General features: G+C 47.2%; 2 protein-coding genes across 5 annotated transcripts; one reads left to right on the top strand and one right to left on the bottom strand.

Moving 5' to 3' along the window:
- Positions 1-866: 866 nt before the first annotated feature.
- Positions 867-24,757, bottom strand: Mau2 (MAU2 sister chromatid cohesion factor). 3 transcript variants are annotated; one of them, XM_057753007.1, is made up of 19 exons: positions 24,386-24,757; positions 16,442-16,459; positions 15,875-15,940; positions 13,962-14,057; positions 13,100-13,194; positions 11,492-11,519; positions 10,996-11,151; positions 10,059-10,205; positions 9,901-9,991; positions 9,154-9,257; positions 8,691-8,768; positions 8,343-8,408; positions 6,116-6,202; positions 5,236-5,285; positions 5,051-5,128; positions 4,829-4,940; positions 2,656-2,746; positions 2,138-2,265; positions 867-2,008 (listed from the first exon to the last, which is right to left on the bottom strand). In XM_057753007.1, the coding sequence occupies exons 1-19, from the start codon at positions 24,677-24,679 to the stop codon at positions 1,835-1,837; spliced, it is 1,959 nt and encodes a 652-aa protein (XP_057608990.1). In that variant the 5' UTR covers positions 24,680-24,757; the 3' UTR covers positions 867-1,834. The 3 variants fall into 3 exon arrangements, with proteins under 3 accessions (XP_057608990.1, XP_057608989.1, XP_057608988.1); XM_057753006.1 differs by having other exon boundaries at positions 867-2,015; positions 6,119-6,202; positions 24,386-24,742; XM_057753005.1 differs by having other exon boundaries at positions 867-2,015; positions 24,386-24,740.
- A 57-nt stretch (positions 24,758-24,814) lies between these two features.
- Sugp1 (SURP and G-patch domain containing 1) lies at positions 24,815-60,315 on the top strand. Of its 2 annotated transcripts, none has more exons than XM_057753003.1 (14): positions 24,815-25,075; positions 30,548-30,719; positions 34,334-34,434; positions 37,719-37,943; positions 41,448-41,571; positions 41,904-42,004; positions 42,657-42,780; positions 46,563-46,924; positions 57,604-57,710; positions 58,125-58,302; positions 58,503-58,609; positions 59,528-59,673; positions 59,893-60,022; positions 60,161-60,315. In XM_057753003.1, the coding sequence occupies exons 1-14, from the start codon at positions 25,042-25,044 to the stop codon at positions 60,185-60,187; spliced, it is 1,938 nt and encodes a 645-aa protein (XP_057608986.1). In that variant the 5' UTR covers positions 24,815-25,041; the 3' UTR covers positions 60,188-60,315. The 2 variants fall into 2 exon arrangements, with proteins under 2 accessions (XP_057608986.1, XP_057608987.1); XM_057753004.1 differs by lacking the exon at positions 24,815-25,075 and adding an exon at positions 25,699-25,795.
- Positions 60,316-60,948: the final 633 nt, after the last annotated feature.

The following is a 60,948-nucleotide window of genomic DNA, read 5'->3' as shown; positions in this document are numbered from 1 at the left end:
AGAGGAGAATCAGAGTTCAGGGTCATTCATAAATAAGAGATGCTGTCTCAAAAAAACAAAACAAAACAAAACAAAACAAAACAAAAAAGCTCTTAAGAACTGTCCCTTCCAATCAAAACCCCAAAGCCAAGCTAAAAGAGTCAGGCATGGTGGAATTTGCCTGTAATCCCAGCACTTGGAAGATTGAGACAAGAAAACTGAATTACTCAGGCTGGGCTCTGCTGCATTGCAGAGCCCTCAAAACAAGAACAAAGGAATCAATCAACAAAACCACCCAAAATCAAACAGAAAAAGGAGCTGTGGACCAGTTTCCCACTAGGCTAAGTTCAGAAAGGGGCTACGCCTTTGAGGCTGGACTCCAGTCCACAGAGGGGCCGCTGGGAGGGCTGGAGGGCTGGAGAATGAGGAGACTGGAGGAGTGGTAGTTCTGTAGGGAGAGACCAGCAATACAGGTGGGTGGACTTCTCACAGCTTTCCACTTAAAACGGTTAAGTTCTTGATTAAAAGCACAAGCTGCTAAAACCAGGCAACACCACGTTAAAAACTCTCCACACTCATGACATACCTTCCTTCACCTGTGTCACCTGTGGACCAAGGGAGGACAGACACATATAGGGCTATACCCCAGCCTGGCTCCCTGGGTGGCTTGTGGCTGCCTCTTAGCACTTCTTGGACCATAATATCTGTGCGTGCTGGCCCTTTTGGGTTTTTCTCTCAATCTTTAGTTGATGGACACTGTGGTGACTGCACTGGGGTCACGGAGGTTTCACTTCGGTCGACCCCTCATGGAGTTTGTCATAACCCCACCCTTAGCTTTCAGTGCTTAAGACACGGTCACTAAAAGAACTCTAAAACCAAGAAAGATGTCAAGTTGCGAGGTTCTTGTTTGAAATGCTCTATGTACAAAATGCCCTAGAAGCAAAAAAAAAAAAGAAAGAAAGAAAGAAAGAAAAGAAAGCTTAAATAAATAGGCAGGGCTGTGATGCAGACACTGAGGGTCCCTGGGACCCAAGGGGCTGGAGGAAGAGGAAAAGGTTGGGAGCACCTGGCCATGGGCAGTGGCTGCCACGTGGCTTAGTGACGATGTCCACGAAGGCCTTGGAGCCTTGTCCCTTCAGTCATGGATTCCAAAGCTGTGAGAAGTGGCCTTCATGGTGCCTGGGTGACAGACAGCTCCCAAGCACCATCTTCGCCACCAAAGAGAGTACCTGTCTAGGTACCACAAACCCTGACATCACTGTGTCACCCTTGGTGGAGCCCATAAGCCAAGAGGACCTGAGATGGTCCCACAACTGTCCTCCATGGGAAGGCCGCACAGCTGCCAGGAAGGAAGCTCCTTTAGTCAGGTCCAGCGGGACTTCTGCCTAATACCCTGGGCCAAGAGGCGATGTTGAATATGAGCAAGGAGATTGCCGAAGGCAAGGTGGGTACCCAAAGTCTCAGCTGCCATCAACTGTACATGCACACCTGGTCCCAAGCTCCTCCCCTGCACTAAGATCACCTTCCAGGAACAGTCAGGTTGAGAGGCTGACTTCCAGGTCCTCAGGAGTCCCTGAGTGCAGGGACAATGGAAGAACAGCAGGATGAGGAGTGAGGGTTATGTCTCTACCCTCAGCTTGCCCTGGGCTGGAGGCTGCTTTGTGCTGTTGCACTTAGGTAGTCGGCACCACGGTTTGGTTGAACAGTCTGATGATGGCCCTGTACACAGATTGTCATCCTATTCAGACACAGATTAGGACATCAGTCCCCTCCAAGAGATGGCACTGAGTCCGGGTACAGGCAGGGATCAGCTGTCACCCTCAGAGGCAGATGACGGCTCCAGCACTCCTGGGACTCATTCAGCTCTGGACAACGGTGAGGGGCTGGGAGATACCCTGGTGGTTTTGTTCCCAGAGAGCTCCAGTGTTGGGTCCAAGTTGGGGACACAGGCCAGAAGGGCTTCACAGAAGGCTGGCCAGGCTGGTGTTAGGTCCATTCTGAGCTTGGAACTGCACAGGTGGTGGGCCATCTGTCCACTGTCAGGGAGAACACACATGGGTGAGCCTGGTGGCCCTTCTATGAAAAAGGGACAACACAGCCCTTCACACCTGAGGAGCTGGAGGCCCTCACCCCCATGTCTGCTCCCCACTCTGTATACCGTAATGAGGTTGTGCTCTGGGAGGCTGCAGGCCTCAATGTGGTCCTGTAGCAGCTGCTGGGAGAAGTTCTGGTGCATCTGTGCAGCCTCATGGGCATCCATGGCATTCCCGCATGCCTTGTTTAGATCTGAGAATGGAACAGGGGTCATTGTCTAGTTCATATTCTGGGTGCCAAACCCATACCACCCAGAGCAGACAGAAATTGCCCTCAGGGATGCAAACTCATCTTGAGGCCCAGAAGGATCATCCACAAAGCCCTATAAGGAGAAGTCCCAGCTCCACCTACCACAGTTCTTAAAAGTCCCCTGGAAAGTCAGGCATGGTGGCTTGGCAGACAAAGGAATATAAATCTCTGTGAGTTCAAGACCAGCCTTGTCTACATAGAATTCCAGGCCAGCTAGGGTTACATATCAGACCCCATCTCCAATAAACAAAAATAAAAGTCCCTGAAGATGCAGTCCTGCTCATGTGCTATCAGGGCCCCACAAGTATGTCTGGTAGCCTTGTTCACTCTCACCTCTCAGGAGGGCCGATGACCACAACTGCACAGACATGTCTGGGATCTTGCTGGCCAGTTGCATGGCAGGCACCACCATGTTGTTACTCTCCTGCCAATCAAAAGCTAAGGATGAATTGGTGGCTTTGGAAGAGTGGCTTTGACTCCACCTGCCCATTTTATATTCTGCTGCTGCTGGACAAATTCAGAGTCTACCTAAAATGGTCACCTGAAGTAGTCTTGTTCACCTTGAAACAACAACAACAACAGCAACAAAAACCAATGAGCATCTTTGCTCCTGCTCTGCACATGAGGCAATGAGTGGACCACAGTGTGCTTCCTGCTAGCTAGAGAAAAAAACAGCTCTGAAGTCACAATAAGAAATGATTAGCCAGGCAGAGTTTACAGAGCGAGTTCTACAACAGGCTCCAAAGCTACAGAGAAATCCTGTTTGGAAAAACAGAAACAAAAAAAGAAATAATTAGGCTGGGCAGTGGTGGTGCACACCTTTAATCCTAGCATTTGCGAGGCAGAGGCAGGCAGATCTCTGAGTTCGAGATCAGCCTGGTCTATGGAGTGAATTCCCAGGACAGCCAGGGCTACACAGAGAAACCCTGTCTCAAAGACAACAAACAAAACAAAACAAAGCAAAAAGAATGAACTGTAAATTCAAGTAGATATCCCTGGGCCTCTGAGGGAAAGCAGCCTGTGTCAGCTAAAGGTCTGCTTCAGGAAGAAGTCACTGGTCTGATGAGAAGGTTTGTTCCTTTGAGATGGCTTCTGTAGGCTCCTATAGGTGGGGTCTCTGGTCTGTGACCCGCTCTACTCAGCTTTTGTGTGGGCTGAGATGCTGACCTAGAGCCCAGTGTTCTCATGAGTACTAAGGGAGTCCTGGGACACAGTCTCCTGGTACTGACCTAGAGTCCACCCTGAAGAATAGAGATTGCTCTCAAGTTCAAACCATACCCTGTTCTACCTACCTAAACTGTAGGCCTGGTTTGGGTTTGTCCTGTGACAACTCCCAGCAGCAGGACACCAAACCCTCAAACCAGAGGCCAGAGAGATGGCTCAGAGGTTGAGAGCACTGGCTGCTCTTGTACCCACATGGCAGCTCAAAAATTGTCTAATTCCAGTACCAGGAGATCTGACCCACTTCTTCTGATCCCTGTGGGCACCAGGCACACACATATATACATGCAGGCAAAACATTCAGACATAGAAAATAAGTAAATCTAAAAATAATACTGAAAAATTTAAGCCAGATTCTAGGCCTGGGCACAGTTTAGTGGGACAACCTAACCAAACCTAATGCAGCAGGCTGCAGTCAGACCTCGACCTCCAACAACCAGAACCAAACCGAGCAGAGGATTCTCAAACCTCAGTGGGCAGAAGAACTGTTCCCCTCCTTCAGGCCTGGCTCAATAGATGCATAGGATGGGTCTGACCTACATCTGAGCCAGACTTCTGGTTATGTGGCTGTTGCTCTTGAAATGCTTGTCTCACCCATGAGGGGCTGGTCTAGCCGATTTTTCCCTGCGGCTCCATGCCAGGCCCAGCTATCTCCCCCCTAAGTCAGGCTTACACATGCAGACGGGATATTTTATGGCAAGTCATGGGAGTGGCAAACACTTTCTGGCCCAAATCCCTGTTCCAAGTGTTTCACCCCCCACTAGAGTACCATCATCACAGAGGTCCTGCCCAGTGACTAGGTAGCTGCCCACTTAGCAGACCACAACACTGGGAACACCAAGGCCACTCCCTGCTCCCCATGGTCAAGCTACCCTCACTGGCTGTTCACTATACTTTACCAATAAAGTGAAATAAAAAAGTTAAGTCATGTGAAGTTATGTGGTTGATGGTGCCACAGATATGGGAGGCTTTGACACTGTTGGTTCCTCCTAAGGTCCTGGCACGTCCCAGAGGGCCATGTATTCTAGAGGAAAGTTGTGCTGAGGAGCCTACAGGAAGGTGCAAGGCAAGAGGTAGCTGTCTCTCAGGTCTGAGGCTTGTGAGCCTGACATATACACCCTGGAATGGAACCTGACCCCAGGCCCCCATGCCTTCCAGACCTTGCATGTTGGCAGTGTGTGGGCTTTCACAATATACTTTCTTGAATGCCAGGACAAGAAGTGCCAAGCTCGATAGTGGTGTGCCCCCATTCTCCATCCTGCCCATTGGCTAGGCAGGGACTCACCCTGTGATTCCCCAGCACATAGAAGATGTGACCCAGCAGCACGAGGGAGCAGGCCGTGAGGCGGTTCAGGTCCTCTGCATTCGACATCTTTAGAGTTTCTCGCAGAAATCGCCTGCACAAGGGAAACAGATGCTGACACCTGCAGGCACATCAGTCACACAGAAGCAGAGATGGCCTGAGGGAGGAGAGGCTGTCATACATGGTGCCCCAACCCAAACTCACTTGGCTTCATTGTAGCGGCCCTGGAAGAAGGAGAAGAGCCCACGTACATAGAAAGCTGCCGCTCGGAGGCAGTGTGAGCTGCAGGGAAGCAGAGAGTCACAGATGTAGGAGAAAGGTTTCCCAAAGGGAGCCTCTGCAGACTGTCTGGGGGTGTGGGATGTCTGTGCTGGGCACAGACTACTCACCTGACTGGGAAGCTGTGGTCTGGATTTATCCTCTCCAGCAAACTGTACAGCTGGTGGAGAAACGTTAGTTAGTCAGGACTTTGAGCTCTACCCAGAGGTCAGGTCCTGAACATGCTACAGAGGGATAGGGCTTCCTCCACGCCAGTGGAAGAATATCACAGTATGCAGCATGCCTGTCCAGAACAGCCTCGAGATGGGGGGTGTCCATCTGAGGGAATCATGAAGGAGAGTGAAGTGAAGGTGGAACAGCATCCCTCTGATGTCCTGCCTCAGCTCCCTGACAGTCAGGGTGGCAGAGGTCCATCCATATAAGACCTCCTTCCCCTTGATTTGGGGGGAGGCCATGGTTCTGTGACAGCATGTTTGGCAGCATGCATGCAGGATGCCCTGGGTTGGACCCCAGCACCACAAATTTAAAAAAAAAAAAAAAAAAAAAAAAAAAAAAAAAAAAAAAAAAGCACAATGTGGGGTCAATAAACCTTAAGTGGCTTAGGATGGCACAGAGGCCACATAGCTGCAGGAGTGTAACCCCAGTCCCAACTCCTCAAAAGCTGCACCCTCATAAAAATTAAACATTTGGGCTTTTCTTTCTTTTTCTCTCTTATTTTTTTTTTTTGGGGGGGGGGGTTGGTTTTTCGAACCAGGGTTTCTTCTCTGTGTAGCTTTGGAGCCTGTCCTGGCCCTCACTCTGTAGACCAGGTTGGCCTCGAACTCACAGAGATCCACCTGCCTCTGCCCCCTAAGTGCTGGGATTAAAGGCGTGCACTACCACTGCCCAGCATACATTTGGGCTTTGCTAAGGTCTATGGGTGTCCAGGACACCCATAGCTCCTGGGCAAGAGATGGAAAAAGGATACCAAACATGAAGCATGTCACCTACTACCTCTTGGTGTCTATTTCCTTCCCGTATATACACACTCGCAAGGTTGGTCACAATGAAGGCCCATAGCTCCTGGTGGTTGGTGAGCTGGAATGGAAGACAGAGCGTTTAGGGGGCCAGCCTGGCCATTGTCACCTTGCTGGGGCCTAACTGAAAACAGCTATTCACCCAACTACAAAGGGGAGCTCTTTCTCCACCAGCCACATCAGGGGTCATTTAGAAAGTGAACATGAAGGCTAGCTATCCTGATCATGTCAATGACCAATAGTGGATAATGGTAAAACATGGCGTCAACAAACAGCCCAGACGGGCCTGGGATTCTCTATCCTGCCTCGGTGTCCTGAGTGCAGTGCTGGGATGAGAGGCCTGCAACCACCCTGGCTTGTTTTTTTCTTTGCAAGCCAACAGATGCATACCTAAGCCTTGAAGCACGTTAGGTGTGTTCTCCGCCATTGAACCACAGGCTGTGGGACATTTAGTTGGCCAAAAGGGGTATACTGCTAGGTGTGGTGGTAGAGGCCGGTCACCCCAGCATTTGGGTAGCTGAGGCAAGATCAGAAAATCTTTTTCTTTTGGTTTTTCAAGACACATTTTCTCTATGTAACAGATCTGGGACTTGCTCTGTAGACCAGGCTGGCCTCAAACTCAAATTCACATGCCTCTGCCTCCTTAGTGCTGGGATTAAAGGTGTGTGCCACTACACACAGCCAGGCAAGATCAGAATTTAAGGGCAGCTTGTGCAACTGAGATATCCTTTTTTTAAGATTTATTTTATTTTTTTTAAGATTTATTTATTTATTTATTATGTATATGGTGTTCTGTCTGTCTGTATGCTTGCAGGTCAGAAGAGGGCACCAGATCTCATTACATATGGCTGTGAGCTACCATGTGGTTGCTGGGAATTGAACTCAGGACCTCTGGATGAGCCATCAGTGCTCTTAACCTCTGAGCCATCTCTCCAGCCCTCTGAGATATCCTCTTAAAAACTATGAGCAGGGGCTGCAGTTCAGCAGTCTAGCACTTGCCTGGCATGTGTGAAATCCTGGGTTTGATCTCTAGTATGGGATTGAAGGGAGAAAGAATATGGAATTCTAAGCAGTCCAGATCCCCGCAGCGAGCACGTCCAGTGATGTACAGGGCCTTCAGCACGCCGGGCACACAAAAACCCAAAGTACCCTTCCCTGGCCTAAGCTGCAGCAAGTAGTACTGGGCTGTCAGTTGTGGGCAATAGGAAGAGCCTCAGTTTGAGGGTGAGGTCCATGTCTGCCTTAGCTCACCTCCTCCCATAGATTCTCCAAAATGCCTCAGCATATGACTTCAGTGTTGTGCTGCTAGGCCAAAGCCATATGGAGAAGTAAGACAACCACTAAAAATGTGAGGCTCTTGGCATTGAAGAAGGACCTTGATAGTACAGCAGAAGGACCTGAGGCTAGAACCAGTGGAGTTGGCAGCCAGTTGGCTCTTCACATAGCACCCACATACATGTAGACCACCAAGGAAAGGAACCCCCATCCCAGTCAGAGAGATGCCCCAGTCAGCCACCTTGCTCATAGAACAGAACCCTGCTCACTAAAATCTCTACTGGGGGCTCCCTGGGAGAATGGGTCAGTAGCCCCCATTTCCTGCATGGACATTGATGCCAAGATAAGGGACATTCTTCCCTGGTCCTGGGTCAGGTGGGCAGAACTGGGAAGTAAGCTGGCCCAAGAGGTATCTGGGCTGCTCTAGGAGAAATGGACCAGCAGGAGCTTGTAGGTCAGCAGCCTAAAGGTATAGGCGCCTTGTGTGGGAGCCCCGTTTCCTGAAGTAAAACCCTTCCCTGAGCACCTATTGAGGAATTTAGGTAGGATAAAGGCACATCCAAGGCACTGGTCATGCATACAATGTGACTCTACATAACTTCAGAACCAATTGTGACCCCAGAAGGACCATAAACCGACACAGCCTGAGGGTGTTCTGGCACTTACCAGGTGTCAAAGTGGCCACCCAGTGTTCCTATGGCCCTGATACATATGTCCATCCCTCCTATCTGTCCAGGGTATCCAAGAACCTTCACCCCATCAGCTTCCATATCAACAAGAACCGTGTCACTGTCGTGGTCAGTGTCAGGCCGACTGCAGAGAATGTAGGCTCAAAGCCTACGGCTCTAGCAGCATATCTAAGTAGTTTCCATCCTCACTGAGGGGTACCCAATTTGACATATTGCTGCTCCAGGAGTCAGCCTTACCCGCAGGGCTGTGGTGAATTGGGCTTCAGCATTGTCCATGCAGTTCACAGAGACACAGTACAGGCCCTGCAAGGACAGGGATAGATGTAGGGCAGCTTTAAGAGTGACCCTGGACAAGTACAGTGTTTACCTGGGCCTCTGGGATGAGCTTCATACTATTGTAAAGGACGCCCCTCCCCTTGACAGAACGCTCACTGGGAACATCTGGATTCTAACTGAATAGTGTCACAGGGGTATTTACTGGGACATCCGGAGTCTCTCAGGGTGGATCATACACATTCTTTGTTAGGTATGTTCTGGGCTTGGGATTCTGGCAAGAGTAGGGCCCAGCACCCAGGGCACACTTACCAGCAGTGTGTGTAACTGGGCAGCATGGTTGGAGAAGAGCCGGGGGGATTGTTGGCACAGCTGGCAGACCTGGGAAATCTGAGGAGAGAATGGAGGTCACTGCCTGCCCTGGACCCAGTATAGACTCAAGGCTGGAAGACACGCTTGCCAAACTAGGGTCAAAGTCCTGGAAGGAGAAGTTGTCACAGGGAGGAAGGTGACCCTGATCTCCTTTCTCCTTGCCCAGCTTCAACTGAGTACTTTGGCTATAAAGTGACTTTCCAATGTTCTCAGAAAGGTGGGCATCCCAGTCACATCACAATGTTCCCTGAGCATACAAGTTTAGGGAGCCAGGCCACTGGCTTTACATTAGATTATACAGTTCACTCTGCTAAAGCAGTGACAGTAAGGTCACTGCACCCTCCCCTCTTGACACAGGCCCCTACCCATATCGGCTCCCACCATCCTGCTCTGTGCTCGCTACCTCCTGTAGTGCAGTGGCCTTGTGGCCTGTGACGAGCCGGCACATGATGATATGCTCTAGCAGGATCACTTGGAAGGATGACAGGATGGGGCTGCAGTCCAGCACTGGGGACAGGAGGCAAGGATGAGCATGTAGGCATGGCCCCACAGGGCCCTTCCCATCTAGATAAAGCCACTGTGAAGTGTCCAAAGGCTGAGAAATCCCCACTGGGTGGTACTCAGGTACAGCAGGGACTTAGCAAGTACAGGTCCTGGCCTGGACCACAGGACACTCTAGGCTGAGGACTATGCCACACACAGGTCAGCTCTACAGAGGCCGGCACAGCCGCCACCCCAGTTAAGAGCTCAAGAACCTGCTGAGAGGATTCTTCAAGATGTCTTGAACTGTGCATGCCTGGGCCAGGATCCAACCTATGAGGAACCTAGGCAGCTCTTGGCAGTTCTGCACAGCTCTCCTTGGGAGGAAGAGGAGCCTAGTCCTTGCTGGATCCAGCTTAAGGGAAAGAGAAGTAGTTCCACAGGCTCTGGTGTTCCCAGCTCACTTCTCCCTTCAGCAGTGCTGAGGAAGGCACAGGACCAAAGTGCTGTAGAGCAATACTAAGGCCACATGCAACCCGAGATGCATAAAGTAAAGCGTGTGCACAAAACCCCGACTCTGGAGGCTTCAGAGCAAATAGGTAAGGGTTACCCTGGCCTCCCTGGGTATGGACATGGGATTGTGTGGGATCCCCACCCAAGTGGCACTTACTCTTGAGCTTTTCTAACTGCATGAGTGCCTTGTCTGTGTATTTCTGAGCCTTCTCCAGGTAGCCAGCCTGCATCGAATGCATCACTGTGACCTGCAAGGAAAGCGGGCGGTGGTCATAGGGCCCTCTCCCAGCCCAGGCCCAGGGTGGTGGGACTCACCAGGTAGACGAGCACGCACATGTGCTCCTTGGGCAGCCAGTGGAAGAGGTCAGCAGGGTTGCTGGGCAGGATCTCATCGTCGTGTAGCGTGGAGATGGTCTGGATGCACTGCTGCAGCTGTTTCAGGCATGGCTTAACACTCTTCACCTGTGGCACGCATGTTTCAGCAATACATCTCTGGAGGCCTAGCAATCTTGTCCAGCTCCTGCATGGGGCCTCCCTGTCCATGAGTCTACCTTACCAGGTCCAGGCTACTCTTTGGCAGGGAGCACAGATCCTGGCTGGGTTACACTTGGCTTCTCACAAATAAAAGCCTTGTGGGCATTGCAGCTTCTACCAACCCTCCCGTCTGCCATCCTGAGCCTCTCAGGACAGCTGTGGCTCTCAGCAGTCAAAACTAACCCGTATCTGCCATGTTTTCCATGCTGTATGAAAAGCTGTGCCCAACAGAAACACAGGAAAGCCCTTACTAACAATAAGCTCACTGAGCCCTCCCTGGTCCCCACAACACTGGCCCAGTACCAAAGAGGGGGTGCAGTCAGTGGAACCATAGGAACAGGCAAGGGCCAAGACAGGCAAGATGGCTTCCATACATCATAGGCTGATGCCATCACAGACACAGGTGTCAGGTCTTCAATGCAGCCATGAAGCCACACCAAGGTTCCTACTAACCCTCACAATGCTGCTGTAAGCTAAGAAAGGGGAGCCTGCTACACGACTCCCCTAGAGACCCCCCCAACCATGTGTGCACTCTGTACTCAAATGAGAACAGAACCACTAAAATAAACTCTGTCATCCGAGTATCCTCTACCTTTGGGTGGTTGAACTGTACCCGTGCTAGAGCAGGACACCTGCATCTATGTAAGTGCACTCACCAACATGCAACAATGAGACCACATCATAAGTAATCCCTCCCCCTGTCTGAGAGACAACACACCTGCCCAGCATCCAGGTAGTGGGTCACCTGCAGCACCAGGAAGAAGACACGCAGGGACTCCTTCTGGATGGGGTTGCCCTGCCAGTTCTCCACGATTTGCCCGCACAGTGTGAGCAATGGGTGCACCTCTTGCAGTTTGCGCTCCATCAGCAGCAACTGGAAGGGATGGTGAGCGGGGTATCACTGTCACCAGTCCAATAGCTTAGGAACCTCCTCCCAGACGGCAGAGCTGGGAGCAATAATGTCAGGAATGGCAACGCTTGCCTTTAATCCCAGCATTCGGGAGACAGAGGCAGGCAGATATCTGTGAGTTTGAGGCCAGCAGCCTGGTCTACTTAGAGAATTCCAGGACAGCCAGGGATACATAGAGACTTTGTCTCAAATAAACAAAGCTAGATACAACAAAGGAACTGTACAGGTGGCTCCACAGCAGGCTTCCTCAATAGCACACCTACTACCTGAAGCCATACAGCTGCACCCACCAGTCTTGACTTACCATCCCCTTGCTGAGCAGGAATAGCGCCCTGAAAAAGAGACAAAACATCAGGTTTGAAGGACACCAGGAAGTCTGGGGATCAAAAAGGCTGCCCCTCAGGGAGGTGTGCTTAATAATATAACCCTGTAGTGTGCTGCATTTTGTTCTCATTTATATTTATGGTATTTTGGGGAGGGCATGAGGTTATTCTCATGTAACCCAGGTTGGCCTCAAACTTGATATGCAGCTGAGGGTGACCATGAATATTTTTTCTGGGGGTTGGCATGCTGGGAATTGAACTTAAGGTCTTACACTGTCACCATACTCCCAACTTAACTTTGAATTTAGAAAAAAAAATCAACTGGGCATGGTGGAGCACACCTTTGATCCCAGCACTTAAGAGGCAGAGACAGGTAGATGGATCTTTGTAAGTTCAAGCCCGTACTGGTCTATATATGGAATTCCAAGACAGTCAGAGCTACATAAGAGAAACTTTGTCTCAAAAAACAAAGAATACACACACACACACAAAATTTACTTTTGTTATGTCTATGTGTGAGTGCCTACATGTGCAAATGCATCCAAAGAGGCCACAGGGGCGTGTTAGATAACTAGGAACTGGAGTTACAGGAAACTGTGACTCTCCTAATGTAGGTGCTGAGGAGTAAATCTGGGTTTGGAATGCTCTTAAACAATGATCCACCCCTCTACTTTCTCAATCTTCAATTTGGGATCTTTCTTCTTTGGATCCTCCACCTTCAGCACCTATTATTTTACATGATGCAGACATACCTGTGAGCATTACAAAAGGTCAGAGGGCCAAGTTCTGGGCAGAGTAGAAGATGGCACCCTCAAATCACCTTAATGCTCAACATAGCAGATATGGGCGTGGCACAGAGGATGCATGAAACAGGAACTGGCTTGGGCTGTCACTACCTCACCTGTGAACTGGGTTGTGCTCTCCCCACCCAGGTCCCTCTCTGGATTAAGGGCATAAACTCATAACACTGGAAAGGTCAATGTTCTCCCCTCTCCTCCTCCACAGGTCATAGGGTTCCTAAGACCTGTCCTAGCCCCCACTCCTTGGACTTTCCCAAGTAGATCTACATACATGGTGAAACTGAGGACAGGAACTCCCACAACAGGGCAGGTTGGTCTCTCATACCAATGCTAGCCCACTTTACTTTGCCTCACTCTTCAACAAGTGCAGCATGCAGAATCACAGCTGGCTGTCAAGGAGACCCTATACAATAAAGCCTAGATAAATCCTACCAGAACTCCCCATTTCAAGAGATTTGGAAACTACATGTACAAGTGCAAATCTGTCATCCCAAAGAGAGGCTGAGGCAGGAGGATTAAAGCAAGTAGCTGGGGTTCATCCTGGAATACAGTAGTGACAGACAACCTGATTCAAAAATATCAGAGAGAAACTGCCAGTACCAGCTCTACCAATAAGATACCGGCCCTGCCTTCCCTGCTAGCAATTCATGTCTCATGAATTGATAGGCTATTTGCTAAGACTGACTATATGGTTCACAACACCAGAGACCACCTTCACACACCAAGATGCCATGTTTACGGTCAGTAGCAGGACAGCAGAGCAGGAGGAAAAGGATGGGCACAGCCTACCGTGTATATTCAGATCCCACCACTCGGGCATACTCAGCCCCCACGCCCAGGAGGTCACAGGCTGATACCAGGTCCTTCTCCAGTGTGTGCAGTTGCTAAAGAGGAGAAAAAGCAATGACCACAACTGTCAATGCCCATCCTCAGAACTTGCCCCGGTTTGGCTGAGCCTCTTACATCAGCACAGTCACTGCAGTGCAGGTTTGGAGTTCAAGCACCAAGACAGCCATCAGTGATAACTGCTGGGGAAACAGTTGGGCAAACACGACTCACGCTGTCACTTCAGACTGCACAGAATCAGCAGTCTGGGCTCTCAGGCAGACCCAGTGCATACCAGGTGGGTTACTAGGAAGGGCTCCTTCAGGAGCAGGGGAATAAGGATGCTTCAAATCGGAAGCCTGAACAACTGAAAGAGAGACAAATACAGCTAATCCCTGGAAAGGCACATGCAGCTCCTTGGTATAGAGCGCAGCTCCCTTGCACAGTGTCATGTAGCTGCCCAGCCCACTTCCTCAGCTGCTGGCAACAGCACATGGGAGGTTGCAAGGAGACAATGTGAGCATGGGAACCTAAGGGGACCTCTTGGGGAAAGGTTCTGAAGTCCAGTATCTTTGGCTATCTGGGGATAGGGCTGTATCACAGGAGACAGGAGACACGACAGATGGCTAGGTCAAAGGCAGACAACACCAGCAAGGGGTCATCCAGGTGCCCCCGAGATAGAGGTGTAGACAGGATGAGGGAAGAAAAGGTGACTGGCAGAGTGGAACAGCCTGTCCCCATATGGCAGCCAGGAGGCGCCCAAGGGGAGCCTGTGTGACTGGTACTTGAGTTCATGCCCTAAGGTCTCATTCGCTCCTGTACTCACGGCGAGCTGGAAGAGGAGGCGGCAGTGCCAGTATGGCGTCTGCTGTGAGATCTGGATGGCTTTCCGCAGCAGTGGCTTCGCTGCATCCACCGAGTTCTGAAAGGAAATGGTTTCAAGTTCAAGGAGGACAAGCTGGCAGTCGCATGCACGGGACCCTGATACAGCTGCTGCCACTTGATGGGATGAGGTGGGAATGCAAGCACAGTGTACTTGTCACTTGGGGAAAGTCTACATGCTTCTGAAATCACTTCTTGATAGGTGTGATGGTTTACACCTGTTTTATTAACGCTTGGGAATCTGAAGCAGGACTGACCGTGAGAGCAAGGCCAGCCTAAGCTACAGTGTGACACTGTGTCCAAAAAAAAAAAAAAAGCCAAGCATGGTGATGGTGGATTATGCCTTTAATCTCAGTATTAGGGAGGGAAATCTCTATGAGTTCAAAACCAGCCTGGTCTACATAGTAAGTTCCAGGACAGCCAGAGCTATGTAGAGAGATCCTGTCCCCAAAAGAAAATAACAATATAAAAACAAACAAACCTCAAAAAAAAAAAAAAAAAAAAAGAAAAAGAAAAGAAAATCCCCCCAAAAAACCAAACAAAAAGTTTAGAATATAATATAAAATATAATAGCTTCTCATTCAGACATGTATGGTAGGCACCTTAGGTTGGGATCTCAGTACTAAGGAAGCTAATGCAGGAAGTATGGATCTGAAGCCAGTTCAGGTTACACAGCAAATTCTAGGCCAGCTAGGGGTAGGTACATAGCGAGACTCAAAAACAACTTACACATATACACACATAGACACACACACACATTTGGTATTGGGCCTGGTGGTGCACACTTTTAATACCAGCACTCGGAAGGCAGGCAGGTGAATCATTATGAGTTTGAGGCCAGCCTGCTCTACACAGCCACATCTATGCCAGCCAAGGCTACATACTAGGACCCTGTCTCAAAACACCCCCGCAAAAAAATCCAACAACAGAAACACCAAACCCAAAACGAAACCCAACCCCCCCCCCCCACACACACACACAATTTGGGAAAAGCTCTGGCTCTGGCTCTGGTTCAGTTCCCAGCACTCACATGGCAGCTCACAACCATTTGTCAGTCAAGTTCCAAGGGATCTCATATCCTCTTCTAAACTCTGGACAACTGGCAAGGATGTGGTACACTCACATACACGAAGTATTTATACCCATAAAATAAAAATAAATAAATAACAGCCGGGCGGTAGGTGGCGCACGCCTTTAATCCCAGCACTCGGGAGGCAGAGGCAGGCGGATCTCTGTGAGTTCGAGACCAGCCTGGTCTACAAGAGCTAGTTCCAGGACAGGCTCCAAAACCACAGAGAAATCCTGTCTCGAAAAACCAAAAATAAATAAACAAACAAACAAACAAACAAATAACAACAAGATCCGAAGGGTGGGGGTGCAGTTTGGTGTTAGAAGGTGTCTATTTAACAGGCTTAGGGCCCTGGTATCCCCTGGACCACAAAAAAAGATACAAGGAAAAGTTGCACCTTTAAGAATACTGGACAAGGATGTTGAGTCACATCTATTGCAGTAGGCAGTATACACTGGGAGGGGAGAAGCACAGGACCAGAGCTCAGTGGCAGTATCTTTCTAGTACAGGTGAGACACTCACTGGTTTCTGTCCCTAGCCCTGAATTAGTAAACACAGGAATAAAAGTGTGAGCAAGCCATACACAAGCTCTGTGCACACACAAGCTGCAGCACTCCACAGAAGGGCTCTGAGCACCTTGTGGTTCTGGTGTTTGCAACAATCATGGGGTGAGTTCCCAGGGTCTCCGAGGGCTGAACACAATGTGAACTTCTACCCAACTGGAAACCATAATCTCCCACCCAGGAGACGGGGAGACTTCGCTTTCAGAACCAGTAACATGCTCTCACCTCTTGACAATACAGCTCTGACAACAGGCTTGCTGCCTCAAATTTAACATCTTCAAACTGTGGGATCTGGAGAAGGCCAGCTAAGGAAGTACAATGCAAAGACATCTCTTTGTTTATCTTGTTTTTGTTTTAGAAGACAGGGTTTCTCTGTGTAGACCTGGCTGGCCTTGAACTCACAGAGATCCACTTGCCTCTGCATCCCTAGTCCTGGAATTAAAGGCGTGCATCACTATAGCCTGGTGCAAAGTTCTCTTTAAAAAGGGCCAAAGTGCCAATAAGTCCTCCTCCTCCACGTTATAGGGCAAGCAGAGGAGCCACGTTGGGGCAGGATGAAGACCTTGCAACCCAGAGTGGTGGCTGGCTTCCAGGACAGTGAGGGCACATGGTACACCAGGGAAGGGAGGGGTTTCTAGTTTTTACCACTGGCTTTTCATTCAAGCAGAACATCCCCTCAAGAGCACAGTACAGGGCCTTGCTCAATGGCAGAACACCTGTTTAGCAAGCCCCAGGCCCTTGGTTCCACCCCTAGCAGGGCACACCCCCAACAGACAAACAAGAAAAGGATACTTGCTGTGATATCAACCACTGAAAGAGAAAGAAAAAGGATTAATTAATTTTGAGGCAAATGCTTGGTGCCTGGCTATGTGGTTCATGCTGGGGCTGGCAATCATCCCCAGGACAGGCTTCAAAGCTACAGAGAAACTCTGTCTCGAAAAAACAAAAAACCAAAAAAAAAAAAAAAGAAGTGTGGGGAAGCGGTGCGTGTGCTTCTTCCCCTATAATCTGATCGTGGGAATGGAAGCTGCAGGACACTTGGTAGATGCCTAACAAAGAGGGGAATTTATCCTTCCAACATCAGACAAAAAGCTAATGCTCCCACATACTCCAGGGAGGGGATCCCAGGGTGATCTTGGCCACATTCCACACGTCAGCAGAAAGCTTGGACATTCAGCAAAGCTTTGCTCAAGAGTGAGTTACAATAGGGGAGGGGGTTGGTGTATGGGGACAAGTTTCTCCTAAGGAAGCAGCACACTAAATAGGCTTGAAGAGGGCAGAGCTAGCCTCAGAAGGGAGTGCCAGTGTGGACAGCAGCTGGTCAACCTGAGAAACATCTTCAAAACAAAACAAACAACAAAAAACCCTGGTTACTATTGTTACTGTTCTCGCAGAGGACTCATCATGTTGGCGAGCTCACAACCACCCACAATCCCAGCTTCTCAACACCTTTAGTCTCCACAGGCACCTACATTCAGGTGTGTACACAGAGACAAAAGAACACACATAAAAATAACTAGCTGGGTATAGTGTGTACACACCTTTAATCTCAACACAAGAAGCAGAGACAGGTGGATCTTTATGAGTTTGAGGCCAGACTGGTCTACACAGCTAGCCAAAGCTAAACAGTGAAACCCTGTCTCCAAACAAATAAGTAAATAAATAAAAGTATTCGGAGGGCCAGTTTTGACTTAGGGAACCACTGTGTCTCAAGCTACATGTTGCAACAGGTTCCTAGCTAGTGTGCCATGTAGTGTACAGTCATTTGGATCTTCAGGGACTTCCTAAGAACACACCTAACACTGACCTGCCAACCTATGGTCCAAAAAACAGCTACCAAATAACTAACATTTGAGAGGAGCCTGACAGGTGTGGACAGGTGGACTGGGCCCTTGAACATCCCACTGTCTCAAAAGGCCATACAAGATGGGGCACTTGAGCCGGGCGGTGGTGGCGCACACCTTTAATCCCAGCACTTGGGAGGCAAAGGCAGGTGGATCTCTGTGAGTTCGAGACCAGCCTGGTCTACAAGAGCTAGTTCCAGGACAGGCTCCAAAACCACAGAGAAACCCTGTCTCGAAAAAGAAAAAAAAAAAAAGATGGGGCACTTGATGCTGGGCTTTGAAGGCTGGAGTAGGATGTGAGCGCAGGGCTCTGCAGGAAAGGGGAAGTAAGATGCCCCAGAAAAGCTAGTAAGAAAGGAACCAAGACCTGGACTAGCTGGGGTGGCAAGGCTGGCTGCTTAGCGCCACACATGCAGCAGTGGCTGGGAGTCCACCCTTGGGTGTGAAGTCTGACCCAGTAGGGAGGAAATACCTGCCCAAATTTTTTTTTTTTTTGATTTTTTTCGAGACAGGGTTTCTCCGTAGCTTTTTGGTTCCTATCCTGAAACTAGCTCTTGTAGATCAGGCTGACCTCGAACTCACAGAGATCCGCCTGCCTCTGCCTCCCGAGTGCTGGGATTAAAGGTGTGCGCCACCACCGCCCAGCAGCTTTATATGATTTCTTTACATGTATGCGTGTGCGTGCATTCAATAGCCCATGAATGTGAAGGTCAGTTCTTTACAAGCATGCTCTTCCACTTTCTCCCTTATTCCCTTGAGACAGAAGGAAGGTAGGCGCTAGCAGCCATCAAGCCCCAGGCCCCTCAGCAGCCACAGCACTGGGGTTCCCAGTGGGGTTATGTGCACATGCCAGCTCTTTTTTTTTTTTTTTTTTTTTTTTTTGATTTTTTCGAGACAGGGTTTCTCCGTAACTTTTGGTTCCAATCCTGGAACTAGCTCTTGTAGACCAGGCTAGCCTCGAACTCACAGAGATCTGCCTGCCTCTGCCTCCCGAGTGCTGGGATTAAAGGTGTGCGCCACGACCGCCTGGCTCATGCCAGCTCTTTTACATGGAGACTGAGATCTGCACTCAGGATCTCACTCTTCAACAGCAACACTTTTAAGCCAGTGAGCACTTACCCAGCCTCATGTTTTTTGGTTTTTGAGGCAAGGTCATGGCAGCCTTGAATTAATAGCATCTTTTTTTCTGCCTCAGCCTCAAAAGTACAGGGAGTATATGGATGAGGCAGCACACCCAGCTGACAGGCTTCTTATTCATAGAAAACAAAGTAACAAAATAATAATAATAAAACAAAACAAAAAAACTAGGATCAACTTGAGTAGTTACTGATTGCTACAATCAGGACTGGAAACAGAGCGAGCTTTCCTAATGTCTTGCTATGGGCAGCTAAAGCTCTGGAACCGCTTCCAGCCAACACCTGAGGGTGGGCATAAAGAAATCAGTAGAGGGGTGGACAAGATGGCTCACTGGGTAAAGGTTCTTGCCACCAAACCTAGCACCTGAGAGAGCAGACTTCCACAAGTTGTCCTCTGAGCTGCACACATGCTCTGTGTACACACATGCACACACTTAACAATGTGAAAAAGAAAATAAGGAGGTCTTTATCCCATTGGTTCGCTGAGGATCTAGTGAGATGGAGCTTAACACGGGGTTGACACATAAACACTAAAAACAGTATTTTGAAGATGACGTGGAGGACGCAAGCAGGGGGGAATCAGAATGAAAGGCGATGCTGACTTTAGTTCCTTAAGTCAGAGGGGACAAAGAGTGAGAGAGAGGAGAGAGCAGAAAAGAAAACAGGAAGAAGCACAGGTTGTTGTCCATGGAGCCGCTCTGCATAATAGCTGAAGCCTGGGCATGGGTTTCTATCCCAGGTCTATACAGCATGGACTCTAGTATGAAAAAACCCAGGAGAGAAAGAGCTGCTCCATCTGAGCCTCAGGCATCAAGAGAGAGGGAAGAGACTCCCAGGCCAACCGGAGAGTAACAGTGCCTGACCAGTGGAACTGGAGTTGTTTTTCAGGTCAGATGAGCAAAGCCATTATCATAGAGCAGCTGGGGCAGGTGCAGCACAAACCCATAGCCCAATATGGAAGCCCAGGAAGGTCACTCAAGCCTGGGTGATTGAGACCATGTTGGCCAACTCCACCTAACAAAGCAACCCACAAAAAGCCAGTCATCAGCAGGGTGTCCTCAACCAGGCCAAAGACTAACTGTAGATGCAAAAAACAACACTTCCTCTCTTCTCTGCAGCTTCCAAACGGGGAGCACTTAAGAATGGCGTTGCACACTGCAGGTCCAGAGACAAAAGGGATCATGAGATCAAAAGAACAAAGTTTGAGGTCGCAGAGTTAGAAGTAGAATGCTCACAGTAGGATGCATATCAAGTGTGCAACAAGAACCTAGGTTCAATCCACAGCACTACAAATTAAATAAAGAAGGTTGAAGATGCTCATTCAGCAAGTACTCCCTGAGTTTTGACAGCCAGTACCCACATAAACAAGGTGCTGTGCTGTAGGCCTGGAATTCCAGCTCTGAGAAGCAGAGACAAGAGGATATCTGGGCTTATTGATCAGTTAGTCTTCCCAACTGGTTAGCTCCAGGTTCCGTTTTCATTCCTGTCTCAAAACTGAAGGAGAGAAGCTAGAGAGATGGCTTAGAGGTTAAGAGCACTGGCTGCTCTTCCATAGCTCCTGAGTTCAATTCCCAGCATCAACATGGTGGCTCACAACCATCTGTAATGAGATCTGGTGTCCTCTCCTGGTGTGCAGGTGTACATGCAGGCAAAATACTGTGTATGTAATAAATAAATCTCTATAGCTCTGGCTGTCCTGTAACTTATAGGACTGGCCTCAAACTCACAGAGACCCGCCTGCCTCTGCCTCCAAAGTGTTGAGACTAAAGGTATGTGCCACCATCACCCAGAATAATAAATGAATCTTTAAAAAAAAAAAAAACTAAGGAGAAAATGCCTTGATACCACCCATAATCTTTCAGTCCTATGGCAGATGGACAGACCACTGAAATGAGGCTGTCTGCTTAAAGGATGGGTGTGAAAATAAGGCAGAAGTCACATTTTGGCTTTGAAGACAAGACCAAATTCGCACAGAAACAGCAGGCTCTGTCTGACAGGATGCAGCTCACAATGACTGCAGCAGCAGCTTTCCAAGCTCTCCAGCAAGGCAGGCAAATACTGTGCAGATGAGAGCTCAGACCATCATAGCCGGCTGGAGCGTTTCAGAGCAATGAGAATCCCCACATGTCAAGATCCCACAAATACTCTAAAAAGGATGGCTTCACAACCCTATTCTCTCTCTCTCTCTGACACACACACACACAGAGAGAGAGAGAGAGAGAGAGAGAGAGAGAGAGAGAGAGAGAGAGAGAGAGAGAAATTTTTGGCCTTCTCTTATTTACAGGATTTCCCAAAATCCCAAGTGGTACTGGGAAGCCAGGGTAAGACTAACACTCCTGGGGTTGAAGAGATGGTTCAGCAGTTAAAAGCACTGGTTGCTCTTCCAGGGGACCTGGGGTTCAATTCCCAGCTCACAACTGCCTATAATTCTAGTTCCAGAGGATCTGCCACCCTCACACAGATATACATGCAGGCAAAACATCAGTGCCATAAAAACAAACAAACAAAAGACTAACACTCCACCTCCATTTTCCCACATACCCAATCAAATCATGACAAAACATGGTCTCTTTCTCAAAATACCTTATTGCTCTGAACTTACCGTATCTTGTTGCTGTACTATACACATGACTGAACGACATGGGGCTGTGACTAGACATCAGGCACCTATTTATGAGCTGCTGAATACAGCACTGCAGTATTGTACTTGATACCTGAAATATCCGCTAAAGGGTACTTACAGGAGAGGGTCAACAGGTGGTACTAGCTACAGCGTGACCATGCTGACAAAGGTCAGCAAGGGAAGGAGGGGACAGAATGCACAATTTCAAACCTAAGAACCAAAGCCAGGTGTGGTTTCTAAAAGAACCTAATTACACTTTTAGTTTTTTAAAGAAAAGGGCACCTTGTTGTGTGGCTCAGGCTAACCTGGAATTCCTGGGCTCACTGAATCCCAGTTTCAGGGCTCGAAGAGGCTTGACTATGGTCTGTGTGTGATTTATGCTAGTGTTCTTTACCGAGTGGGTCCAAGAGAGGGGAGAAGAAAGCTCATAGCTGTGCTTTGGGGAAAGTGCAATGAGAACAAATGAAGGGGCTGGTGATACAGTTTAGGAGCAGAGTGGCTTACGGACAGGGTCCATGGGTCACTCCCAAGGGGGAAAAGGGGGTTATACACAACACTTTAAATGAAACTCACTCAAACTTTGAATGGAGGAGTAGTTGAGATTAACAGGACTTCCAGGTACTGAGCTAGGGTGACCTATGAAGGGCACCACATGACTCTGTGGGAGACCCCTCAGGAGTCAGGTTTCTGCGACAGCAAAGGAAAGCACTTCACAAGTGTTTCAGTTACTACCCTCAAAGCCAAGAGCTAAAAGAGAGCAACTGCAGGCATGATGGCACAGGCTGAGTGGATGAAACACAGGATACATTGACACCCAAGGAAAAAGGGGAGGGAGATGGTGGGATTAGCTGCTCTGAACAAGAAAGAAAAGTTTTAGAAGCAGCCAGGTCCTGGCAGTCTCCAGCCTGCACCTACACTAAAGCCTGGCCCTTGGCAGGATCACCTCACTCACTATTGCCCTGGCCTCTCCAATCGACTGCTGGCCACATGCATTCCTTGTTATTGACCTGAATCCCGGAGTGGGTTCACTGGCTTGCACCATTCAAATGTCACTCTCATCCAAATAAGAGACGCCTGCATGCCCACTGTCCCAACGGGCCAACATCAACTCTACACTTCTGTGGTCCAGCTCACAGCTCTCATACAGACTGCTAGTCTCACTAAAGAAAAAGCTTACACAGGTAGTCACTGCTTCAGTTAGCTAATACCCAGAGTCCAAAACTGGCTTGACACTCCACGTCAAGGGGAACAAGAAGCTCCTTTGATGAATGAAAGAAAACGCAAAACAAAAGAACAAAAATAAAAACAAAACAAAAAACTTCACTAACACTATTTTGGTCTAGTATGGGAACTGGTGATCATTAAACTGAAGGAGCTAGAGAGATGGCTCAGTAGTTAACAGCACACAATGCTCTGCACAGGACCCAGGTTCTCGTCCCAATACCTCCACTAGGCAGCTCACATATGACTCTGACTCTAGCTCCAGAGGACTCAAGGCCTCTGACCTCGGTGGGCACAACATTTATATGCATATACTCACACACATAATTAATAATTAAATCTTTAAGATATTCACAAATTTAATTTGAGCCCAGATTTTCCTTCCTTCCTTCCTTTCTTTGATATTTTCAAGACAGGGTTTCTTTGTGAAACAGCCTTGGCTGTCCTGGAACTCACTCTCCAGGCTGACCTTGAGCTCACAGAGATCCACCTGCTTCTGCCTACCGAAATGCTAAGATTAAAGGCGTGCGCCACCCCTGCCCGGCTCCAGGTTTTGTTTCCTTCCTTCATCATCAGAGTCTTCTATGTAGTCCTGGATGTTCTGCAACACTCAGATTTGTGTGCCTGTCTCCTAAGTGCTGGGATTAGAGGTTCCACCACCACATCCAGTGCATTTTATTTTTAAAATTAATTTTATTATTTGTGCGTGTGTGTGTGTATGTGTGTGTGTACGAGTACAGGCACATGTTGAGGTCAGAAGACGTTTGGGAGTCAGTTCTCACCTTCCAACGTGGGTTCTAAGGATCGAATTCAAGTTATTAGGCTTGTGCTGCAAAAGCCTTTAACCACTGAGTCTTCTAGCCAGACCTACTTTTTTTCTTTGAGGCAGTCTTGCTACTGTAGGCCAGGCTAGCCTTGTGTTTATCGTCCTCCTGCCTCTACCGTGAGTGCTTACATTCTAAGCATGAGCAACTATACCTGGAATCTCAGTACCTGATTGCTGGGAATTTTCTGAGGCCATTCTATGCTACATAGTAAGACCCACCCCCAGCCCCCATAAACAAAAACAAAACCTCATAGGATGATCTTTGCTAAACCACATCACCTCACTGTATTGTTTCACTCTGGAAAAAAGGGAAGTTAGCTGTCAGTGAGGATTAGAAGTGTACAGCCTGGGAAACAAGGATTCTGAGCCCCTCCTGAAGGCAATTTCCTTAGTCTGACAGCGGATCATCACATTTAAAGAGCCGAGATGACCCAAGGAGCTCCTTCAATCACAACAGAGATAGGTGAACGGCAGAAAGGAGGCGGAGGTGGGAAAGGGACGGTTTCTATGAGAAGAAACATGTCTACAGCCACGGAGTATATTGAGGAGAGGAATGACAGCTACCTCTTCCAATTCTGTGAAGCACCAAGTTGTCACAAGACAAGCTGGAGGTGAGTGGGGACTCCTTCAAAGATAGAGCACTACGTGTCGGGAGAAGGCGGCACCAACGGCGGGACCGACCTCCAGACCCCGGTGGAGCAACTGCCTCCGGGCTCTACATCCTTTGCTTCCTCACGGGACAACAATGTTCAACCCCGGGCAGGGTCTCAGCTTCCCCAGTTGCCTTGGCACAAAGGACAGACTGGAGACCCAGGCAGCTGAGGGGCCCAATTCCGGGTCCCGGGACCAGGAACGAGCTTCCAGGCTGACGCTCTGGGCAACGATCCCACTGCCATCCAAACGAGATCCCCGACGCGGGAACCCCGTCCTTGCTAAGGCACAACTTCCCCGTCCCCGCTGAGAGGGCGTGGCGGAGTCGTGTCTGTCACCACAGGTGAGGGCGAGGCCTTCGGGAGCCCGAAACCCGGTGGAGGCGGAGAGGGGCGCCCCCGCGCCCCCGGCCCGCCCGCCGGCCCGCACGCTCACCGCCTTCTCCAAGTGGCTGCGCGCCTGCTCGCTATTCTTCGTGTGGTGGTAAAGCACCGAGCCGAGCTGCAGATGCGTACGGGCCTCGATCCGCTGAGGCGGCTTGAACGGAAACACGGCCTGCAGGCAGTGAACGCACAGGCGGATCTTGGGCGGGCTGGACGTGCGGAAATGCTCGGCGAACCCCAGGAGAGCCAGATACCACGACTCGGCCGCCTCGGCCTGCGCTGCTTGAGCCGCGGCCACCTGCGCGGCTGCCGCCGCCTGCGCCGCCGCCGCCGCCTGCGCCGCCATCTTGGCCTGCACAACAACAAGCCGCCTCCACAGAGAGGCGGAAGCATCTCGAGGGGCGGGGCCTGGCTCTCCTCGCGGTTCTCGCGAGAACTTCTGCGCAAGGTCTTCTGGGATTTACAGTGTCTATTCGCAGTGGCTGCGACTGAGGGAGAGTCTGAGGAGAGGACGACGCCTCTGCATCATCGCGACTGAGAGTGGCACACCTTCATGAATTGACGCCAGAGTTTTTGGGGAGAAGATTCTTGGTGTCCTAGAAGGGGTTGGACGTGATCGGCGGAAGAAGACTACATTTCCCATCAGACCAAGCGCACTATAACTGAGTCTCCCTCCTCTCAGGTGGCGCCGGAGCATTGTGGGATTGGATGAGTCTCAAGATGGACAACCGGGATGTTGCAGGTAACAGCCCCCGCCTTCTCTCCGGCCCCCGCCTGGGTTCCCGCGGCTGCACGTTCCCCTCTTCGCCCCCTTCTCTGTCGCAGACCTGACACGCGGACTCTTTGCCTCAGCCCCTCGGCAACCTGCGGTAACGGCGTGTGCACCCCTTTCGTCGCCCAGACCCCAGGCTCGGCTGGCTGGCCGCTCACCCGGGGCTGAGGAGAATCCCGTGTCTTCCCCAGAGGCCTAGGCGCCGGCTGGGCCCCGCGCGGGCTTTCCCAGTGCCTGCTCTCGGGCCGGTGCCATCCGTAGCGGCCAGCCGAGGACAGCCTTGCTGCCCCTTCAGGTGGCAGCTTCCCTTTGGCTTGAATTCTGCTTTGTGGAAAAAGAAAAATCTGCGTTTGGGACTTGCAGCGGGGCAGCCAGGGAGGGTCTCGCACGCTACCGAAGCCCACTTGGCCACGGGGCTAGCATCCCTGTGCCTCTAGGACAGGATGCGCTGGTCCTTCACCGTCTGCTCCCACAAGTCCTGTGTGCCAAGCGCCGGGGAGCAGTTTTCACAAAGAACTAGTTCTGGTGACGAGGTCTGGCTTGGATGCTGCTAATACACTGAAGGCCAGGGAAGGCTCTAAGTTTTATTTATTTACTTATTTGTATTTATTTATGTCATGCGTGAGAGTACGCGTGTGGGTTCCCACGGAGACTAGAGAGGATTTCGGATCCCCCGCAACCGGAGTTATAGTAAGCCACCTGGATGTTTGTTGGCATCTCAACTTGAGGCTCCTACAGAAGCAGCCTGCACTCTTAACCACTGAGCCATCTCTCCAAGTCCATGAAAGGCCTCTCTTGAGCACAAGTGTTTGAAATGTTATCTATGTGACGGCAGAGGTTTCCCCTCAGAGGAGTTGGATAGGCCTTGGAGTGGGCTGGGATTGTAAAGAAATGGAGATAACCAGGGAAGCCTGCTGTGAATAGTGCCTGGGAGTCAGCTTTGCTTTCAACATTTGCGACTGAAGGGCTGTCGAGACATCTCAGTGGTTAAAGTGCTTGCTCCGGGTTATGAGGACCAAGCTTCCCATCTCCAGCACTCGTGTAAAATCTAGATGGAACAACAGCATTGTGGGCTCCTGGGGCTTGGCGGCCGAGTCCTCGCTGAAACTGAGAGCTCAAGGTTCTGTGAGCTCCTCTGTCCCAATATATTAGGCAGAGACAGAAGCAGTGGTGTACACCTTTAATCCCAAAATCTGAAGAGGCAGGTGGACCTCGGAATTGAGGACCAGCCAGGTCTATACAAGAAAGAGGCAGGCAGATCTCTGTGAGTTCAAGGCCAGCCTGGTCTACCAGAGGTAGATCCAGGACCGCTAGGACTGTGACACAGAGAAAAAAGTGTTGTTCTTGCAGAGGGCCTAAGTCTGATTCCTGGCACACATGTGTTGACTCGCAATCTTTCATAATTAGGCACCAGGCTGGCCTTGAACTCAAAATAATTTTTTTTAATTAGGAAAATAGAATTTCCCTGGAAACGTTTGGACTGCAATGCTATTTTCGTTTTTGTTTTGAGACAAGATCTCTTTATATAGCTGTGGCTGGCCTTGAACTCACATAGATGTGTCTGCTTCTACCTCCCCAGTGCTGGGATATAAAGGCTGTGCTACCGGTTCAATGAAGCAAAGTCTCACTAAGCCCCTGCTTGTCTGGAAAGCATGCACCTCCTGACTTTGGATGGCTGCGGTATAGTACCACATTTGGTACTGTCATCTTTGCTTGAACCCAGCAATTTTTCTTGGTCATCTTTCTTTCTATGCACTTTCTGTATGTCATAATGATCATCCTATCCCCAAGGTCATTAAAACCAGGGCTGGAAGCAGTTAAGAGCACTGACTGTTTTTCCAGAGGTCTTGAATTCAATTCCCAGCAACCATCTGTAAAGAGATCTGGTGCCCTCTTCTGGCATACAGGCATATGTGCAGGCAGAACTCTATACATAGCCGGGCGGTGGTGGCGCACGCCTTTAATCCCAGCACTTGGGAGGCAGAGGCAGGCGGATCTCTGTGAGTTCGAGACCAGCCTGGTCTACAAGAGCTAGTTGCAGGACAGGCTCCAAAACCACAGAGAAACCCTGTCTCGAAAATCCAAAAGAAAAAAGAAAGAAAAAGAACTCTATACATAATAAATAAGTAAATTATTGAAAAAAAAGCATTGCTGGGCAGTAGTGGTGCACGCCTTTAATCCCAATCCCAGCACTTGGGAGGCAGAGGCAGGTGGATCTCTGAGTTCAAGGCCAGCCTAGTCTACAAGAACTAGTTCCAGGAAGTTACAAAGAAACCCTGTTTCGAAAAACAAAAGCAAACCAAAAAAAAAAAAAAAAAGCAGGGCTAGAGAGATGGCTCAGAGGTTAAGAGCACTGGCTGCTCTTCCAGAGGTCCTGAGTTCAATTCCCAGCAACCACATGGTGGCTCACAACCATCTGTACTGAGATCTGGCGCCCTCCTCTGGCGTGCGGGCATACATCGAGGCAGAATGTTGTATACATAATAAATAAATTTAAAAAAAAAAAAAAAAAAAAAAAAAAAAAAAAAAAAAAAGCAAAGTTGGTTGATGAGGTAACACACACTTGTAATCAAAACACTAAAGCTGTGACCCTTTAATATAGTTTTCATATTGTGGTGGCTCCCCAGCATAAAATTATTTTGTTGTTACTTCATAACTATAATTTTGCTACTGTTATGAATCAGAATGCAAATACCTGATATGCGACCCCTGTAAAAGAGTTATTTGACCCCCAAAAGGATTGCGATCCACAGGTTGAGAACCACTGTTTTTTGTTGGGTTGGTTGGTTTTGGTTTTTCGAGACAGGTTTCTCTGTGTAGCTTTGAAGCCTATCCTGGCATTCACTCTGTAAACCAGGCTGGCCTTGAAATCACAGAGAGGAGAATTTAGAGATGTTTATCACTTAAGAGTATGATTTGCAGGGAGCAAAATGAAATAGATACTCCATCCCAAAAGGTTGAATTGAACCACTCTGTCACTAAACAGCTACAGGTTTGAAGCCTGCACCCCAGACCATTGCTTTTGAGGTACAGATAGGAAGTTTAACATTCTTGGCTGTACAGTGAGTTTGAGATAAATCTGAACTATATGAGAACTAAATAAATTCAAATAAACTACCTGTGGAGGACTGAAGAAATGGATCACTGGATAAAGTCCTTACTATACAAGCATGAGGACCTGAACTTGATGTCCAGAATTCATGGCTGCCTTATAACACAGTTTGTAATCCTTATGCTCCTATTACCAGGAGAGATAAGAGGCAAAGCCAAGATGTTCCCTGGAAGCTTACAAAGGACCTAGCCTGGAATGCACAGCTGTGAGCATCAAGAGCCTATGTCTTGGGCTGGAGAAATAGCTCAGAGATTAAGAGCACTGCCTGTTCTTCCAGAGGTCCTGAGTTTAATTCCCAGCAGCCACATGGTGGCTGACAACCATCTATAATGAGATCTAATGCCTTCTCTTGTGTGCAGGCATGAATGCACATAGAACAATGTATACATAATAAATCTTTAAAAAAAAAAAACCTATGACTCAATGTGGAAGATAGGGTATCAGGTGTAGCACAAATAATAAAAACCCAGAGACAGATATTAGCGTTCAACCTGAAGATCAGAAAAGCAAAGCAGCCAAACCACTAGAGAAATTTTACTTCTACCAAGGCTGAGGGGCCACAGGCTAAACCTCTCTCTCTTATATATTTACTCTAGTACTGGGATTAAAGGCATGAGCCTATATTGCCTGGATTTGTTTTCAGCAATGATCTTGTGTAACCCAGGGTGACCTTGAACTCACAGAGATCCATCTGCATCTTTCCCAAATCCTGGGATTAAAGGTGTGTGCCACTACTGCCTAACCTCTAGTGGCTTAGATCTGATCTTTAGCCAATCTTTACTTATTAAAACATAAATAAAATATCACTATATTTCCCATTTTTATCTAAAATAAAAAAGGAGGCTTTAACTAATATAGAAAAACTGTGCAATAAGTACAATATATATAGGCAATAAGAACATCAAACTGTCTAGTCCATTTGCTTTTGACAAATTCAGAGGAAATACTTGATATCTGTCTTATCTTGGTGAATCCAGTCTTGTATTTAATTTATTTTCTATCATAACTTGCTTTCTGCGAGACCAAAGAAGGAAATAATAACTTAGTAAGCAGAAAGTGCAAACAAGTGACTTCCAAAAAATGTGAGAAATGACAGAAATAGCTGGCTGCTTGGATAGTCACCCAAAGTTCCTATGCAGTGTTGGGGCATCCATCTTACGCCTATAGGCCTAGCATATCTGACAGACTTTTCTGTGAAGCAGGATATTCTAAGGTCTGTCCCTCCTTGTCTTGACAGTGTTTGGCAAGTCTCTTTGTTTTGTGTCCTGCTCATACTGCCAGCAGTCGAGGCAAGGGCGTTTTCTTGCCCACTGGCTTTCTTTGGCCACAAAGAAAGTAAAACTCTGTTTTTTCAATGCCCATTATCTTCTCTGAAGTAGATTGTTGCTGCCAGACATGCCTCATTGTCCTAAGAAGGAGCCAATGTTATTAAAACATCTTAAATGTAGATCTGTCTGAAGATGATTTGTTTTTCTAAAATCTTTGGCCTTGAAATCACACCTAATATACTGCAAGTTCAGTTATAATAGGTGACTAATTACTAGCCTGTATTTCTTTATTATCCTAAACAGTTGGTAATGATAACTTTCAAGGACTAGAAATTTGCATTACATTGTTAAATGTGTTGTATAGTAAAAATGTATATGCAGTATGTTTTAACAAAATTAATCTCAATATACAAAATTTGTATATGTTATACAAAAGTCCAGTACAATATAAAACATTTAAAACTGGTAGTTGATTTTTTTTAAAAGTAGATTCAGTAGTCTACCTTTTTATCTATATCCTCCTTTTTTTCTTTTCAGAGTAGAGTCAGAACCCCTGGAACTGGAGTTACTAATGTTTGTGAGCCTACATGTTGGTCCTGGAACTAAACCTGGGTCCTCTGGAAGAACAGTCAATGCTCTTAACTTTCCAGCCCCAATCTTCTTGCCTTAACCTCCTGAGTGCTGAGGTTATAGATATATACCATTCACCCAGGCATCCATCCTGAGCATACAGTCCACAGACTGAGCTATGTTTTCAGCATTGCAGCAGGGTTTTACTGTGTAGATGAGACTGGCCTTCTTCCTCAGCCTGCTACCAACCTTCCAGCTAACTTTTCATGTTATGTCTCTTGCCTTCAAAGTCAGAGGTGAGTCCTACCTGGACAGAGTCCTCATCACTTCTGTTTAGAGCCTAGCACAGTGGCAGATTTTCTGTAGCCGTTTGTTGAAGACATGAACAAGTGACCATTTGAGTCCCCTGAGCATTTGTAGTTGTCTGGTCCATCATTGCTGTTAGACAATGGAGCAAAAGTGTTTTCTGATCCCTGTCTTTTCTCTCCCCAGGAAAGGCTAATCGTTGGTTCGGGATGGCACAGCCCAAGTCTGGAAAGATGAATATGAACATCCTCCACCAGGAAGAGCTCATCGCTCAGAAGAAGAGGGAGATCGAGGCCAGAATGGAACAGAAAGCCAGGCAGAGTCATGCGTCCAGTCCACAGCCCCCTCATCCTGGGGAGTAAGTGGATTCTGAGGTTTAGAGCAGCAGAGTCTGAGTGCGGCAGGATGGTGTGACAGTAAAAGTGGGGATTAGTGTGCAGAGACTCCAGGGTAGTGCTCCGTCCCTGTAAAGGCAGGAACATCCCAAACTGAAGGTCATATGGGTACTGAACAGACTGGCTGTCTGTTAAGTTCAAGGCCAACCTGGTCTGTATGAGAACTTGTTTCAGAAAACAAAAGCCCCTTATGATCTTGTGTGCTTAGATTACAGGCCTATAAGCCTTGCATTGCTATTGTCACCATAGTTCATGGTATTAAGTCTATTCCCAGATTAGGATATGGCTTGGTGGTAGAGTGCTTGCCTAGCCTACTTGAGGCCTTGCGTTACATCTTTGGAAATGGGGAAAAAAATGGAGGGGGCATCATATGTATACTAAACATGTATGTGCTTTTTATATTTTAAATTTTAGTTTGTATTTATGTATTTGTGCTTGCTCGTGTATGTACCCATGTGTAGACCAGGGGACAACCTTGGGTCTCTTTCCTTAGGAGCTGTTTATATTTTGATTGTCTTTTTTGTTTTTCAAGACAGGGTTTCTTTCAGATAAGCATGAGTGTCACCTGGCATCTTCTTTTATTTTATTTTATTTTGAGACAGGGTCTTACAATGAAATCCAGGCTGGCCTAGAATTTGCTATGTAGACCAGGTTGGCCTTGAAATTTACAGAGATCCACCTGCCTCTGCCTTCTACATGTTGGGATTAAAGCCATATACTTAATTGTTTTTGAGATAAACTTCTCACTGACCTATAACTCTCCAATTAGCACTCAACAAACCCAAGGGATACTCCTGTCTCTGCACACCATTCTTCCTGGCTTTTCACATGGATTCTGAGAATGGATCTCCAGTCTTCACTTTCACGTGGCAAGCACTCACTTGAGCTGTCCCAGTTTTTTTTTTGTTTTGTTTTGTTTTTGTTTTTCGAGACAGGGTTTCTCTGTGGTTTTGGAGCCTGTCCTGGAACTAGCTCTTGTAGACCAGGCTGGTCTCGAACTCACAGAGATCCGCCTGCCTCTGCCTCCCAAGTGCTGGGATTGAAGGCGTGCACCACCACCGCCCGGCCTGTCCCAGTTTTTGAGACAAGGTTTTCTTGCGTCGCTTCTGAGTTTTGGGATCACACAGTCTCAGCAGCTGAGTTTTATCTTCTCTGCATATTCACTAAGCAACACTTTGACAGGTGATTGCATGGCATCTGTGTGCAGTAGTCACTCTAAGTCATCTAGAGATCATTAACAGGACACGGGAGGACTGTGTGTCCCATGCAGATGCCATTCAGTTCTACCTAGGTGTAGGAATAGTGTGAGGACAATGCCAGGATCTGACTAGGGTCCTCCAGGGCCTCAGCCACTAAGCAGGAGACTGCTTTCTGAGCAGAGGCTTCTCTTGTGTATCAGAAACCTTTGAATATTTGCTTTTGTTTTGATATTAAAACCAAGAAGCAACTAAGGACCTTTTCATTGTTAAACTTGGTAAGAACCTGTTAACCAACAAGATGGCTCAGTGGGTAAAGATGCTTGTTGCCAAGTCTGTGACCTAGGTGAGTTCAATCCCTGATACACACTGATAGCTTTTAGATCCTGCAAGTTGTCTGACCTCCACATATGCCATGGTACACAGAACTATACATGCACATACAATAAATATTATTTAATAAATTTTAAATTCTTTCTGAAAATATTTATTTCATTATTTTGTGTGTATGAGTGTTTTGCCTTCATTTATGTTTGTATATCATGTGCATACTTAGTGCCTGAGGAGGTCAGAAGAGGAGGCTACATCAGCTCTTCTGGAACTGGAGTGATAGATGTGAGCTACCATGTGGGTGCTGGGAATCAAATCAGGTCATTTGCAAGAATAGCAAATGCTCTTATTCACTGAGCCAACTCTTTAGCCCCTTTAAAAATATTTTAAAATCACTTATGTGCATGATATGAAATCAAAGAAATAGAAGAAACAAAGAAAAGCCAATATCATTCAACCCTGAGAGCCACATAAATTTTGGGGTGCTTTTCTAACAGCTGATTGTTAAAATGTTTATGCTTAGACTCCCAGGCCTTACAAACGCTAAGCTTCAGTTCTCTTCATCCTGAGATGGCAGTTCATTATTTCCTTCTGGGCTCAGGTCTTCCTGCTGCCTAAGCCTCCCAAGACGCAAGATCACAAGGTACAGCTGTTGCACCTGCCTAAAGAAGATGCAGAAAGCTGGGTGATGGTGACTCACACCTTTAATCCCAGCACTCAGGAGGCAGAGGCATGCAGATCTCTGTGAGTTCGAGGCCAGCCTGGTCTACAAGAGCTAGTTCCAGGACAGGCTCCAAAGCTACAGGAAAACCTTGTCTTGAAAAGAAAAAAAAAAAAAAGACACAGAAAAGTTTTGTTGGTTTTTTTGTTGGTTTGTTTGCCAGGTAGATGTTTCTACATGAAATCCCAGCACTCAGGCGACTGAGACAGGGAGACTACAGAATGACACAGTCTCTCAAACAACAATAAGGAGCAAGCTACTACAGCACAATATATAGCAGATGCCTTCAGTTCTCACCAGGCATTCACTGTGGGTGTTCCCTGTGATTGTGTGACCTATTGAAGCTTCTGCTAGAGTATGCATATGTGGGCCATACACACTAATACCAGTTACAAATTGTACAAATCCCAGCTTCTTGGAAGGAGAAAGAGGTCTTTGCACATTGATGGCCAGCCTGGGCTATATAGTAAGTTCTAGGCCCACCCAGAATAGTGAGACACAGTTTTAAGGGGGAAAAAATAGTCAGGTTTAGTGGTAGTTATTTGCAGTCTTTATATTTGGAGATACAGTTGGGAAGATCAGGAGTTAAAGGCCAGCCATGTCCCTGTCACAAAAGCAAACAAAACCACAAAACTGGGCATGGTTGTGCACACCTTTTTTTGTTTTTTGTTTTTGAGACAGGGTTTCTCAGTAGCTATGGAGCCAGTCCTGGAACTTGCTCTGCAGACCAGGCTGGCCTCAAACTCACAGAGATCCACCTGCCTCTGCTTCCTAAGTGCTGGGATTAAAGGCATGCGCCACCACCGCCCACCTTGGTACACACCTTTAATCCCAGCACTCAAGAGGCAGAGCCAGGTGGATCCCTAAATTTGAGACCAACTTGGTCTACAGAGGAGGGAGTTCCAGGACAGTCAGGGCTGTTAGACAAAGAGACCCTGTCTCAAAAAAACTAAAGTCATAAGATGCACGCACTTCCTGCTTTCGAGTTAGCTATAATACATGATGAACAATAAGGCAGGTTGTAATTAATCCAGTAGGACATATGCCGTGCAGAAAAAGAGCATATTGATGGGACCACAGGGCTGGAATTCAAGCCAAGATAACACAAATGTATGCGTTCTTATTTTCACCAAGGCAGAAGTGTCAGCCTACGATATACATGAGTGCTCCCTGCACATAACCATTGTCCCTCAACATCTTTGGGGCTGCAGTCTGGCTCTCCTCAGCAGAAGAACATGCGATGGGTGTAGGGCCAGGAATGTCAATGCACTAGCCCTGTCCTTGGCACTGTTTCCTGTACAGCTCACTCTCACCCATGCTTTGGTTCTAGAATTGCCAATGCACATAACTCCTGTATCTCCAACAAGTTTGCCAACGATGGCAGCTTCTTGCAGCAGTTTCTGAAGTTGCAGAAGGCACAGGCGAACACAGGTGAGTACAGCCAGCCCTCTCACCCCAGCTTCTGTCCCCCAGGTTCCCTGGAACATTACAGGGATGACAGGTCCATTAAGTGCCCTTAATCTTCTCCTGTGGGGTGGCAGACAGGTTTCTGCATGCCGCATAATGGGCCTAGAGGATTCCCAGTGGGGTGAGGGTCAGTTGTACTCCAGCATCAGGCTGGCTTGAGATATCAAGTTATGTCGGAAGATGACACATTTAGGCCTGCTGTGAATGGTGCAGGACAAGGAGGCATCCTGGAAATGACCAAGTCACCTAATAATTCACAGGAGTTTATTGAGTGCCATCTCTAGCCAGTGCTTCCTGCACTTGGCACCATACAGGCCACTGCCTTGCCCTATCGCTCATCTTCCTTCATAATAGTCTAGGCAGAAGATCCTTGTCATCCTGCTGCCATATGTCTCTTTGAAAGTCAACAAAACTTCTATCTCGTACCTGAATCCATAGGCTTGGTATCCCATTGTTTTTACTTCTGATCTTTTTGTTTGTTTTTATTTTTCAAGACAGGGTCTCTCTGTGTGGCCATGGCTGTCCTGAAACTCACTCTGTAGATCAGGCTGATCTTGATCTCAGATCAGCCTGCCTCTGCCTCCAGAGTGCTGGAATTAAAGAAATGAGCCACTAACGCCCTGCCTTCTGATCTCTTTTTTAAATTGCTCTTAAGAGAACTTGCTGCCCTTGCAGAGGACCAAAGTTCATTTCCCAGCACCACAATGGTGGCCCACAACCACTCAGGCTCCAGGGGATCTAACACACTCTTTTTTTTTTTTTTTTTTTTTTAAGATTTATTTAGCCGGGCGGTGGTGGCGCACGCCTTTAATCCCAGCACTCGGGAGGCAGAGGCAGGCGGATCTCTGGGAGTTCGAGGCCAGCCTGGTCTACAAGAGCTAGTTCCAGGACAGGCACCAAAAGCTACAGAGAAACCCTGTCTCGAAAAACCAAAAAAAAAAAAAAAAAAAAGATTTATTTATTTATGTATTCATTCATTCAGTCAGTCAGTCAAGTATCCTGCCTGTAGGCCAAAAGAGGGCACCAGACCTCATTACAGATGGTTGTGAACCACCATGTGGTTTCTGGGAATTGAACTCAGGACCTTTGGAAGAGCAGGCAATGCTCTTAACTGCTGAGCCATTTCTCCAGCCCTTCTTTTTTAAATTTTAACTTCTGATTCAGGGTCTCTCTGGAGCTTGCCAAGTTCACCAGGTTGACTGGCTAGGGAGTTCTACCTGTCCCCACATCCCTAGCACAGGCTTACAGAATGTGTCATCACATCCAACATTTTCTTTTTCCTCTTCAGTGTGGGATTTTTTGATCAAACTTAGGGTCTCCATGCTTAGGAGCCACAAGGATACCACATACTTTCCTGACTGAGCTATCTTTCTAGCTCAGATCTCATTATAGGTGGTTGTGAGCCACCATGTGGTTGCTGGGAATTGAACTCAGGACCTCTGGAAGAGCAGCCAGTGCTCTTAACCGCTGAGCCGTCTCTCCAGCCCTCTAACACATTATTGGGGATAACAGATATGCACATGGTTCATAGATATGTGGCAGACAAAACACTCAAACATATAAAAAATCTGAAATAAATAGATAACAATAATAAAAAAAAAGCAAATCTCAATATGTTAGCCTTACTTACTATGTAGCCCAGGCTCGACTTAGACTTAAAAAGATGTCTTGGCCTCTACCTCCTGACTGCTGGGATAAAAGGTGCACTGCCTGGCATTTTTCGTTTCATTAAGACTTTTAGATTTGATTTTTAATTCATATTTATGTGGGCTTGTAAGAGTTCACGTGCATCTTGTGGTTGTAGAAGCCCTTGGAAGCCAGAGGATCACTGATACGGATATTGGGAACTGAACCCAGGTTCTCTACAAGATCAATCAGTGACCGGGCGGTGGTGGCGCACGCCTTTAATCCCAGCACTCGGGAGGCAGAGGCAGGCGGATCTCTGTGAGTTCGAGACCAGCCTGGTCTACAGAGCTAGTTCCAGGACAGGCTCCAAAACCACAGAGAAACCCTGTCTCGAAAAAAAAAAAAAAAAAAAAAAAAGATCAATCAGTGTTCTTAACTGCTGGGCTATTCCTCAAGCTCCTGACCCTTTTTTTTTTTTTTGGTCCAAGACAGGGTTTCTCTGTAGCTTAGTAGTCTGTCCTGGAACTCACTCTGTAGACCAGGCTGGCCTCGAACTCACAGAGCCTGTCTCTACCTCCTGAGTGCTAGGATTAAAGGTGCACACCACCAGCAGCACCGAGCGTGTCTGACAGTCTTGGTTGTCCTGTTCTCAGCAGTGTGGTACTGTTTGTGTTTGGTGAGAGAGGGTTCTCTTTAGACTCAGAGGGTACCTACAGATCTTAGGCTGAGTTCAGCTTCTGAAGCATCACATAGCCAGGAACCCCTGTTTTACACTTAGGAACTGAGGCTTTGGACAGTAAGCCAAAGTGTGGAGCCTCCAGTACGGTAGCCCACGTGCCCAGTTGTGCTACAGTGCTGCTCCCCAAGGAGCTTGGTTCCCTGCCTTGTCATGGGTTTAATTGTACCCATGGGATTATGATGATTATTTTGCAGTGCTGGGGATCAAGCCTGGGTCCTTGTGCATGCTCAGCAAGTGCTTTGCCACACAGAAGAGCCCTGTTTTAGCTTTTCATTTTGAGACAAGACTTAGTTGCTCAGGCTGCCTTTGAACTCATTATGTATCCCAGGCTGAAATTGAATTCCACCTTTCACCACTGTCTCAAAAGTTGCTGGGATTACAGGTCTTCAACCCCTGGTCCTGTCCACATGTTTGGTCTTAGGAGAAGGGCTGTGTGTACCCTAGCATATCTTCCAGTTTGCCCTAGTGGGTGGAAGCCACACAGCCCAATTGGAGCTCATTGTTACTGAAAGAGACTGTAAATCAACAGTTGTCAGAGGAGGACACGTTGTTTAAGTCCTTTGCCCTCAGGTTTAGGAGGCTGTGACCTGGAATGTGGAGGCTGGTGTCTCACTTACTGCTCTCCATTCTGGTTGTAGTGTACAGAGGCACATCCAGCAAGAGCTGCCACCTGCCAAGCCCTGGCATATCCTCTTGCAGCTCGATACCCTGAATGTCCTCTCTCCTGTGCCTCAGTCCACTTTCTCTGGCCTAGACAAGTCTAGTGCATCTGCACAACTATGGCATGCTCGAAGATGACTGTAGCCGTGATGATACTTTCTGAGTGTGTCCACAGCACTGCCCTCTGCAGATCTCCAATTTGTGTTTTCTTCTATTGGCCCAGATATTCTCCCCAGTGCCCCTCCCAGCATGCCAACACCCAGCACCTTGAAGAGACCCCTCCTACTCAGCAAGCGGACAGGCCTGGGGCTGGGCAGTCCACTGGGCCCTGTGAAGAACTACTCACATGCCAAGCAATTGCCTGTTGCACACCGCCCAAGCGTTTTCCAATCCCCTGATGATGATGATGATGATGAAGAGGACTATGAGCAATGGCTGGAGATCAAAGGTAAGTTGTGGGATGGCCCTGGCTCCTTCTACCACAGTCATAGCAGGTGTGGCCAGAGCCTGGCTCAAGGTGCTGTGATTGGGGTTTGAACAGAGTGGGTCATCCTGGGAAGTCTTGGCTAAGCCCTGCCAAGGACACTAGCCCCATTCTGAGAACAGTGTCACAGCTCATCATACAAGGTTCTCCTTGACAGGGCCTCATGTCAACTGAGGCAGAAGCTTCGTGACTGTGTCTACATTTTGGGCCAGAGGGTCAGAATGTAAAGATTGGAGGATGTGCTCTCACATTGTGAAGGTAGTCTCTGGTTTCAGGCTGACAGTGGCATTCTCTTCTAGTGACTCAACTCTGTATCATTCAGAACAAGGCTCTGTGACAGCAGGACCGTGTCAGCCTGTTGTGAATGAGGGTTACCAGAGTAGGTTGGAGGCGTGCCTTCTTAGGTTTTAAGTCCTTGCCAATGCTATGTTAATGCCTCACAAGGGGCCCAGCTCATCTCCAGGCCTTAGCACCTGTTTTGGGCATCAGCTGATGTGACCTTACACTTCTATACATAGTGATCAGGCGGGAGTCTTGCTGTGCGTGTGAGAGGAAAGTAAAGCTCTAATGGCCAGACATCACTAACAGTGCAGTATTTTCTTTGCACTGTTGTTTTATGACATTCATAAAAGGACATGACAATACAGTGACTAACAGACTCAGCCTCAGGACTAGGCCAGGGAGAAATACAAAAGCAAGTTCCACCTGCCTCAAACAGGCAACTAATCCAACTGTAAAGGGATAGTCTCAGGCTGGGGGTGTGGTTCAATTGAAAAAGTACTTGCCTAGCATGTGTAGATTCCCTGGGTTTCATTCCCAGCACTGCATAAACTGGGGTATGGTGATGCATGTCTGTCATCCTAGCATTCAGCAGGTTGAAGCAGAAGGATCAGGAATTTAAGACTAGGCTTAAACTAGTCTAGGGTCAGCGTGCTTGAAAAATCAACTAGCAGTGGTAATGCGCACCTTTAATCCCAGCCCTTGGGAGGCAGAGGCGGGCAGATCTCCGTCAGTTTGTGGCCAGTCTGGTCTTCAGAGTGAGTTCCAGAACAGCCAAGGCTACACAGAGAAACCCTACTGGGGGACGGACACACACACAAACTTAACATTGTATCTCTGAGATAGTGATTGAATGATTGAGCATGAGGAAGTGGTGTGCTAGTGCCCGAAAGGTAGGATGCAGTACACTTTGCCAACAACACAAACTCAGACCACTTGAAAATATGACTGGTTGTGAGTGCATACGGTTCAAGAGACTATGGGATCACCTGCCATCCGTCAGAAACATCAGAGAGCATGTCTAGAGTGCTTGGGAGCCAACTTCAAGACAATGAACTGAAGTCCACCCAGTGTCCGTTCAAAGTGTGTGATAGTTTTTAAATGAGAATTATTAGAGCTAGAAAGATAGCTCAGTCAGGAAAGTATGTGGTATCCTTGTGGCTCCTAAGCATGGAGACCCTAAATTTGATAAAAAATCCCACACTAAAGAGGAAAAAGAAAATGCTGGATGTGATGACACATTCTGTAAGCCAGTGCTAGGAATGTGGGGACAGGTAGAACTCCCTAGCCAGTCAACCTGGTGAACTTGGCAAACTCCGGAGAGACCCTGAATCAGAAGTTAAAATTTAAAAAAGAAGGGCTGGAGAGGTGGCTCAGCAGTTAAGAACATTGCCTCTTCCAAAGGTCCTGAGTTCAATTCCCAGAAACCACATGGTGGCTCACAACCATCTGTAATGAGGTCTGGTGCCCTCTTCTGGCCTACAGGCATACACACAGACAGAATATTGTGTTGCATACATAATAAACAAATAAATATTTTTAAGAAATTAAAAAAGAAAAAGTTGGCAAGATGGCTCAGCAGTTAAGAGCACTTGCTGCTCTTTTGGAGGACCCCAGTTTGTTTCCCAGCACCCACATGGTGTCTCACAGCCATTTGTAACAGCTGTATACATAGCACACAGATACACATATTGGCAAAACACTTAAAAACATAAAGCCGGCAGTGGTGATGCACGCCTTTATTTTTTTTTTTCTTTTTAAAGATTCATTAATTATATATAGTGTTCTGCCTGCGTGTGTCCCTGCAGGCCAGAAGAGGGCATCAGATTTCATTATAGATGGTTGTGAGCCATTGCATGGTTGCTGAGAATTGAACTCAGGTCCTCTGGAAGAACAACCAGTGCTCTTAACCACTGAGCCATCTCTCCAGCCCAATGCACACCTTTACTTAATCCCAGCACTTGGGAGGCAGAAGCAGGTGGATCTCTTGAGTTCAAGGCTAGCCTGTTCTGCAGACCTTTCTAGGACAGCCAGGGCTACACAGAGAAACCTTGTCTCCACAAACAAACAACAACAAAAACCAAACAGCAATAAAACATAAAATAAGGAAATCTTTAAAAAGACAAAGAAGAAAGGTAGACAGTTCTGAGGAATTACACTGAAGATTATGCTCTGGCCTCATCTTCACGTACACACACATCTACCTGCATTCATCTGCACCTGAATACACATACAAGAGAATTTGTCATCTTTTAAGAATGAAAAGGAGCAGTTGGGGAGGGGCTGGAGAGAGTACAGGCTGCTCTTCCAGAGGACCTAAGGTCAATTCCCAGCACCAACATGGCAGCTCACAACTGTCTATTACTCCAGTTCCAGGGTATCTGGCACCCTCATACAGACATACAGGTGGGCAAAACACCAGTGCTCATAAAATAAAAATAAAATCTAAAGAAAAGAAAAAAGGAACAGCTGGACATGGTAGTATGCACCTCTAATCCTAGCAGTCTGGAGACAGAGGCAGGCAGATCTCTGAGTTCGAGGCTAGCCTGGTCTACATATCTGTTCAGCACAGCTGGGGCTAAACAGAGAAACATTGTATCAGAAAAACTAAAAATAAAACAAAATCCTGGGAGTGGGGTTTAGGGACCAAGAATGCAAAGGAACTGATAGTTTTTATATTGAAAACTGTCAAAAGATTTGGACTGTAGAGGCTGACAGTGGTTAAGAGTACTAGCCACTCTTTACAGAGAGTCTGGGTTTGACACGCAGGACGTATATGGTGTCTCACAACTGTAACACCAGTTCCAGAAGATCTAACACCCTTTTCTGGCCTCTACTGGGACTGCACACAAGTAGTGTGCACTTACATACATGCAGGTAAAACGCTCATACATGAACACTCTTAAAAGTACTTAAAATAATTAATACATATACAGACTAGGGACTGTCTACACTTCTCAGTGTCATCTTTTAGTCTAGAGATGAATCATTGCCAAAAGTTCTGACAACCTGTCCTCACCAGCTTGTCAGACTGTAGAGACCAAGCTTTCTCCAGAGTCAAGTACATGGCTGTCAACAGTCGCCTGCATCTCCTTTCCTCTCCCCTTGTCATTGCGGTCTATAGAGAAAGTGTACCTAGTGACTGTTGGGTGTGTGAGTTGGAGCCATTTACTGACAGCCTCCTTAAAGTTTCACCCCCAGAGGGAGCCGAGACTCGGAGAGTGATAGAGAAGCTGGCCCGTTTTGTGGCGGAAGGAGGTCCTGAGCTAGAGAAAGTAGCTATGGAGGACTACAAGGATAACCCTGCCTTCACGTGAGTACCAGTACTAGTGCCATGCTGCTCACACATTTGCTGTGGTCATGTGTACGAGGGTAGAAACCTGTCTGGAGCTTGGGATAGAACCCAGGGCCTCTCGTGTGCTAAGCAAGGGCTCTACGACTTCCTGAACCACACCCCAACTCCAGAGGAGATTATTGTTGTTGTTTGGAAGGGAGTGCTGGGGGTAGACTCCAGGGTCTCACTGTGCTGCTGAGCTGCACCCAACCTTGGGCACTTTCTATATACCCTCCTGAGGACTCTGCATTTAAGCCTCAGCTTCAGCCACCACTGAAACTTATTTCCAATGTTCCAAATCCCCTTTCCAGATTTTTACATGATAAGAATAGCAGGGAATTCCTGTACTACAGAAAGAAGGTAGCCGAGATCAGGAAGGAAGCCCAAAAGCCACAAGCAGCTGCTCAGAAAGGTAAGTGGTTGGAGGAGGAAGAAAAAGAGCACTGTGGGATGTGGCAGTCAAAACCTGTGCCCTCATGGGCAGTGGGAGTTGCTCTTGGGATGCGTCAACACACCTGCTGGTCCCCAGGCCCAGCTGAATTCTGAGTACCAGGATTGGCTCTAAGATGTAGGACTGTGACATGTCAGGTGCCTAATGGGGGCTGGGGTTCTGTCCAGATGCTCATTAGAACATGGAAATGGGCTAAGGGAGCATTCCATTGTCTTTCTGACAAGTTCTGGTTAGTTTTAGCTTTGTGTGCGCCCAAGCAGGTAGACTGGGGACAAACAGCAGGAGATGAATGGGATGGGTTTAGGGTCAGGGCTCTGGTGGACAGCAGGAGTCTGATGTGTGGAAACATGTTTGAATCACTGCAGACTTCTACTTTGTCCTGTCCAGGAAAGGAGGGTGAGCCTCCCAGGGCCCTGTACTTTTGGGGCGGGGTGGGATTGTATAGTTGTGATATTTCTCTGGTTTTGGTCCCTATAATAATCTGATTCCCGTTTGCCTGTCTCTCTTTGCACTGTTCCTAAGACAAGCCCCACTCGCTCCTGCGGGGCTCTTTAGCAGGAGTTAGGCTGTTGGGTGTGGTGAGTTGAGCTCAGTACTGACAGCCTGCTTAAAGTTTCACCCCCAGAGGATGAAGAGGCCAAGAACCTTGCAGAAAAGTTAGCCAGGTTCATAGCAGACGGGGGTCCTGAGGTGGAGACCATCGCCCTCCAGAACAACCGCGAGAATCAGGCCTTCAGGTAAGGCTCTGTGTGCACATGCAGACAGTAGACAGGTGGGAGGGAGGGTTTGTTTTGGCTGGTGTGTCAGCAGCAGATCCTGATATCTCCTCTGGCTAGGAAGCAGAGAGCACTCAGAGGGCCTCTGGTGGACACTTCTGAAGGCTCCTTCCAGAGTATCACCACTTAAAGGGACCAGGTGTTCAGAACGTTAGCCTGTGGTGGATGTTTTAAAGTCAGCTCCTTAGAAAGGCTCACCCTGGCCATGGCCCAGGCAGGTGAAGGTACAAGACTCCATGTGTAAGGATTTCTTTTTTTTCCTTTATGTTTTTTATTTTGAGACAAGGTCTTACTGTTGTACCCTTGGCTGTACTGGAACTCACTGTGTAGACCAGGCTAGCCTAGAACTCAAGAGATTCTCCCGCCTCTACCTCCTAAGTGCTAGGATTAAAGGTGTATACCACCACACCAGGCTAGGCTGGGAGTTTCTGACTCCAGAGCTCATGGGTATGTTTTTGAGTGGTATCTGAGCAGGCATACTGGTCTCTTTCTCTAGTGTGTCTTACAGACAATCTAGCATTTATCTTGTTCTGTGACAGGTGGCATTTGCTGGCTGGGCTCGTGGCTCACAAAGGTTTATATTGGATGTGTTCTTGGGATGCCTTTTATGATGAGGGAGCAGTAGGGAACAGGAGTCTCGAGGTATGAGGAGTAGGAACTAAAGAGGGCTGGATATTAGCGGACCCGCCCATGAGCTGATACTCAGGCCCGAGGTTTATATTCTTTGTACCATCTGCTCTGTGGTCTGAAGGGCGGTGTGCTGTGGAGCTGAAAGGAACCAGCAGGCTCTAGCTCTGTAGCAAGGACTGCCCTGGAGTTCCTTCTCCTACCTCAGTCTGCTACTGAGACATCTAATGAACAGGTGTACACTAACACACACAATCTTTTTAAAATTTATCTATTGAGCTCATTTGAATGAGAACTCATTTTCTGTGGAAGTCTGTCTGACACAAGACATCTCGGCAGAGTGGTAGGAATTTATTCTGAGCTCCGGCCTCTCAGGAGGTCCATGTCCAGCCCCACGCACCCAGCTTTTCACTGAGGTATAAATGGCTCAGGTGTCCCTGAGCCTACTGCCTGGCTCTTTGCCTGAAGGATCTGCCTCAGGATAACTCATTGACACTGGGCCAAAAGTGTGTGCGTACCTGGGATGTGGGGTGGCTGACAGGAGACTATTCCGACTCTCATCCCTGTGACTCCCCAGACTGGGGAAGGGATGGGGCATTTGTTGTCTGGCACTCACAAGGTATGTGAGTTCGCATGACATGGAACAGTCTCACTTGCTGTCTTAGCTTCGTTTCTAGGTATCATAAAAACGTTCCCTCAGCAAAGCAAGCAAAGGGAGAAGGGTTATTTTGGTTCTTAGTTCCAGGTTACAATCTTTTATGGGGAGAGGTGGCAGTAACTTAAAGTAGCTAATCACAGCCACAATCAAGAGCACAAAGAATAAATGCATTCTTGCCAGTGTTCAGCCTACTTTTTCTGTTCTCTTATGCAGCTTAAGACACTAATAGAATAGGCAGCTCTTCCTTCTCAATTACCAAAGTCAAGATAACCCTTCATAGACATGCTCACAGGTCAACCTGATCCAGACAGTTCCTCAGTGATACTCCCTTCCCAAATGATTCTAGATTGTGTCCAGTTGATAATGAAAACTAATCATCACACTTGAAAATGTGAGGTAGCCATGAAGCCCAGACTTGCCAGGTAGACAGGTGGCACTTCCCTGCATTCCTGCCTTAGAGGGTATGCCCATCGCTACTGGTCCCTGATGTGGCCAGCATACCTTGTGCATCCTGTAGCCTGGTTAAATACTTTGTAGCCTTGGTGATGGCATGCCTTTAATCCCAGAACTTTGGGGGCAGAGGCAGGCAGAGGCAGGCAGATATCTCTGTGAGTTTGAGGCCAGCCTAGTCTAGAAGGGTTACAGGACAGCCAGACTACACTGAGAAACCCTGTCTTCAAAAACCAAAAATTGGGAAAAAATGCTTTGAAAGTTGGTTGTGATTGTGCAAGCTTTTATTTCCAACACTTAGGAGGGCAGAGAGAGGTGAATCTGTGAGTTTAGGCTAGCCATGACTACAGAGTGAGACCCTATCTCAAACAAACAAAGGAAAAGACCCCTTTGTAGCCATGTGTCAGGAAGCCAAAGTCATGTTCTTTAGGCAAGCCAACACATTGCTAAGCTGTGCCCCAGAAAACATGTCAGCTATGTCATCTGAAGTGATGATACAGCAATAACAAACCAGCATTCAGGAGGCTGAAGCAGGAGGATCATTAGTGAGTTCAAAGTCAGCCTAGGTTATATAACAAGGATCTACCTAATAAAACAGAAATGTCAGTTATGATCTAGCATTCAACCTCTCAGAGATTAATGTCTGCACAGTTGCTGAAAGGCAGCCGGCCTCTTCTATGTGAGCCAGTTTCTGGCATGCTCAGTTCAGTTTTTGTTTTTTGGTGCTTTGTTTGTTTGTTTAATGGTTTTTTTCAAGACAGGGTTTCTCTGTAGCTTTGGAACCTGTTCTGTCTGGATCTAGCTCTTGTAGACCAGGCTGGCCTCGAACTCACAGACATATGCCTGCCTCTGCCTCCTGAGTGCTGGGATTAAAGGCGTGCGCCACCACCGCCTGTCTACATGGTCATTCTTATACAGTAACCCAGTAATACAAAGAAGATACCACCCAGTTGGCAGTTAGCAGACTTTTTCTAGCTTTTCCTAGGCCTCATGTGAACACACAGACTGAGTCTATGGGACTTCGTGAAGGGTTCTTGCTTATGCAAAAGGAAGCTTCAGTATCTGACCTGGTGCTGTCAGCTCCTGTGTCCTCTGATACACCACTAAGCATTTTGTAAGCCACGTGGTGAAAATATTCAAAGGTACACTGCCTCGGTGCCATGTGTACAGACTACAATCCTTCCCTGAACAGGACAGGACAGCTTCACTTCCATTGTTTAAGGCATTCTCAGTCACTTGGAGCTGTTTTCTGCCCTCAGATGTGTATGCATAGGCTCTATGCAAATCTACATTGTTTATGGGAGAGACCGAGCATCTGAGCACAGAGAGTTAGGTAGCAGCAGACCTCAGGCAGCCCCTGGGGGACTAGGGCCCTCAGCTCTCTTGTGGGGTACAGCCCCACTGGGACCAACCTACAGGTTTATGGGCACAGGTCCAGGTCCTCAATCCAGGACCAAGTCCCTTGTGCTGTGTGTGTATGGCTGAGTCTTTCTTGGTATTTGCCACATGAAACTGGGAACACGGGGTCAAGTCACTCCGTTCTTCCCTGTCAGAGAAGTAGGCACTGGAGAAGAGCTGAGGTCTTTGTTGCCTTAGTCCTTCTGTATTCCCATCTGGTTCAGGAGAAAGGATGAGCTTTCTGCCTTCAGCTCTCAGGGGATGAGTACTTCTGTACCCGAGCCACGTACTTACCTTCAAGATGGGGCTGGAACTCACTGTCAGCCCACAGGGTGCAATGGAGATATGGCTGAATTTGAAGGAAGGGTACCCAAGGTCTTCCAGCAGCTCAGAATTTTCTGATGTAAAGTGACTGATGGGCTGGGAGGTTCTGAGGGTGCCTATCACACCCCAGCATGAGCCTCTATTACTGAAGGAAGTCTGATACAGGCTTGCAATACTGGACAGTGACTCCAGCAACCCTGACTGCATACAACCTGATCTGCTCTAACCCCAGTAAGGAAGGCCAGATCTCAACCCACCTGTGTTGTTCCCCTACTTTCCTTTGCAGTTTTCTCTATGATCCCAACAGCCAGGGGTACAGATACTACCGGCAAAAGCTGGAGGAATTTCGGAAAGCCAAGGCAGGCTCTGCGGGCGCCCTCCCTGCTTCTGCTCCCAACCCCAGCTTACGGCGCAAATCAGCTCCTGAAACCCTGTCAGGAGCTGTGCCCCCCAACACTGCCTGCCCCACTCCAGTGGCCCCAGCACCTGCCATCAACCCCACTCCATCCATCCCCGGGAAGCCCAACACATCAGCTACTGTGAAGAGGAAGCGGAAGAGTCGATGGGGGCCTGAAGAGGACAAAGTGGAACTGCCACCTGCCGAACTGGCACAGAGGGACATAGATGCCTCACCTTCACCTCTGTCAGGTGGGCCACCCTGTCTTGTTGGTTCTAGGGGTCATTTCAGATCCTGGGCCACGATTTCACTCCTGTGACTGCATGCTCTGGGCTATTTGTTTGTAGACATGCATGTAGTAAGAGGCTGCTAGTTCATTTCCCACTGCCCAGCAGCTCAGACCCGAAATAACCACACAGAAACTGTATTAATTAAATCACTGCTTGGACCATTAACTCTGACTTTTTTTTTTTTTTTTGGTTTTTCGAGACAGGGTTTCTCTGTGGTTTTGGAGCCTGTCCTGGAACTAGCTCTTGTAGACCAGGCTGGTCTCGAACTCACAGAGATCCACCTGCCTCTGCCTCCCGAGTGCTGGGATTAAAGGCGTGCGCCACCACCGCCCGGCCTAACTCTGACTTTTTATTGGCTAACTCTTACATGTCAATTTAACCCATTTCTATTAATCTGTGTATCACCACGTGGCTGTGGCTTACTGGGAAAAGTTCCAGCATCTGTCTCCAGTGGGGCTCCATGACTTCTCACTGACTCAGCTTTCTTTCTCCCAGCATTCAGCTTAGTTTTCCCCTCCTAGCTCTACTCTGCTCTGCGCACGCCCAAGACAGTTCTTTATTAATCAGTGGTAATCACAGCATACAGAGGAGAATTCCACATCACATACATGCAGCCAGCATTGGCCCTGAGTCTCCAGTGGGAATTGGGTCTAGGACCCACACAAACACCAAAGCCCTGTCCCTATTGGTGCTTCTTTTGTGGACTGATATAACTTAGAACCAGGCTTGGTGGCATAGCCCTATTATCCCAGCACTCAGAAAGCTACATCGGGGCAATTGCAAGTTCCAAGCCAACCCTCTTTCAAAACATATATGTGTACATACATGCATGCATACATACATAACATCTATCCTAGTAGGTGAAAGAGTCTCAATGTGTTTTTTGATTGGGGAACAATGTTTTGAGATATTGTCATGTAACTGAGGATAACCAGACCCTGATCCTCTACCTCCTAGGGTGGTGTATTCTACCATGCTTGGCAAAGTATAGTAAGTAATGTCTTACTCCAGGGGATATGTATAGTGTGAGGAAATAGGATTGAGGATTATAAAGGGCTGGGTATGGTAGCACATAATTTAATCCCACCATTCAGGAGGCAAAGACAAGTGAATCTCTTAGTTTGAGGCCAGCTTGGTCTACATTGTAAGGCCCGGCTAGCCAGGTCTACGTCAAGACAAAAACAAAAAAAGACTTTAGAGGACCTAAGAAGTTAATGATGATAAATGATATATATGTTTTTTAATGCTGCGTGTCAAACCCAGGGCCTTCAGCATGCTGGGCTGCCTCTGAGCTACAGCCCCAGCCTTCTGAGTTATGAGATGATGGGTGTAAACCACCATGACCAGCTTCCATTCTTTTTTTTTCATATTTGCCTGCATGTATGTCTGTACACTACATGTATGTGGTGCCCACAGAGACCAGAAGAAGGTATTGGGTCCCTGGGACTGCAGTTGTAGGTGGTTGGGAACCATCATGTGGGTACTGGGAATCAAACCAAGGTCCTGGAAGGTCAACCAGTGTTCTTCACTGCTGAACCATCTTTCCAGCTCTCCATTCTTTTTTGAGACAAAGTCTGATGTAACCAAAGCTGGTCTCAAATCTTTATACTGTGATCAAGGTGTGATCCTCCTGCCTCCACCTCCCAGTGCTGGTATGATATGTTTGCCACTGTGACTGGGGTGGGTTTCTGTCTGTGAGACTGTCTTCTATATATATCAAGTCTGACATCTCTTTGCAGTTTGCACTGGTTTCTCTGTCTCTGTCTCTGTCTCTGTCTCTCTCTCTCTCTCTCTCTCTCTGTGTGTGTGTGTGTGTGTGTGTGTGTGTTTCAAGACAGGGTTTCTCTGTGTAGTCCCGGCTCTCCTGGACCTCACGCTATAGACCAGACTGGCCTCAAACTCATAAACATCCTACTGCTGCCAGGCGGTGGTGGTGCGCGCCTTTAATCTAGCACTTAAGCAGAGGCAGGTGGATCTCTGTGAGTTCAAGGCCAGCCTGGTGCACAAGAGCTAGTTCTAGGATGAGCACCAAAGCTACAGAGAAACCCTGTCTCAAAAACAAACAAACAATCCTAACTGCCCCTGACACCTGAGTAGTGGGGTTAAATGTGTATTTCACTACCTCCCGTTTCTCTTTCTTTTTTTTTTTTTTCTTTTAAGATTTTTATTAAGTATACAGTGTTCTGCCAAAAGAGGCACCAGATCCCATTATAGATGGCTGTGAACCACCATGTGGTTGCTGGGAATTGAACTCAGGACCTCTGGAAGAGCAGTCAGTGCTCTTAACCTCTGAGCCATCTCTCCACCCACCGTTTCTCTTTCTTTAACTAATCACTCTGGTTAGGACCTATGTACCATGTGACATAAGAAATGGTAGAAGCAGGCATCTTCATCTTTGTCAGCTTACCAGGAAAGCTTTCTGTCTGTTGCCACTGCATGCACATGATGTGCTTTTTGTTTTGTATGTCTATACATTCTCTAGATTGGCTCCTCACCAGCATACTGGACAACTGAACACTGCCACCACTCCATCTTCAGCTCTTTATTGATGTTTTGTGTAGGTGCTGTTCCCATTGTTAGAAATGCCATCTTCAGGGTTGGGATGTGGCCCAGCAATGAGAGCTTGCCTGTCAATCATTACAAGTCCTAGGCTCCATACCCAGATGTACATTATACCCTGTTACTGCAAGACACTTTTTCCCTTTTAGTGCTGTTAATTGTAGTAGGAGCTGCAGGCTGTGTTCCTGCCGCCCCAGCTCCTGGTCGCCTGGCTAGCTTATGCCCTGAAATAACAACACACAAACTGTATTCATATAAACACTGCTTGGCCCATTAGCTCTAGCCCTTACTGGCTAATTCTCATATCCCGATCAACCCATCTCTAATAATCTGTGTAGCACCAGTCTTACCAGGAAAGATTCAGCATGTCTGACCTGGCGGTTTGCTTCATCGCGTCTGGCTCTGAGAGGAGCTGCCCTGCACCTGAGCTCACTTCCTCTTCCTCCCAGCATTCTATTCTGTTTACTCCGCCTATCTAAATTCTGCCCTATCAGATGGACCAAGGCAGTTTCTTTATTAGCCAATGACCTTCCTCCATCAGTCAATTTTTGCTTAATGTATTTTGGAGGCTTTCTTTTTTAAATGTGTGTATGAGTGTTTTAAATATATCTCTGTACACCATATGCTTGCCTGGTACCCTCAGAGCCTAGAAGAGGGTATCGGGTCTTTGTGAGCCACCGTGTAGATTAGATGGTGGGAACTGAACCCTGAGTGGGAAGAGTAGCCAGTGCCATCTCTCCAGTCCTGTATATTTGTCGGTGATGTTTTGAGTCAGTAAGGGTCACACTCTGCAGCTCTGGTTGGTTTGGAAGTCTCTAAGTAGACTAGGCTGCCCTTGAGCTCAGATGTGTCGGCCTCTGCCTCCCAAGTGCTGGGATTAAAGGTGTGCACCACCAAACATTCAAGGCAGCGATGTGAAGGCCGTAGGAAACCGGATAGAGTTGGCTCTCTTCTTCTATTATGTGTATCCTGGATTTGGAACTTGGGTCATCACACTTAGTGATGGGTGCATTTATATTTGTGCCTTCTCTGTGAGGAGTGCCTCAGCATGTCTCTTGACCTCTTCTTACTCACACAGGTCTTACCCAGAGCTTTAGCATCATATCAGGGCTCTCTGTTAACTGTCTCCTGGGCATATCTGTTCCTACCCTGTTTGTGTCCATGATTTGCCGTCACCCTCTATTCAAGGTCACACAGGTGGTATTATTTTCTGTCCTAGCACATGACTTACATTTTTGTTATAGAAAGTTCAGGAAATTGTCTCAGTGTCTCTGCTGCTGAGGTTCTATTTAGGAAGTGGTTCCCTGTGCCAATGCATTCAAGTGTACTTCCCACTTTCTCTTCTGTAAGGTTCAGTGTGGCTGGCTTTATGTTGAGGTCTTTGATCCATTTGGACTTGAGTTTTGTGCATGGTGATAGATATGGGTCTATTTTCATTCTTCTACATGTTGATATCCAGTTATGCCAGCACCACTTGTTAAATGTGCTTTCTTTTTTCCATTTGATATTTTTTGCTTCTTTATCAAAGATCAGGTGTTCGAAAATGTGTGGATTAATATTCGGGTCTTCTATTCGGTTCCATTGGTCCTCCTGTCTGTTCTTATGCCAGGCTGTTTTCAGTACTGTAGCTCTGTAGTAGAGTTTGAAGTCAGGGATTGTGATGCCTCCAGAAGTTCTTTTATTGCCCAGGATTGTTTTGGCTATCCTGGGTTTTTTTGCTTTTCCATATGAAGTTGAGTACTGTTCTTTCGAGGTCTGTGAAGAATTTTGCTGGGATTTTGATGGGCATTGCGTTGAATCTGTAGATTGCTTTTGGTAAGATTGCCATTTTTACTATGTTAATTCTGCCTACCCAAGAGCATGGGAGATCTTTCCACTTTCTGGTGTCGTCTTCAATTTCTTTCTTCAAAGATTTAAAGTTCTTGTCATACAAGTCTCCCACTTGTTTGGTTAGAGTTACTCCGAGATATTTTATGCTTTCTGTGGCTATTGTGAAGGGTGATGTTTCTCTGATTTCTTCCCCAGCCCTTTTATCATCTGTGTACAGGAGGGCTACTGATTTTTTTTTTTAAAGTTAATCTGTATCCTGCTACATTGCTGAAAGTGTTTATGAGTTGTAGAAGTTCCTTGGTAGTATTTTTGGGATTGCTTATGTAAACTATCATATCATCTGCAAATAGTGAGAGTTTGACTTCTTCTTTTCCAATTTGTATCCCCTTGATCTCCTTTTGTTGTCTTATTGCTCTAGCTAGGACCTCAAGAACTATATTGAATAGATATGGAGAAAGTGGACAACCTTGTCTTGTTCCTGATTTCAGTGGAATTGCTGGGAGTTTCTCTCCATTTAATTTGATGTTTGATGTTGGCTTGCTGTATATTGCCTTTATTATGTTTAGGTATCTTCCTTGTATCCCTGCTCTCTCCAAGACCTTTATCATGAAGGGATGTTGTATTTTGTCAAAAGCTTTTTCGTCATCTAATGAGATGATCATGTGGTTTTTATTTTTCAGTTTGTTTATATGGTGGATTACGTTGACAGATTTTCATATGTTGAAACATCCCTGCATCTGTGGGATGAAGCTGACTTGATCATGGTGGATGATGGTTCGGATGTGTTCTTGGATTCGATTTGCCAGTATTTTATTTAGTATTTTTGCATCAATGTTCATGAGTGAGATTGGTCTGTAATTCTCTTTCTTAGTAATGTCTTTCTGTGGTTTGGTATCAGGGTAATTGTAGCCTCATAAAAAGAGTTTGGCAGTGTTCCTTCTGTTTCTATTGGGTGAAATAATTTGAGGAGTATTGGTATTAGTTCCTCTTTGAAAGTCTTGTCAAATTCTGAACTGAAACCATCTGGTCCTGGACTTTTTTCGGTTGGGAGACTTTGGTGACTGTTTCTACTTCTTCAGCAGTTATACGTCTGTTTAATTTGCTTCTCTGGTCTTGATTTAATTTTGGTAAGTGATATTTATCCAGAAAGTTGTCCATTTTCTTTAAGTTTTTCAATGTTGTGGAGTACAGGTTTTCAAAATATGACCTGATGATTTTCTGTATTTCCTCCATGTCTGTTGTTATGTCCCCCTTTTCATTTTTGATTTTGTTAATTTGGATATTCTCTCTCTGCCTTTTGGTTAGTTTGGATAAAGGTTTGTCTATTTTGTTGATTTTCTCAAAGAACCAACTCTTTGTCTCATTATTTCCTTGTATTGTTTTCTTTGTTTCTATTTTGTTGATTTCAGCTCTCAATTTGATTATTTCCTGCTGTCTAGTTCTCTTAGGTGAGTTTGCTTCTTTTTGTTCTAAAGTTTTCAAATGTTCTGTTAATTCACTAGTGTGGGAGTGTTCTGGCTTCTTTATGTAGGCGTTTAGTGCAATGAACTTTCCTCTTAACACTGCTTTCATTGTGTCCCATAAATTTGGGTATGTTGTATGGTCATTTTCATTGGATTTTAGGAAGTCTTTATTTCTTCCTTCACCTATTGATGATTCAGGTGAGCATTGTTTAGTTTCCTGTGTTTGTGGGTTTTCTGGAATTAGTATTGCTGTTGACTTCTGGTTTTATACCATGGTGATCTGATAAGGTACATTGGGTTATTCCAATTTTTTTGTATTTGCTGAGGTTTGTTTTGTTACCAAGTATATGGTCAATTTTTGAGAAGGTTCCATGAGGTGCTGAGAAGTAGGTAATTCTTTTCTGTTTGGATGGAATATTCTATAGATGTCTGTTAAGTCCATTTGAGTTATAACCATCTGTTAGTTCTATTATTTCTCTGTTCATTTTTTGTGTCATTGACCTGTCCAGTGGTGAGAAGTGAGTGTGGTGTTTAATGTATTTAAAGCTTTAGAACTGTTTCTTTCTTTTTTTTTTAAATATATTTATTTATTTATTATGTATACAATAGTCTGTCTGTATGTATGTCTGCAGGCCAGAAGAGGGCACCAGACCTCATTACAGATGGTTGTGAGCCATCATGTGGTTGCTGGGAATTGAACTCATGACCTTTGGTAGAGCAGGCAATGCTCTTAACCACTGAGCCATCTCTCCAGTCCAAAGATTTTTTTTTTTTTTTTCGAGACAGGGTTTCTCTGTGGTTTTGGAGCCTGTCCTGGAACTAGCTCTTATAGACCAGGCTGGTCTCGAACTCACAGAGATCCGCCTGCCTCTGCCTCCCAAGTGCTGGGATTAAAGGCATGCGCCACCACCGCCCGGTTAGAACTGTTTCTTTCACATATGAAGACGCCCTTGTATTTGGGGCATAGATGTCTAGTATTGAAATTTCCTCTTGATGGATTTTTCCTGTGACTAATATGAAATGTCCTTCTTTGTCTCTTTTGACTGATTTTAGCTTGAAGTCTATTTTGTTAGATATTAGGATAACTACATCCACTTGTTTCTTAGGTCCATTTGATTGGTATATTTCTTTCCCAACCTTTTACTCTTAGACAATGCATTTCTTGTAAGCAGAAGAGGGATGGATTCTGTTTTCGTATCCAATCTGTTAGCCTGTGCCTTTTTATAGGTGAGTTGAGTCCATTTACATTAGGGATATTAATGACCAGTGTTGCTATCTCCTGTTAATTTAGTTTTCATCGTTGGTGATGTTAATTTTGTGCATTTTTTTTCTTCTTCGGGATTTGCTGTAATAAGATCATCAAATTGTCTGTCTTTTTTTGTTGGTGTAGCCATCTTCCTTGGGTTGGAGTTTTCCTTCTAGTATTTTGGGTAGGGCTGGGTTTGTGGCTAGGTATTGGTGAAATCTAGATTTGTCATGGAATATCTTGTTTTGTCCTTCTATAGTGATTGAAAGTTTTGCTGGATATAGTAGTCTAGACTGGCATCCGTGGTCTCTTAATGTCTGCATAATGCTTGACCATGACCTTCTGGCTTTCATGGTCTACAATGTAATCCTGATAGGTCTACGTTTATATGTTACTTGGCCTTTTTCCTTTGCAGCTCTTAATATTCTTTCTTTACTCTGTATGTTTAGTGTTTTGATTATTATGTGGCGAGAGGACTTTTTTTGGATCCAGTCTGTTTGGTGTTCTGTACACTTCTTGTATCTTCATAGTCATATCTTTCTTTAGGTAGGGAAAGTTTTCTTCTATGATTTTGTTAAATAAATTTTCTGTGCCTTGGAGTTGAACTTCTTCTTCTATACCTATTCTAAGATTTGGCCTTTTTATGTTGTCCCATATTTCATGGATATTTTGAGTTAAGCTTTTGTTAGATTTGATGTTTTCTTTAAGTGATGAGTCTCTTTCCTGTCTTGTATCTTCAGCCCTTGAGATTCTCTCTTCCATCTCTTGTATTCTGCTGTTCATGCTTATGTTTGTGGTTCCTGATCTTTTTCTCATGATTTCTGTTTCTATAATTCCTTCGGCTTGTGTTTTCTTTATTGTTTCTATCTCAGTTTTCAAGTCCTAAGTAGTTTCTTTTATATGTTTGATTTCTTTTTCTTTGTTTTCTTTAAGTGATTTTCTGAAATCTTCCAACTTTTTGTTTGTTTTTTCCTCCATTTCTTTAAGGTAATTCTAATTTCATCTTTAAGAATTTCAAACATGGGCTGGAGAGATGGCTCAGTGGTTAAGAGCATTGCCTGCTCTTCCAAAGGTCCTGAGTTCAATTCCCGGCAACCACATGGTGGCTCACAACCATCTGTAATAAGCTCTGGTGCCCTTTCTGGCCTGCAGGCATACACACAGACAGAACACTGTATACATAATAAATAAATAAATAAATAAATAGATAGATAGATAAATAAATAAATAAATAAATAAATAAATAAGAATTTCAAACATTCTCTTGCGGTTATTTTTTTAGATCATTTTCTTCTGGTTCATCCATATTTGGTTGTTCTGGTCTTGCTGTTGTAGGGTCTTTGGGTTTTACTGGTATTGTGTTGCTCTTTGTGGTGTATCATGTGATCTTACCTTTTCTACTCATCTTTTCCTCTAATAGGTGTGGTTGAGGCTGTCTGAGATTCTGTTGAATAATCTTCTAGGTGCCAGTGAATCCAAAGCTCAGATGGTTGTTCCTCTTGGTACAGTCAGAGTCACAGTTCTGGTTACCACAGTTGGTTACTCCTGTTCCTGGAGATAGTTTAGTGCTCCTGTGCTTTGGTCTGCTCCCTTGGAGTTTGCTGTCTGAGGCCTACTTTAGCCTAGGCTGCTGGCTTTGATCTGTTTCTGTAAATCCTGGTCTGGATCTGGTCACTGACTCAGTTCTGATCTGCCAGTGTTCCAGGACTAGGTTGGCTCCCAGGACTGATTTGCTCCTGGCTTCTGCTCCAGAGACATTTTCTTAGTCTAGATTCCTTTCTCAGATGACTCTAGCCAACACAGCCCCCAGAAAGACTGGTCTCCTGGTCCCTGTGGGTGAGCATCCTGTCTAGCTTTGAGGGCCAGTCTCCAGTTCCAGAGTCTTTGTTCTTAGGTCAAATTAAAAATCTTGTGAATAAGCCGGTGGTGGCGCACGCCTTTAATCCCAGCACTCGGGAGGCAGAGGCAGGCGGATCTCTATGAGTTAGAGACCAGCCTGGTCTACAAGAGCTAGTTCCAGGATAGGCTCCAAAACCACAGAGAAACCCTGTCTCGAAAAACAAAAAAAAAACAAACAAAAAAAAAAAACTTGTGAATATCAGGATAGTGCCAGGTGCAAACTAAGAAACAGCCTTCACTAAAGGGGGAGTGCTTCTCCTGGCCACAGAGAATCCAGAGCCCTGAAGATGAAGGCACCCAAGCTGTAGTCCAGAGTAGCAGCACAGACTCCGAACCATAGGCTGAGGTTCACATCCCAGTGAATTATGTTGTATTATCTCTGTCTGGGAGGACTTACTGCCTGTCATTGGTAGATGGCCAGAGAAAAGGGGAGTCTCTTCTCAGCTTTATGGGTCCCCACATTCCCCTGTGCTCCTTCCTACAAGCTCTCAAACAAAGATCAAGGGTGCACTGGGAGCCTAAGTGTAGATTGTGTCGTGGGGTGACAGTCAAGTGTGTGTGTGCATGTTTGCATATACTTGCATGTTGCTGAGGGTGAAACCCAGGGCTTCGTTTATGTTAGTCAAACACTGCCCCCTGAACCACATTCATCCCTAATAGCAGTGCCCCGGCCCTGATGGCTTTTTTTTCCAAGACAGAGTTTCTCTGTATTGCCTTAGCTGTCCTGGAACTCTCTTTGTAGACCAGTCTGGCCTCAGATTCACAGAGATCACCCCACCCAGTGCCTTGCTGACTTTTGTGGACTCAGCCCTATCCATTAACCTAAAGGGATCTCTGTGTTTTGCAAGCATGTAAGGACCTGGTTTCCATTCCCAGAGGTGTTTTTTTGGTTTTTGGGTTTTTTTTTGTTTGTTTGTTTGTTTTTTCGAGACAGGGTTTCTCTGTAGCTTTGGGGCCTGTCCTGGAACTAGCTCTCGTAGACCAGGCTGGCCTTGAACTCCCAGAGATCCGCCTGCCTCTGCCTCCCGAGTGCTGGGATTAAAGGTGTGCACCACCACCGCCCGGCTCCCAGAGGTGTTTGGTGACTTGTGTCAACCATATGAGCACCTTCACCATGAATCAGTACAGCTCCAGTCAAGTTCTAAGATAATGTTAAGTTAAATGTCCATAGATTTGAGGATAGCTAGCTGTCTTCCCCAAGGAAGCTGGGGGAGCCATATGGCAGATACTAATGGCAGACCCAATCCAGTGGGCATCTACACCAGATAGCATGTAGATAGCCTTGTAGACATGCACAGAGCTCAGCTTCTTTGGGTTGCTTACCAGGCCCCTTAGCTGTGTGTTATTGAGTGAGGACTCGGGCCAAGTTTCTATTATGGGATATGGGACATTCTCTGATCCCTGGTGTCAACATTTGTGGCTAAGGGACTCTGAAACCTTCCTGGAGTAGACCTTTCTAAAGAGGTGAACAACCAGTGCACATGACAGCCTCCACCACAGTGGAACCTCTCCAGGTCAACATCTAGGACAAGAGAGCCTGTGAACCCTGCCTGGGGTATCATGGGCAGAATTGACACCAGGTACCTGAAACCCTGGAACAAGGTTGCTACCTTCTTACTGTCCTCTCTGTTTTCTGCCTCTAGTTCAGGATCTCAAGGGGCTTGGTTACGAGAAGGGGAAACCTGTGGGCCTGGTGGGTGTCACAGAGCTGTCTGATGCACAGAAGAAGCAGCTGAAGGAGCAACAGGAGGTAAGGCTACAGGTGGGGCACTCAGCTCTGCATCGTGATGAAAGGCCTGTTGTGTGAGTGCCACCTGAGGAGTTCCTGACAGACAGGTCCCCAGAGCCAACATTAGGTAGTACCCAATGCTCTGGACTGGGCTTTGTAGAACGGTCTCCATTTGCTCTCTCTTTCCCTAACTCCCTCCAGAATCTAGGACAGGGTATCCTACTACGCAGGTCAGGTGGGATCAGAGCCCCAGAGCCCCCAGCCCTGCCTTGCCATAGACCTGTAGCCTGACATCTGCTGTAGCCCTTGCTCTGTCGCTGAGGGTCTCCATTCTCCATGCTAGGATGTGGATGCTTCAGGTTGCAACTCTTATCCTGTCCTGCTTTTTTGGGCAAGGAGACAACCTCCCAAAGCCTCTGCCTGTCCTCTTCACAGATGCAGCAGATGTATGACATGATTATGCAGCACAAGCGCGCCATGCAGGACATGCAGCTGCTGTGGGAGAAGGCACTACAGCAACACCAGCATGGCTATGACAGTGATGAGGAGGTGGACAGCGAACTGGGAACCTGGGAGCACCAGCTGCGGCGCATGGAGATGGACAAGACACGGGGTGTGTGGGGCACAAAGGATGGGAGAATCCCATTCATCCACACCACCTGACCATGACATGGTCCAAAGATGGACCTCTGTTTTCTCGTTGACGGGGGAGAGCCTCCATGAGCAATCACTGGTCTGTGTGTGAACATGGCAACGCTGATATTGCCTACCACTTTATCCCTCACCATTCATCTTTCCCTCTTCTCTGGGCAGAGTGGGCAGAGCAGCTAACACAGATGGGTCGGGGCAAGCACTTCATTGGTGACTTCCTGCCCCCTGACGAGCTAGAGAAGTTCATGGAGACCTTCAAGGCCCTGAAGGTGAGTCCTGGGCTCAGGCCTGGGGAAGCTGATGGGGAGGCACCAGCCTTCCTGTGCCATGACAAACAGTGCATCATTTCCCAGCCACAGGGGAAATCATACCTCCAGAGGTCCCCACTCACCTCCAAAGTAGAGGGAGTTTTTCTTTTTTCTTTTCAAGACAGGGTCTTGCCAGGTGACACTGTAGCACATCTGTAATCCCAGCACAGAGGCATAGGCAGGTGAATCTTTGAGTTTGAAACCAGCTTGGGCCGGGCGGTGGTGGTGCACGCCTTTAATCCCAGCACTTGGGAGGCAGAGGCAGGCGGATCTCTGTGAGTTCGAGACCAGCCTGGTCCACAAGAGCTAGTTCCAGGACAGGCTCCAAAACCACAGAGAAACCCTGTCTCAAAAAAGCCAAAAAAAAAAAAAATAGAAACCAGCTTGGTCTATAGAGTTTCCAAGATAGCCAAAGCTATACAGAGAAACCCTATCTCAGGGGAGGGAGAAAGAAAAAGAAAAAAAAACAAAAACGGTCTTACCATGCAGTCCTGACTCTGTAGAACAGGCTGACCTTGATCTTTTATGATCCTGCCTCTACCACTCAAGTGCTGGGGGGGAGGGCACCGCCTTGTATGTTGCTCCTACTGTGCTGTCCTCAAGCTGGGTATTCAGCACAAATGTTTTTAGAGCATGAGCTGTTCCTTACAGTCAACTGTTAATGTCCCAATGGGACTGTGTCAATGTCACTTTGCCCCTGTTGACTCGATTGCCAGGACGCTCAGTCCCTTGAAGATAGCAAGATGAAGAGCTTGGTCTGTTTCAGCGGAGTCTGCCACTGGTGGGAGTGGGGCTCGTGAGTGCTTCCAGTCTGGCCTACGGCTAAGAACAGATAGCTGTAGTCCCCATGGCAGGCAGCTTCCTCTTCTTCTGTTTTAGGAGGGCCGAGAGCCAGACTACTCAGAGTACAAAGAGTTCAAGCTGACGGTGGAGAACATTGGCTACCAGATGCTCATGAAGATGGGCTGGAAGGAGGGCGAGGGGCTCGGCACTGAGGGCCAGGGCATCAAGAACCCAGTGAACAAGTGAGTGCAGCCAAGGGGGCTTGCTGGGAGCATACGGATGAACACTTAAGGGCCTAGAGACTAGTGAGCACTGTCTCAGGTGTGAAGTCTTAACACTGTGCGTGACCTCAAGGCTGACTGACCCAAGTCTGAGTGGACCTAGGACCTCTCCTAGGGACACTGAGCCCTGCCACTAGTCCCCACCCCAGTACCCTATAGTCCTTTCCGGTCTGTCCACAGGGGTGCCACCACAGTTGATGGAGCGGGTTTTGGCATTGACCGGCCAGCTGAGCTTTCCAAGGAGGATGATGAGTATGAGGCCTTCCGCAAGAGGATGATGTTGGCCTACCGCTTCCGGCCCAACCCCCTGGTATGTGCCTCCTTGACTCCTGCTGGTAACGGGGAGATGACGGCAAAGCCCCTGCCCTAACTCCCTGGAAGGTTCTGGAGGGGAGACCTGCAGTTTCCCACTAACACTATCACTTTTGATCTTTTTGGCCTCCTACAGAACAACCCCAGACGGCCCTACTACTGAATACTCTGGAAACAAAAAGTCTACTTTGAGATCAGCTATCCTGGGACTATGGAATGTTGTGGCATACATCTCTGCCCATTCTGTTGTTACAAGTGTTGTGCTGTGTATTAAAGTCCCAGTGCTCTCCTGCCCAGCATCTTGTTCCCTGCTCTCTTTCTTTCTTTCTTTCTTTCTTTCTTTCTTTCTTTCTTTCTTTCTTTCTTTCTTTCTTCCTTCCTTCCTTCCTTCCTTCCTTCCTTCCTTCCTTCCTTCCTTCCTTCCTTTCTTTCTTTCTTTCTTTTTTGGAGCCTGTCCTGGAACTAGCTCTTGTAGACCAGGCTGGCCTCGAACTCACAGAGATCCGCCTGCCTCTGCCTCCCAAGTGCTGGGATTAAAGGCGTGCACCACCACCGCCCAGCCTGTTCCCTGCTGTTTCTAGGAATCCTTTTTGTCCTTCCTCCCGTCCCAGTAACTGGAGGCCAGCCAGTTGGTGAGGACTTTACTCCAGGCAGGGGAAAAAGAGGCCTCCAAGCACTTCCTAATATGTGCATGGGTTGATGTTTCCTGGGCACAGCTGGGGTGGGGGTGGGGATTTGTCACAGGGACTGTCTCATACCAGAAGCTAGTACAAGAGTCTTTGAAAAGCCAGAACTTGTGCTCACTCATTACAAAGTTACAAGACCTTCGCATGAGCAAGAGCCCAGCTGGTGGCCTCCTAGTGTCAGTCCCTTGGGTTCCGTCCTGTTCATGATGCCCCTGATCTGCCAGCACCTCCACCTGTG

Source organism: Chionomys nivalis, chromosome 20, assembly GCF_950005125.1.
Source record: "Chionomys nivalis chromosome 20, mChiNiv1.1, whole genome shotgun sequence".
NCBI lineage: Eukaryota > Metazoa > Chordata > Mammalia > Rodentia > Cricetidae > Chionomys > Chionomys nivalis.
This window is presented reverse-complemented; position numbering and strand designations above follow the sequence as displayed.

What these genes read in the sequence shown, in the direction of transcription:
- Mau2 (XM_057753007.1), bottom strand. Translation starts at nt 24,679, where the DNA reads ATGGCGGCGCAGGCGGCGGCGGCGGCGCAGGCGGCGGCAGCCGCGCAG. An exon ending in GCCTCCTCTTCCAGCTCGCC is followed by an intron (nt 13,195 to 13,961) that starts GTGAGTACAGGA and finishes TCTCCTCTTTAG; the next exon opens with CAACTGCACACACTGGAGAA. An exon ending in GACCACAGCTTCCCAGTCAG is followed by an intron (nt 5,129 to 5,235) that starts GTGAGTAGTCTG and finishes GCTTCCCTGCAG; the next exon opens with CTCACACTGCCTCCGAGCGG.
- Sugp1 (XM_057753003.1), top strand. Translation starts at nt 25,042, where the DNA reads ATGAGTCTCAAGATGGACAACCGGGATGTTGCAG. An exon ending in CAGCCCCCTCATCCTGGGGA is followed by an intron (nt 30,720 to 34,333) that starts GTAAGTGGATTC and finishes CTTTGGTTCTAG; the next exon opens with AATTGCCAATGCACATAACT. An exon ending in GCTTCCGGCCCAACCCCCTG is followed by an intron (nt 60,023 to 60,160) that starts GTATGTGCCTCC and finishes GGCCTCCTACAG; the next exon opens with AACAACCCCAGACGGCCCTA.